Source organism: Dendrobates tinctorius, unplaced genomic scaffold (genome assembly GCF_039654945.1).
Source record: "Dendrobates tinctorius isolate UK_male_01 unplaced genomic scaffold, ASM3965494v1 ptg000152l, whole genome shotgun sequence".
Taxonomy (NCBI): Eukaryota; Metazoa; Chordata; class Amphibia; order Anura; family Dendrobatidae; genus Dendrobates; species Dendrobates tinctorius.
Window position 1 is genome coordinate 5,474,186 of NW_027361819.1, and position 60,948 is coordinate 5,535,133.

At 48.4% G+C, this 60,948-nt stretch overlaps 3 protein-coding genes across 3 annotated transcripts; 1 reads left to right on the forward strand and 2 right to left on the reverse strand.

The window, feature by feature from the left end:
* Positions 1-14,801: 14,801 nt before the first annotated feature.
* Positions 14,802-32,075, reverse strand: LOC141050813 (nuclear factor 7, brain-like). Its single transcript, XM_073547481.1, has 9 exons — positions 31,747-32,075; positions 21,928-22,002; positions 20,731-20,891; positions 17,372-17,815; positions 17,194-17,289; positions 16,875-17,108; positions 16,764-16,786; positions 16,543-16,673; positions 14,802-15,482 (listed from the first exon to the last, which is right to left on the reverse strand). The coding sequence occupies exons 1-9, from the start codon at positions 31,949-31,951 to the stop codon at positions 14,944-14,946; spliced, it is 1,908 nt and encodes a 635-aa protein (XP_073403582.1). The 5' UTR covers positions 31,952-32,075; the 3' UTR covers positions 14,802-14,943.
* A 90-nt stretch (positions 32,076-32,165) lies between these two features.
* KAT8 (lysine acetyltransferase 8) lies at positions 32,166-43,491 on the forward strand. Its single transcript, XM_073547483.1, has 11 exons — positions 32,166-32,436; positions 38,709-38,954; positions 39,957-40,031; positions 40,105-40,280; positions 41,280-41,333; positions 41,422-41,586; positions 41,710-41,940; positions 42,017-42,110; positions 42,784-42,934; positions 43,015-43,169; positions 43,256-43,491. Exons 2-11 carry the CDS (start codon positions 38,717-38,719, stop codon positions 43,318-43,320), a joined length of 1,404 nt encoding a protein of 467 aa, XP_073403584.1. The 5' UTR covers positions 32,166-32,436; positions 38,709-38,716; the 3' UTR covers positions 43,321-43,491.
* A 255-nt stretch (positions 43,492-43,746) lies between these two features.
* Positions 43,747-56,634, reverse strand: LOC141050816 (prostasin-like). Its single transcript, XM_073547485.1, has 6 exons — positions 56,041-56,634; positions 50,188-50,211; positions 45,674-45,818; positions 45,181-45,452; positions 44,932-45,098; positions 43,747-44,743 (listed from the first exon to the last, which is right to left on the reverse strand). Exons 1-6 carry the CDS (start codon positions 56,078-56,080, stop codon positions 44,414-44,416), a joined length of 978 nt encoding a protein of 325 aa, XP_073403586.1. The 5' UTR covers positions 56,081-56,634; the 3' UTR covers positions 43,747-44,413.
* Positions 56,635-60,948: the final 4,314 nt, after the last annotated feature.

Below are 60,948 nucleotides of genomic sequence, written 5' to 3' on the forward strand. Positions count from 1 at the left end.
CTGTAAAGCGCTGCGGAATATGTTAGCGCTATATAAAGATTATTATTATAGGTGTGTGGCTTTTTCTGGCCTTTTGCTTCCCTTCCCACATTGTTCTGGTTTAAAGCTCTCCTTACAAGTGTAGCAAGGCGACTTCCAAATACATGTTTTCCAGTCTTCGTAAGGTGCACCCCATCTCTAGCAAGTAGTCCATCGTATAGGTAATTCACTCTGTGATCCAGAAATCCAAATCCTTGCTGACGGCACCATCGATGTAGCCATTTGTTCACCTGCAGAATCTTATTCCACCTCCTTGTTCCATGGCCATCCACTGGGAGGATGGAAGAGAAGACCACCTGCGCTCCCCGTCCTTTCACTTTCTTGCCTAAGTTTTCAAAGTCTCTGCAGATGGTTTCCAGGTCGTTTCTTGCGGTGTCATTGGTCCCCACATGTATTAGCAGGAATGGGTGGTCATCTGTAGGTCTGAAGAGTCCTGATATCCTGTCAGACACATCTATAATTTTTGCACCTGGAAGACGGCACATTTCTCTTGAGGTTATATCCGGTCTGCAGATAGCGGCCTCTGTTCCTCTCAGCAGGGAATCCCTCCTGACCACCACTCTCCGTTTCTTCTTCACAGCTTTTTTCTTTCTCAATACAGAACGACTCTCAAGGCGTACAAGGTTGTTGTTTGTGGGCAAAGTCTTATCCTGATGTGATGATGAGATCTACCTCTCTGGCGCAGACATCACCTCTCTACTCTCCAGAATCCCGGAGTGTCTATCATCCATATCCTCCTCCTTCTCCTACAGCTTCCTCAAACTGAATGTAGACAAATCTGAACTGATCATCTTTCCTCCATCTCACAGATCTTCCTTACCCGACCTAGCTATAACAATTAATGACATCACGCTTTCCCCAGTACTGGACGTCCGCTGCCTCGGAGTAACCTTTGACTCTGCCCTGTCCTTCAAACCTCACATCCAAGCTCTTTCTACCTCCTGCCGCCTCCAGCTCAAAAATATTTCCAGAATCCGTCCTTTCCTCATCCCTCACTCTACTAAAATGCTTATGCATGCCCTCATCATCTCCCGTCTCGACTACTGTAACCTTTTCTGTGGCCTCGCTGCTAACACCCTCGCACCTCTCCAGTCCATCCTTAACTCTGCCGCCCAACTAATTCATCTCCTCGCTACTCCCCTCTGCAAATCTCTTCACTGGCTCCCACTCCCTCAGCGTATCCAGTTCAAATTACTAATACTGACCTACAAGGCCATCTATAACCTGTCTCCTCCATATATCTCTGAACTAATCTCCCGATACCTTCCCCCACGTAATCTCCAGTCCTCCCAAGACCTCCTTCTCTCCTCCACACTTTTTCGCTCCTCACCCAACCGCCTCCAAGACTTCTAATAATAATAATAATCTTTATTTATATAGCGCCAACATATTCCACAGCGCTTTACAGTTGAAGTTTCAAACACAACAGTCATAAGTAATAACGTTAATACAATAATTAAAGCGAAATAAGACGACCCTGCTCGTGGGAGCTTACCATCTACAATGAGGTGGGGGCGATACAAAGCACAGGTTTGTATTTACAATGATGGTCCAGCCATCTTCAGGGGGTGGGGGATAGATGGAGATAGTGAATGGGCTACACACACTCAAGCATAAAATGACTGATTACTGAACGTGATAGGCCGCTCTGAACAAATGTGTTTTGAGCGAGCGCCTAAAACTGCAAATTGTGGATGGTCCTAATATCTTGGGGTAGAGCATTCCAGAGGATTGGCGCAGCACGGGAGAAGTCTTGGAGTCGGGAGTGGGAGGTACAGATTAGGGCAGAGGTTAGTCGAAAGTCATTTGCAGAGCGCAGTGGTCGGTTAGGCCGATAGACAGAAATGAGGGAGGAGATGTAAGGGGGTGCCGCACTGTGGATAGCTTTGTGGGTGAGAACAAGTACTTTGAATTGTATCCTGTAATGAATGGGCAGCCAGTGTAACGACTGGCGAAGAGTGGACGCGTCCGAGAAACGATTAGCCAGATGGACAACCCTGGCTGCTGCATTAAGGATGGACTGGAGAGGGGAGAGTCGAGTGAGGGGGAGGCCAATTAATAGAGCATTACAGTAGTCCAGGCGGGAGTGGATCAGGGCAACAGTGAGGGTTTTTGTTGTTTCCATGGTGAGAAAAGGGCGGATTCTAGAGATGTTCTTTAGGTGTAAGCGGCACGAGCGGGCAAGAGATTGTATATGGGAGGTGAAGGAGAGATCGGAGTCAAACATAACGCCTGCTGTCGGGGTGTTATTATGGTGTCACGCACGGAGAGGGAAATGTCAGATTTAGGGAGGTTAGTAGATGGCGGGAGCAGAAGTAGTTCAGTTTTGGAGAGGTTGAGTTTCAGATAGAGAGCAGACATGATTGTTGGAGACTGCAGACAGACAGTCAGTGGCGTTCAGTAGTACAGCGGGGGTAAGGTCAGGGGATGATGTGTATAGTTGTGTGTAATCAGCATAAAGATGGTACTGAAAGCCAAATCTGCTGATGGTCTGTCCAATTGGGGCTGTTTAGAGAGAGAAGAGAAGGGGGCCAAGGACTGAGCCCTGAGGTACCCCGACAGCAAGAGGAAGAGATGAAGTGGAGCCAGAGAACAGAACACTGAAGGAGCGGTCAGAAAGATAGGAGAGCCAGGAGAGAGCAGTGTCCTTAATGCCTAGTGACTGGAGCCTAGAGAGTAGGAGAGGGTGGTCAACAGTGTCGAAAGCTGCAGAAAGGTCGAGAAGAATGAGCAGATAGTGGTCACCGTTACGTTTTGCTGTCAGAAGGTCATTGGTCACTTTGATGAGTGCAGTTTCTGTCGAATGTAGGGGGCGGAAACCGGACTTCTCCCGAATATCCCCCATCCTCTGGAATTCCATGCGTCAACACGTCCGACTATCAACCACACCCGGATCCTTCAGACGGAACCTGAAAACCCACCTCTTCAGGAAAGGCTACAGCCTGCAATGATCACCGCTGCCTCCTCAAAACTACCGGAGATATCACCTCAACCAACACCGGAACTGCTGCAACCCCCCAACCTACTGTCTCCTTCCCCACCATCCTGTAGCATGTAAGCCCGAAAGGGCAGGGTCTTCTCCCCTCTGTATCAGTCTGTCATTGTTAGTTTACTGTAAGTGACATCTGTAATTTGTATGTAACCCCTTCTCATGTACAGCACCATGGAACCGATGGTACTTTATAAAATAATAATAATCCTTATATAGCGCCATCATATTCCGCAGCGCTTTACAGTCTAACAGTTTCAAAACACAAGTCATGAGTAACAATGATAACAATACAATCATTAACACCTTAACCCTCGAGGGTGGTTTTCAAGTTAATGACCGGGCCAATTTTTACAATTCTGACCACTGTCCCTTTATGAGGTAATAACTCTGGAACGCTTCAACGGATCTCAGCGATTCTGAGATTGTTTTTTTTCGTGACATATTGTACTTCGGCACTCTGAAAACGAGAAGTAGGTGCCCAAGTCAGGTATCCAACCAAACGTTCAGTAACTTAAATCAACTTGGCACTCGGTCCATGAAGCAATTTGACAGTTCCTTTATTTATGTGCATCCAGCCAACAAACAACTTGAACATGTGAGTCTTCCTATGTGGTATATGTCATCAAATGCCCTTGTGGTCTGGCATATGTGGGAGAGACCACACAGTCCGTGAGAGATAGGATCTCACAACATAAGTCCAACCTCAGGTGTAAAAAAAAAAACAAAAAACCTTATCTCCCATTACCATAATAAAAATCACAACATTTCGCAGTTGAGATTCCAGGTCCTTGAACAGGTTGAGTTCAATAGGAGAGGCCTAAAATAGGGTTAAAATTTTGAAAAAGAGGGAAGCGTACTGGATATTCAACTTACAGACACTGGAACCCAGGGGCCTTAATAGGGACTATGATGTCGCCACTTTTCTATAAAAAATTGTATGATTTTTGAATGTATTGTTCTTCAGGGTTGTCACTCTCTTTTTTCTTTGTTCCGTAGAACCGCTAATGTCACCACCTCACTATGCACTGGGCACGGCCGGCCTTGTTTATGGTACAAGTATGCACTCATCTTTCTATTCCACTAGTAAATTTCATTTCTGCTACAATGGTATCCCACATTGCTTACTCGACATTATTTTAACTCCTCATAATCAAATATTTTTTTTCTTTATTTTATTGCAATAGGGTTCAACCACACACCAGTACCCCCTTCTTTTGCCTTTCTTTATAAAAATCCCTTCAAGGGATATACACTCACTGGCCACTTTATTAGGTACACCTGTCCAACTGTGTGTTAAGACTTAATTTCTAATCAGCCAATCACATGGCGGCAACTCAGTGCATTTAGGCATGTAGACATGGTCAAGACAATCTCCTGCAGTTCAAACCGAGCATCAGTATGGGGAAGAAAGGTGATTTGAGTGCCTTTGAACGTGGCATGATTGTTGGTGCCAGAAGGGCTGGTCTGAGAATTTCAGAAACTGCTGATCTACTGGGATTTTCACGCACAACCATCTCTAGGGTTTACAGAGAATGGTCCGAAAAAGAAAAAAAATCCAGTGAGCGGCAGTTCTGTGACCGGAAATGCCATGTTGATGCCAGAGGTCAGAGGAGAATGGGCAGACTGGTTCGAGCTGATAGAAAGGCAACAGTGACTCAAATTGCCACCCGTTACAACCAAGGTAGGCAGAAGAGCATCTCTGAACGCACAGTGCGTCGAACTTTGAGGCAGATGGGCTACAGCAGCAGAAGACCACACTGGGTACCACTCCTCTCAGCTAAGAACAGGAAACTGAGGCTACAATTTGCACAAGTTCATCGAAATTGGACAGTAGAAGATTGGAAAAACGTTGCCTGGTCTGATGAGTCTCGATTTCTGCTGCGACATTCGGATGGTAGGGTCAGAATTTGGCGTAAACAACATGAAAGCATGGATCCATCCTGCCTTGTATCAACGGTTCAGGCTGGTGGTGGTGGTGTCATGGTGTGGGGAATTTTTTCTGGGCACTCTTTGGGCCCCTTGGTACCAATTGAGCATTGTTGCAACGCCACAGCCTACCTGAGTATTGTTGCTGACCATGTCCATCCCTTTATGACCACAATGTACCCAACATCTGATGGCTACTTTCAGCAGGATAATGCGTCATGTCATAAAGCTCGAATCATCTCAGATTGGTTTCTTGAACATGACAATGAGTTTACTGTACTCAAATGGCCTCCTCAGTCACCAGATCTCAATCCAATAGAGCATCTTTGGGATGTGGTGGAACGGGAGATTCGCATCAGGGATGTGCAGCCGACAAATCTGCGCCAACTGTGTGATGCCATCATGTCAATATGGTCCAAAATCTCTGAGGAATGCTTCCAGCACCTTGTTGAATCTCTGCCACGAAGAATTGAGGCAGTTCTGAAGGCAAAAGGGGGTCCAACCCCTTACTAGCATGGTGTACCTAATAAAGTGGCCAGTGAGTGTATACTTATAACTACATATAATAGCAACAGAATTATATAATGACCACATTGGCAAGGCCTACATTATAGAGGCGCGCATCCCCTTCCTTTGTTTGTACTAAGTTGCTCTGAGTTGCATTATTGCAGCCACATATGGACGTCATCGCATAAGCGCATGCGCGTTTTGCTTTGTTTTCTCGTCACCATGTCACATGACCGCGGTCACGCGTCAGCGACGAGGCTTCCTTCGCCACATAGACACGCACAGAACCAATTGCGCATGCGCCACCCCCCCCTTGTCCCATATTCCAATCACATGACCGCAATACAGCGGCGGTGATTGGATCAGCTCCCCTTATACCCGGAAGTGCTTTACGGGCAGGCAGCGTCACATTCTTCCCTGGACCCAAAAAGGTAAACAGGAGACGAGGCAGTTTACTGTACTCCTACCATCTCAGTGCTCTTACCTGACCCGTTTTCCCTTGCAGCGCTGCTCTTATGCAACACGGTTGCTACTCATATAAGAGCCGGCTCACAAAGTGGGGTTCCACGGGATCCGGTTAGGCTCATTCCACATGCAAATGGTCTCTATTAACCCCGTATAGCCTCTTTACATCATTGGCATACGATTCGCACACTATTTACCATCCATTCTCATTATACAGTGCCTTATTCACTTCAATGGGCCATTAGCTGCCATGCGCCCTGCGTATCAGATTGGAAATGTTGCCATATCCAGGTACAATATGGTTGCGCCTCTATATTTCATTTAGCATTTTCTCCACACCTACCAATTGACAATACGTGTACCTATAAAAGGATGTATTCACTTGTACATACCCTCTTTCAGCACCATAGGATACCCATCTTGGGATAACCAGCGCACCAGTATATGGGCTTTTTTTCCCAGCTCCTTTCTCTAGGTATTCACGTTATCCCCCGGTTGTCACTGCTCCTCGTATGGTGTTTCGGATCTATAGCTCCATTCATCTCAGATGATCCACTATCTTATTGATTACTTTGATATATGAACCTCATAATGGTATCCTATACCGTACACAATATTGTTGTTCTTTTCCCTTAACTACCATCACAGCACGGACTCTATCTCGCTGCCCATGGAATCCGCTGCCCATGGAATCCTCAGACTCTCACTGGGCACACTTAGACCAGAGTTCCGGATTCTCTAGTCTTCACGTGTATCACCATCAATTCTTTTTTTCAATGTCAAACTCTATACAGCACACTTATACATCTTGTGACATACGTTCTATATAAAAATAACACTGGTCAACAGCATTTTTGGTGCCAAAGATATTTCATCGAATTTAGGGTATTTTTGGGGTGCTGATTCTGAATATGTCATCAGTTTTGCCAGATTGGCTCAAGTTTTTGAGATTTTTGGTATCTTATTTATAGCACTTGTTGGTAAATGCGACGCATCATCTCATTAATTTCTTTGGATTAGTACTTGAACTGAGCAGTTCTCAATATAGTTTTGTGTTAATTAGTGTTCTAAAAGTTTGTTCATAGCTTGATTTTTGCACTAACTTTATGTTGTTGTCTGTTTTCCAGTGAAAAGCATGAACTCATCAAGAAGAAGTTGTCTTAACGATCCAGACTCATTCTGTTACATTTGTGGTGAATACACACTGCCAAAACATAGAAGAAACATAACAGACTTCGTAAAAAAAGTGTATTTTGCCTATTTTGGGGTTATGCTTGGGGACCAAGACAAGTTTTGGGCACCACACATAGTGTGCAAAGCATGTATCGAATTATTACGAAAATGGAGCAAAGGACAAAGAAAAAGCTTCAAATTTGGTGTTCCAATGGTGTGGAGAGAGCCAAAAAATCATCATGATGACTGTTATTTATGGTAAACACAGGTACAGGCACATCTTCACAATGAGGGACAGGCCTTCTTGCAGATTCCATGTTACTCCCATTTTCGTTTCTTATGCTTATTGAATCCTTGCACTTGCACTGCACAGAAATAACAGTCATCATGATGATTTTTTGGCTCTCTCCACACCATTGGAACACCAAATTTGAAGCTTTTTCTTTGTCCTTTGCTCCATTTTCGTAATAATTCGATACATGCTTTGCACACTATGTGTGGTGCCCAAAACTTGTCTTGGTCCCCAAGCATAACCCCAAAATAGGCAAAATACACTTTTTTTACGAAGTCTGTTATGTTTCTTCTATGTTTTGGCAGTGTATATTCACCACAAATGTAACAGAATGAGTCTGGATCGTTAAGACAACTTCTTCATGATGAGTTCATGCTTTTCACTGGAAAACAGACAACAACATAAAGTTAGTGCAAAAATCAAGCTATGAACAAACTTTTAGAACACTAATTAACACAAAACTATATTGAGAACTGCTCAGTTCAAGTACTAATCCAAAGAAATTAATGAGATGATGCGTCGCATTTACCAACAAGTGCTATAAATAAGATACCAAAAATCTCAAAAACTTGAGCCAATCTGGCAAAACTGATGACATATTCAGAATCAGCACCCCAAAAATACCCCAAATTCATTAAAATATTTTGGACACCAGAAAAAAAAATTTTTTTCGTTGACCTGTGTAATTTTTCCAATTTTCGTTAATGGTAACATTGTTTTTTTTATTTTTGAATATATGTTCTAGTCATCATCTATGAAACTGATGTTCTGATGAAGGTCCAGTGTAGGACCGAAAACGTTCAAGTTATTTGTTGTCTGGATACACAAAGGAATTTGGCGAAAATTAGGAAAATTTAGCAATTTTCAAACTTTGAAATTTTATGCCTTTAAAACAAAGAAACGTCACAAAATAGTTAAGAAATAACATTTCCCACATGTCTACTTTATGTCAGCACAATTTTGGAATCAAAATTTTTATTTTTCGTTAGGAAGTGATAAGGGTTAAAAGTTGACCAGCGATTTCTTTTTTTTTTTTACAAACTTTACAAAACCATTTTTTTCTTTTTTTTTTAGGGACCCCCTCACATTTGAAGTCACTTTGAGGGGTCTATATGGCAGAAAATATCCCAAAGTGACACCATTCTAAAAACTGCACCCCTCAAGCTGATCAAAATCACATTCAAAAAGTTTATTAACCCTTCAGGTGCTTCACAGGAGCAGAAGCAACGTGGAAGGAAAACATGAACATTTAACGTTTTAGTCACAAAAATGATCTTTTAGCAACAATATTTTTATCTTCACAAGGTTAAAAGGAGAAAATGCACACACAAAGTTGTTGTACAATTTCTCCTGAGTACGCTAATATCCTATATGTGGGGGGGCAACCACTGTTTGGGCCCACAGCAGAGCTCGGAAGGGAAGGAGTGCCGGGTAACCTTTTTCAATCCAAAATTGGCTGGAATTGAGATCAGACGCCATGTTGCATTTGGAGAGCACCTGATGTGCCTAAACAGTGGAAACCCCCACAAGTGACCCTATTTTGGAAACTAGACCCCCTAAGAAACTTATCTAGATGTGTGGTGCGCACTTTGAACCCCCCCAGTGCTTCACAGAAGTTTATAACGCCCGGGCGTGAAAATAAAAAATCCTATTTTTTGCCCACAAAAATGATTTTAGTCCCCAATTTTTAATTTTCCCAAGGGTAACAGGATAAATTGGACCCCAAAAGTTGTTGTCCAATTTGTCCCGAGTACGCTGGTACCCCATATGTTGGAGAAAACTACTGTTTGGGCACACCTCGGGGCTCGGAAGGGAAGTAGTGACTTTTTGGAATGCAGACTTTGGTGGAATGGTCTGCGGGCGTCATGTTCCATTTGCAGAGCCCCTGATGTGCCTAAACAGTAAAAAAAAAAAACCCACAAGTGACATCATTTTGGAAACTAGACCCCCCCCAAGGAACTTATCTAGATTTGCCCCCTTTTTGGAACTAATTTGTTTCCTGTAAAGTAAATTAGTAGTGCATGGAGGTGTGGTACAATTTGAAGCAATCCTTCATACACAGGCCAGGTTTTTCGGGGCAGGTGTCGCATTGATAAATGATGTCCTTGCATATTCCCCTTTTGTAACACACTCGGCACCTTTTTTGCGACTTAGCTCTTTTTCCAGTTTGCAGGACCTCCCACGGGAAATACTGACCAGGTACGATAAGAGCACCTTCAGTTCCAGAAGTACTAGGGCCCACTCCTTCCTGAGCACCAAATATCAGGGCCTTAACCACTACCTCCAGGAACTAAAGGTACGACGTATCGTTGTGGCGTGCACATCGTGACAGCAGGAAAGTTTTGAGCATTGCCATTTGTACGAAGTGCATGGGCAGCTTTTTGTACCACACCCTGGCTTTTCTCAAAGCATTGTACGGTGGGAGGAGTTGATCAGAGAGATCGACACCGCCATGATTTTTTTTGGAACCCCACTACACAGTCCGGTTTCCAGACCTGTGTAGAGGTACCCCGTACAGTGCTGAGGGCCCTGCCATCACCATGTGGGGTGGTCAAGAGAAGGACATCCCTCTTGTCCTTGACCTCCAGCAGGTGGTCGCTACATTGAGGCTCTGCGCTCACCTTTTCTAAGCATCTGCCCAAGTAGCGTTTTCGGGAGGCACCTAGTGCAGAGAGGGATTTGTAGAGTGGGATGCTGGTATAAAAGTTAACGGTGTAGAGGTGATAACCTTTATCCAGCAGTGGGTGCACCAAATCCCACACAATTTTCCCACTCACTCCCAGGACAGGACACTCGGGGGGGGGGGGGGTTCAATCCTGGTGTCCTTCCCTTCGTAAACTCTAAACCTGTGAGTGTACCCTGAGGTACGCTCACAGTTTGTAGAGTTTGATTCCGTACCTGGCAATCTTGCTGGGCAGGTACTGACAGAATCCGGACCTTACCTTAAAAAGAATTAAGGACTCATCCACGCAGATGTCCCTTGGGGGCACGTACACTTCAGAAAACTTTTTGTTCAAGTGTTCGATGACCGGCCAAACTTTGACCAGTCAAAGTTGGGGTCTTGTGGGGGACACTGTGCAGTATCAGTATAATGCAGGAATTTATGGGTGGCCTCAAAACACGTCCGGGCCATGACCATTCGGAACACAGGAGCGTTATATAAAATATCAACACTCCAATATTGCTGAATTTGGCTTCTTCAGGATCCCCATGTGAAGGACCAGACACCAAAACTGTATAATTTCAACTGCACCTACAGGAGACCAGCTAGAATATGATGAACTGGAGTTTTGTTCCAGAAAACTGACGAGTGTACAAATTAGTTTGCTCCACCATGAGGTTAAGAAAATCCTCAGAGAAAAAGACTTTGAAAAGTCTCTGTGAGGCCGGTGGTGTCAAACTTGATTCCTGATTCTGCCACAAAATCAGGCATCAGTGGCTCGTAATTTTTGGGGGGCGAGGTCCATACTGGGCCCGCAGTGGGGTGCGCTGGTTCGTCATCATCTGGAATGGTGGGTGCTGCCTCATCCTGTCCTGGGGCGTCTGGATGGCGGTTCCGCAGGACCCGAGGAGGAAGAGGATGAAGAATCTGAAACGTTGGATCCTCTCCCTCGCTATCAGTGTCAAAGGTAAGGAAAGAATATTGATGAAGAGAGATTGGGCAGGGAATCAGGTAACAGTTGTCTTTTTTTCTTCTGTCTTTCTTCAGCAGGGATTGTGGCACCACAAATCCCAGCACAAGAGTTCTGGCTGTGTGACCGCTCTGCAGGAATCCTCAGCTAGAGTGAGGACCCCTGCAGAGGTCACATACAGGTGAGACAGGTCACAGAGCGGTCAAACTGCTGCTGTGATCCAATGATCACATCGATCCCACCAATCACTGCTGGCCTGGTGACCATGGCAACTACCTAGGATTGCTCTGAACCTAGGCAGGTCACCAGCAGGGTACAGAGTGGTCACAGCAGCCGTACCCTGTGATTGGCACTATCGACAAAGACGCCAATCAGCTCCTGCAGGCCCTGTCCTAGAATCAGTGCTATTACAGCACCGATCCAGGCTGGTACCAGCAGGGCACAGCGCGGTAATACCGCTGCTGTAAACTGTGATTGGCGCGATCGATGCAATCGGGCCAAGCCAGGTGTTGCCAGACACCGGCCTAGGATCGAGTACATCGGTACTCGATCCTAGCCTGGGACCTCATTGTTTCAGGCGCTCTGATTGGCTGAAACAATGAGAGGCTGTGATTGGCTGTTCAATTCTGAACAACCAGTCACAGCGATCGGGAGGCCGGACGGGGAAGGACGCAGCCCAGGATCCCAACTCCATCTTCCTACAGGTAAGATGGCGTCGGAATTTTAATGCGATCACCGTGACTTAAGTCACGATGTCGCATTAAAGGTCATGCCGTACTATCCCGTCCATTGGCATTAAGTCCCAGGGCACATGGACCGAATAGTACATCTAAGGTCAGAAAGGGGTTAAAGCAAAATAAGACGGCCCTGCTCGTGAGAGCTTACAATCTAAAATGAGGTAGAAGTACAAAGTACAGGTGTGTATTTACAATGATGGTCCAGCCATCTTGAGGGAGTGAGGGATGGATGGGGATAGTGAATGGGCTACACCCGCACACTTACACATAGAATGACTGATTAGTGAACGTCATAGGCCGTTCTGAAGAGATGCGTTTTGAGGCAGTGCTTAAAACTATGCAAATTGTTGATAGTCCTAATTTATTGGGGTAGAGCATTAGAGAGGATTGGCGCAGCCCGGGAGAAGTCTTGGAGTCGGGAGTGAGAGGTACGGATTAATGCAGAGGTTAGTTGAAAGTCGTTTGCAGAGCGCAGCGGTTGGATAGGCCGCTAGACAAATGAGGGAGATGTAGGGGGGTGCCGCACTGTGGAGAGCTTTGTGGGTGAGAACAAGTACTTTGAATTGGATCCTATAATGAATGGGCAGCCAATGTAAGGACTGGCGAAGAGAGGACGTGTACCGATTAGCCAGATGGACAACCCTGTCTGCTGCATTAAGTATGAACTGGAGAGGGGAAAGTCGAGTAACGGGTAGGCCAATTAATAGACGTTGCAGTAGTCCAGGCAGGAGTGGATCAGGGTGACTGAGGGTTTTTGTTTCCATGGTAAGGGCAGATTCTAGAGATGTTTAGGTGTAAGCGGCAAGATATTGTATATGGGATGTGAAGGAGAGATTGGTGTCAAACATAACACCCAGACAGTGCGCCTGCTGCCAGGGTGTTATGGTGCCACCCACGGAGAGGGAGATGTCAAATTTATAGACGTTAGTAGATGGCGGGAGCAGAAGTTCAGTTTTTGAGAGCGAGTTTCAGATAGAGAGCGGACATGATGTTGGAGACTGCGGACAGTCACTGGCGTTCTGTAGTTCAGCGGGGTAAGGTCAGGGGATGACGTGTATAGTTGTTTCATCAGCATAAAGATGGTACTGAAAGCCAAATCTGCTGATGGTCTGTCCAATTGGGGCCGTGTAGAGAAAGGGGCCAAAGACTGAGCCCTGAGGTACCCCGACAGTGAGAGGAAGAGATGAAGTGGAGCCAGCAAACAAAACACTGAAGGAGCGGCCAGAAAGATACCAGGAGAGAGCAGTTTCCTTAAGGCCTAGTGACTGGAGCCTAGAGTAGGAGATGGTGGTCAACAGTGTCGAAAGCAGCAGAAAGGTTGAGTAGAATGAGCAGAGAGTGGTCACCGTTACGTTTTGCTGTCAGGTCATTGGTCACTTTGATGAGTGCAGTTTCAGTCGAAAGTAGGGAGTAGGGGGTGGAAGCCGGACGGTGAAGGGTCTAGGAGGGAGTGAGTGGAGGGGTAAAGGGTAAGGCGGGAGTAGACTAGGTGTTCCAAAAGTTTAGAGATAAAGGAGATTGGAGACTGGTCTGTAGTTTGTGCAGGATGGGTTGAGAGCGGGCTTCTTTAGTAATGGAGAAACGATAGTGTTTGAAGGAGGATGGGAAAATGCCAGAGGAAAGGGAGAGATTAAAGATTGTGGTTAGGAGATGTGAGGTAATGGGGTCGATACTGCATGTAGTCGGACAAGGAGTCTGGCTGGAGACTTCTGTGATGGGTTCAAAATGTGGAGAGTGAGCCAGGGGAAACGCAGGGATGGGAGTCACAGCGCTTGGTGGTTGGGAGCAGATTTCCTGACGGATATTATCTATTTTCTCTATAAAGTGGGAGGCCAGGTCATCAGCATGAATGTCTGTGATAGGGGCTTGAGTGTTTGGCCTGAGAAGGCAGTGAAAGGTGTCAAAAAGTTTCTTGGGGTTGTTGGCTAGTGAGGAGATCAGGGTGGTGAAGTAGGTCTGTTTGGTGAGGTGAAGGGCAGTTATAGGTTCTTAACAAATTTCAAGTGGATGAAGTCTTCTGGTGTGTGGGTTTTCCTCCATAAGCTTTTACTCTTGTGTTTGGAGGCTCTGAGGGTGAGGGGAGCTATTTGGGGTCAAGGTTGCTTCTAGGAGTGTCGTAGTGATGAACAGCCAGACAGGACAGGAAAAAGATTGGGGACAGTGATGTGTAGGGAGTCTGCAAGTGTGAGGGTTAATGGCTTGTAGATTTCTGATTGTGTGGTAGGTAGAAGTGAGCTGGGGTGGACGAGGATTTGGGAGCGTGAAGGAAAGAATGTTGCGGTCAGAGTGGAAGCGGTGAGTTATTTAGGTAGATTGAACAGAGCCGGACAAAGACCATGTCAAGGGTGTTACAGTGTGTGTGTTTCAGAGGTTGAAAGCTGTGAGAGACCAAGAGAAGTGGTTAGTGATTGAAGAAATACATTCTTTGTTCTCCTGCATAAGAGCCTGGTACTGGTTCCTGACCAGTATTGGTGCTGACCACCTCCCGATCCTCCTGCTTCTCTGGGTCACATGCTTCCATTCCTGTTTCTTTAGGTGCACTTCGAATGTCTGCTCTCTCTGTAACATGGAGATAATTCTGCTAAGAACACTTCACCTTCCTTATTTTCAATGTGGCTAACCTCTCTTCTAGATTTTGCAACTTTTCCTCCAACAGGGACACAAGCTTGTATTTCTGGCATGTAAAGTTTGGTTATCCACTGTGAACATGTAGCACAAAATGCAGCTCACCAAATGGCTCCTGGCCTCTTCCATATTGTTATTGCTAAAGAGATATCAAAGTGGTGAAAAATGTGCCAAAATTTGCACGCCTACGTTTACCGATTTCCTCCTTTCAGCTGCAACGGCCAAAATCCAGTGTTCTTTGAGCTCGCGGAGACGCTTCACTTTTCCCAGAAGGCAATGGGAATATGCAAAATCTCTCCTCAGGACTCTTCCCCTGGTTTTTCAACTGTCGCTGGTGCGGTCAGTCATTACGGAGAGAAAGAGGCTGCGCGAGGCGTCCCGGAGCGTCAGAGTAAAGGACACATACAAGTTACTGGTCATTCAACACTTTATTTCCATAAAAAATAAAACAGCAACGATGAACATTATGAACTAAACGTTGTCACTAAACAAAGACATTTCAGCATTTCTTGACAATAACAAGCTAAACTAAACCATTGTAACGCGGCAGCGGCATCAGTCGTGCACGAAGCGCAGAGGTTGGGCATTGAGGCCGGAGTCGTGCAGGAATGGGGACAGGTACGGATACAGTTTCTCTGTGAATGTGGCTCTGAACGTGTAGATGGCAGTCATGTCGTCGGCGTTGTAGAAGGAGATCTGACCGCCCTCGTAATCTATGTACACTCCGATCCTCTTGGGCTTGGCGCTCAGGATCAGGGTCCTGGAGGGAGACTCCAGAGCCTTGTAGGCATTGCCATTCCTCAGCCAGATGGCCCAGTAGCCGTTCTTGGGGTTCAGCTTGATCTTCCCCTTGCGGTTGCTGGACTCGCTGGCCATGCCCACATCCCAGGCGGTCTTGTCTCCCACTTCCACCTCCCAGTAATGGCGTCCGGAATCAAAGCCCTGAGAGCCCAGGACCAGGATGCACTGGCTGAAGCGTTTGGGGTTATCAGCGAGCGTGAGCTTGTTGTCTCCGTACTTCACGCTGGTCATGTTTTCGGACAGCACGAGGTTGGGGTGCGCAGTGGATGGGTCCAGCAGCATCGGAGTCAGCTCTGAAGGGAAGGAGGAGACAAAAAAAAAAAAAAAAAGGTCATGGACTTTGATTCTTTATTCCAGCTCACAATCTGATACAAATATTGCCCTCTGTTATCAGCCATTTATTTCTCCATGAGTAATGAGCAGAGACCTCAGCTATCCACGTGATCGCTATGCACAAGTACAAACGGCATGGTCTGCACAGGACACGTAACCTTGTGCTGTATGCCACTTGACATGACGGTTTACCCCACCAGTCCTTGGGGCCTTGATGAGAACAAACAAAGTGGAAACATTTCACACCTTCTGACTCTTTGGAAGAAAGATGCCAATTACAGCCTGACACTATCTATGAGAAAGATCACACAAATAGTGTTCAGAGGAAAATAATGTATTCATGGGTAGAGTCGCCATGATCCAGTCACAAACCAAGAATGAGAATATTAACGAGAGGCTGGTCTAGAAACCGGATCCCTGAGAAAATTTATAAATTAGGCCTTTACACATAGAAAGCTGTTCACAGTGAGGGGCAGCCTAGCTGATATGTTCCATTCCATATTTCTCCCTCAGGGACAGAATAACAGAATGCAAAGTTCGATATTTCTGTAAGTTTCTCCCTTTTATCACTGTTTTGCATAGTTGCATGTCACTTTATTTCCATATTTTATACCCTTTTATTGTAAGCACTGTACCTTTTCTATCAAAGCTTAAAACTTTTAATAAGTCTGAACCTTGTTGTTCTAAAGAATCCATAGCCTTAGAGTGTGCGATCCTGGTGATTGGCACATAGTAGTAGCAATATTTCCGGGACTCATCGCCCGTGTATTCGGTGAGTGGTGGCAGCGTGTATGAAGCATGGTGTGTGTTCTGTGTCGGGGTGTGATTTATGCTCCTATTGCAGCATAGAACAGAGGTTGAATGCTGGACTGAGAGGAGACAGATTAACCCTTGCAGGCGCAACCCCAAGTCACGTGCTGAGAAGTGGGTACGTGAAAAATTGGTGGCAGCACTGGGATATACAAATATATTCCCCCTTGTAATTCATGACAGCAGGTCCTTACGGAGCTCTGTACTTACTCGGTACAATGAAGGATCTCATCTGCTTCCACACCGTATACTGGAGGGGTCCTCTGAACGTCCCTTGGCACAGATCCTTGGACAGCAGGCTGTTCCCAGAAGACATCACCTCTTTCTGCTGTGTCTGACACCTGCGGAGACAAGAGCATGAATCTCACTCACCATCCCGCGGCCGGCACCACCGTACCCATCAACAGCCTAAAGCTGCAGCAGAAACTTACTTCTCAATGAAAGACTTGATGTCCTGTATGAAAGATGATTAAGAAAATGATTAATCCGAGGAAAGCAAAGGGGAGCCTGGACATAAAAGATCACCAGACATCGGCACTTACCGTCAGGAAAGAGATGGAGTCTGTGTCGTTCACCCGCTCGTTGGCCATGGTGATGGTCTGCTTAATGTTGTCCTGGTTCTCCTGCATCTTCACCATGTTGGTCTCCATCTCCTTCAGTAGGTTGTCGCCTTGGTCCTGCAGCTGCTCCAGAAGTTTCTCCTCTTGCTCCTTCAGGAAAGTGTGCAAGTTCTTGAATTCATCCAGGATATGCTGCCTGAACTCGGAAATATTGGTCTGCGGGGAAAAAGACAGAAAATGTCGTATGAGATGAAGGGTGGTTGGACGGCAAGTCTCCGGATCACAGGAGTATCTCTCTCACCTTGTGCTGCTCCACCTTCTCCTGCTGCTGGTCAGTCAGCTGCTCAGTCACCTTCAGGGCTTCTTCTAATGGGGCAACGATAGCAGACAGCTCTGACTGCGGGTGACGGAATGGTGGTGATTAGGTAAATGTACAATCTGCAGCCATGAGATCTGAGGAGGGCTTCCTCACCACTTACCCGGTACACCCCGACGGCATCCAGGATGGGCAGGAAGTTGTGACTGGCATGTTTGAGCGAGTCGCGGCAGATGACGCAGCTCAGTGTGCCGTCGTCCTTACAGTACAGCTTCAGCCGCTCGTCGTGCTCAGGGCAGTTCTCTGCCAGTTTCGGCTTTGCAGGGGTCAGGGCGGTGGAGCTGCTACCCACTGTCTTCTTCACCAGGTTGGCCAGGGCTCGGTTGGTGGTGTACCTCTTGTCAGTAATGACTTCCTTACAGTCTGGGCAGGTGAAGGAGTCCTGCCCGTCCCAGGACTTGTCAATGCAGTTCCTGCAGAAGTTATGGCCACACTCCACCATGACAGGATCCTTAAAGAGCTCGCTGCACAGGAGGCAGGTCAGTTCTTCAGCAAAGTCCCCGGACGCCATCACCGAACTGTTTTCAGCGTTATCCACTTTCACTTTCTAGAAAAACATACAACATGTGAGGGGACAATTCATGAATGAGAGACGGGGATAATGTGCGTCCTCCGTAGAACAGTCTCTGCAATAACCTGCAGGACTGTCCACCCAGACATGCACTGCTCACACAGAGGACGGTAACACATAGTGACTCCATCTTAACCGGCCGCCCCCGACCGACCCTGCGAGACTACTGCAAAATAGAAAGAAATGTTTATTGGAAGCAGAAAATAGGCATTCAGGGGAAGCCGGGTACGAGGTGCAGGCTGGACGGGCGACACCTGGAATTTGCAGGAAATAAAAGACAAATAAAACAAAATGGAACAGAAGTTATACACAGTATTATGAGGGTCAGACATCCACAGCAATATTCAAGAACCCCCCAGCACCCGATTAAGGATGGACATACACATTACATGGCTGCCAAACGCTTGATCACCTCTCCCATACACGGGGCGCTCGCTCCTGTGTGCTCTATAAGCTAGCTGCCATCTAAGACATCAGCTGGCAGATTATCTTTGAGAGAACAATGCGATTGGCAGTCTGAAATTGCCAAGAGTGATCGACATCTCTCCTATCAGTTGGCCGGTGACTTCATACACAGAGTGAGCCAACACCAGCGGGTTCAGCCATTTTTAGTCTATGGGACCCTTACAGTGACCTCAGCTCGGTCACATGTGGATGTTGCTGGAGATCAGAGATTACCGAATTGTCCGGCAATCGCTCATCTCCACTAAGATAACAAATCAAAACAGAAAAATAAAAATTTCTTCAGTAGTATTAAGTCACCTAAGGGTGCATCACAGAAATCAATGACAACCACACAGACCCTGGCTGCTGCCAAAGTGAGTAGATCACTACAGCAGGTAACAGATCGGAGATGCCAAGTCTCACCCCACAGAATATGGCCGTTGGCTTTTTCGGACACTGCTTTGATAATCGTGCCGCCTCTACCGGTTAGCACAATATATAAAATGAGCATTTCAAGGGCGAGGAGTATGGAGACCCCTGGCATGATGTGACCCCCACAGACAGCACCGCGCACCCTTTGTACATGTCTAGAGCTGGTGCCGTGAGCAGAGGAGGCAGCACAGTCATCGGTAGCCCCTAGGATATGAGGAAGATTCAATTTTGGGTGAAAATGACCATTAAGGAATTTGCACTTAAATACATAAAATAAACGAGGTCTAATGGCAGAAATCATCCGATGGCAATACAGGAGTTTCCTCAGATCTTAGGTGAGGCTGGGCAGCCTGGCGGGCACAATAAGGGCATCATTGCCCCGACCTCCCGGCATGGCACCACACAAAGGTCATAAGTGAAGGCGAATGGAACACTACAGAAAGTCGTTGCAGCATACCGCGGCATCACTAATGCACCGGCCATGGAGTCCCCGAGTATATAGCGCGGCACACACAGGATGAAGGCAAACATTGAGGCATCCTCATGCTCCGACGTAGGGAGAGCATGGAGAGGATTGGAAGACACTATATACCTTGCAATGAATGATTGTTCACAGATTGAAAGTCTGCGGAGTCCGCGACCAGAGAATTAAGAGTAGATTTGATTAAAAAAAGAAAAGAAAAGCACACCCCTTGTACCTGCGTGACACCAGAGGTTTTTTCTTTGAATAATCTATGTCAACATTTGCTTTCAGGCTTCGACACTGCAGAATGGCGTCATTACCAGTATCATTCTATTACTATGTTGAATTTGCTGTGTACAAATGTAGAAGAGCTGAGATCGTCATTCGGTGCCGCTACAGTAGACCTGTGTGTGATGTCACAACGGCCGCAGAACAGCCCGATACATCATAGCACAGAGCCAATATAGTGAAGAAGCCGCGCACCGTGAGACGCCAGCCCTGCTACATCTATATTACCAGGCCGGCATTGCAGAAATGTGCCAGGTTTATCCAGTCGCCTCTGCACGGTCCAGGCTGTTTGGGACAGACGAGCATGATAGGAAACCACACCTTGGTTCAGGAGCTGCAGCATAGTCTGGTATCACGCTCAGACATGGGGAGAATTAATCCCGGAGAATAAATCCCGGAGGGATTTAACTCTCATGCATGGCTCATTGCCTAGGTTACTGGCCACCCTGCAGTTACTTAGTCAAGGAGCGTGTGCTTGCACGCAGGTTTTGTCTAACCTGCCCGCACCACACTTCTGTGCGGCATCCACATTCACCAATGGCGCCTTTGCTGGAAGCCTGGGGAAGCACACGGTTCAGGTCTATGACGCAAACTGTCAATCGGAAGCACCCCCCCCCCGGCAAAGCAGGATGCCAAGAAGGGTGTGCTCCGGAAAAAAAGATGATGGGATGCCCCCTACTGTACATGCAGATCAAATATACGAGCACCGCAGACCTGGCTGCCAAAATTCACAGAGTGAGGGGGCAGGCGGCCATGGCCGGAGGATGGTGACTCGTAGTGAGAAAAAAAAATATACAAAAAAGTGCCCCGAGTATGAATATATCACAATCACATGATGGCTATAAAAGTTATAAAACAAAAATTAAGTTACGACACCTATGAGGACGACTCCCATCCAGTCGCGGTGGTACCGCGGGCACAACCCATGTTATCAGGGGTGCAGGCAAAAAGTGCCAGGGAAAAATCCGACTGCACCCCCTTCACATTATGATCGTGGGGGTCCTTGCAGATTGGCACAATACATTGCCTTAAAAAAAAAAAAGTCTGCACATAAATGTGTAAAATCCCACCCTGGCTTAACCCCCGAGCAGCCATTTACATGGACTGAGTACAATCGGCGTCTATTCGGATACGTGCGATAACAGCAGAGGATGTAACCAGTTTATTGGTAGAGACGTGACGCAGAGGCGTGATTACAGAGCGTCCCATTGGCGTGGCGAACGCTGCAGTGGAGCAGGACTGACACATTTGGGGCTTGCGTTACCTTCGCTTCAGGTTCCTCGTCCTCGTTCTTCCGTTTCTGGGGTGTCTTTCCGTTCTCCGTGATGTCTGAGCCGGTGCCATTGGCCACTTCAGCCTCCTCCTTTACTGGCTTGGGAATCACCAACCGAGTTTTGTCAACCCACTCGTTTTGTCGTCGATTCACTGCGAAAGGGGAAAACCGAACTTACAACATAATTTCATACTATGACTGTGGGTGTCTGACCAGCCTGAACTTACCATTCGGAGCTTGTGACTGTCGCCATCACGGGCATTTTGTAGCACGATTGCCCCTTGGAAGCTGCAACAACTGCAAATATTCGGACAACTCAACCATCGAGAAAAAAACTCATGGTAGAAGGATCTTCTGGAAATGTCCGAGAGTACATGCAACTCGTCAAGGGTACGACTGAGCACAAGAAACAATGTGCCCGAAACCGAGACTTCAGAGCTGGATACTCAGAGGGGGAAGAAATAATGGCAACAGGAGCAAGCACCCATCATCTCAGGGTGTAGACAGCCGTGATTATAAGGCTGTGGGATTGAGGGGCTTGTAGCCTGTCCTGTAGCCCACTGATGGGAAAGGCAGCACAGGGCATCCACTCTATACGACTGGATACTGCAATCCTCCAATGCCAAAATAAAGAGGAAAAAAGTGGTCGATTTTGGCAGAATAAAGAATCAGTAATTAGCTTGGGGTCCTGTACTACAGAAGACACAGGAATGTCCATAAGGTCAGAGGCAGAGATGAAGCTTTGGGCCTCAGTTATCAGAGCGTACAACTTTCTGCCGGACACTCGGGTGTGAAGGATCGTGTTTGGTCATGGACGACCGTTTGTGACTCCTCTTTCCATGGAAACGCTAACCGATAAAGCCGCCAGAAGCGAGAGACATCAAGAGATAATGGAAAGAACGAGCCACACGGTATGACACAAGCGGGGCAAGTGCAGCCCCGTGCCCAGTGGACTCCTCACAGAGGTTGCACTGGGTCTGGAGAGAAGGAGGAACAAGAGCGGCTCAAGAGGCCACTGAAGTTACTCGTGTTGAGGAAACCATCCACAAGCAGGACACTGATGAGACTCTCCGGAGCAAGGCATTGCACATCCAGGAATACGGCGCCTTACAAGGAACGGAGGCGTTATCTGCATTCTCACCCACCTCCCCCCTTTATTATAGACGGCGAGCCCCGAGGATTACTTACGACCAGCGTAATGCACGTAGAACTCCTCCCGGCCCGCCTGCTTGTTCATTCGGGTCTTCACGATTTCTGCGTCATCTGGTAGAAAATAAAAAAAACAAAGCAAAAGACTCAAGAATCTGCCAAATACAGGCCGCCACATGAGAGGTCAGCTCTACTAGAGATCAGGGTGTATGGTCCATCTACTGTGATGATGGAAGAAGCCTTAGGGCCCATCACACATGGTAGAAGCCGTCCTATGTCTAGGTGTACACAGGGGATATAAAGGCCATACACCCATTATAATGCCAGGTAAAAAGAATCCCACCAACAATCAATTCAGAACTTTCCCACCTTTAAAGGAAATCTGTCACCCCATTTTTCGAGTATAAGCTGCTGACACCACCATCAGGGGCTTAACTACAGCATTCTGTAATGCTGTAGATAAGCCCCCGATGTAACCTCAAAGATAACAAAAATGAGTTATATTATACTCACACAGGGGCAGTCCGGTCCGATCCGGCGCCTCCCATCTTCTTACGGTGATGTCCTCTTCTTTGCTGCCTGTCGTAGCTCCCGCGCAGAACACTGGAGCAGAGTCCTGCAGTGCGCAGGCGCCGGGAGAGGTCCGGCACCTGCGCAATGCAGTATTCTGCTCTGCCCTCAACAGGGCAGTACTTCTGCGCAGGAGCCACGACAGGCAGCAAAGAAGACGTCACCATTAGAAGATGGAAGACACCCATCGGACCAACACTGGACCCGGACCGCCCCCCGGGTGAGTATAATATAACTCATTTTTCTTATCTTTCAGGTTACATCGCAGGCTTATCTAAAACTAAAAGAGCCACCTTCAGAAGCACTAAGGCTGCATTCTGTGAAGGTGGCTCTTCTGTTTCTGACCTCATTAACAACAAAATAGACTTTTATAAATCGTTCCTCATACCTGCATTCCGACACAGAGGTATGGTGTGTCCCTCCTACCAGCTGTCAATCAACCCACCCCTCTACAGTGTCCCTGCACCGCCTCCTTTTGTATTTGCCGCCGTTACATGTTGGGCGCCTGCGCTGTGACAACAGTTCTCGGGCACTCAAAGTGCTCACTGCCCGGGAACTGCCATCAGCCTATCACGCCTGCATGTTTCTGCGTCCCCAAATCCCGCCCCGCAGTGAGTTATGAAGTATTCACATTGCGGGGCTGGGGCCTCCGCAACAGTTCCGGGGCAGCGCGCACTACGCAAGCCCGAGAACTGTTGTCACAGCGCAGGGGCCCGACAACATGTAACGGCAAATACAAAAGGAGGCGGTGCAGGGTCGCTGTAGAGGGGGGCTGATGGACAGCTGGGAGGCGGCGACACTCCATACCTGTGTGACAGAATGAAGGTATCAGGAACGATTTATAAAAGTCTATATTTTAGCTTAATGGGGGTCAGAAACAGCAAAGCCACCTTCACAGAATGCAGCCCTAGTGCTGCTGAAGGTGGCTCTTTTAGTTAAAATCGCCCGGGGGGGTGACAGGTTCCCTTTTGAATCCTAGGCCCCCTCCTTTAATTTATGCATAGTAGATAGGGGGATACATGGTATAAAGGGGTTGGGCCTATCACTCACAATAGGAGCCGTCCTGTAAATATAGTATATAGGGAGGTGCGCAGTACAGTGGGGAAAAAAAGTATTTAGTCAGTCAGCAATAGTGCAAGTTCCACCACTTAAAAAGATGAGAGGCGTCTGTAATTTACATCATAGGTAGACCTCAAATATGGGAGACAAACTGAGAAAAAAAAATCCAGAAAATCACATTGTCTGTTTTTTTTTCATTTTATTCGCATATTATGGTGGAAAATAAGTATTTGGTCAGAAACAAAATTTCATCTCAATACTTTGTGATATATCCTTTGTTGGCAATGACAGAGGTCAAACGTTTTCTGCACAAGGTTGCCACACACTGTTGTTGGTATGTTGGCCCATTCCTCCATGCAGATCTCCTCTAGAGCAGTGATGTTTTTGGCTTTTCGCTTGGCAACACGGACTTTCAACTCCCTCCAAAGGTTTTCTATAGGGTTGAGATCTGGAGACTGGCTAGGCCACTCCAGGACCTTGGAATGCTTCTTGCGAAGCCACTCCTTCGTTGCCCTGGCGGTGTGCTTTGGATCATTGTCATGTTGAAAGACCCAGCCACGTTTCATCTTCAATGCCCTTGCTGATGGAAGGAGGTTTGCACTCAAAATTTCACGATACATGGCCCCATTCATTCTTTCATGTACCCGGATCAGTCGTCCTGGCCCCTTTGCAGAGAAACAGCCCCAAAGCATGATGTTTCCACCACCATGCTTTACAGTAGGTATGGTGTTTGATGGATGCAACTCAGTATTCTTTTTCCTCCAAACACGACAAGTTGTGTTTCTACCAAACAGTTCCAGTTTGGCTTCATCAGACCATAGGACTTTCTCCCAAAACTCCTCTGGATCATCCAAATGCTCTCTAGCAAACTTCAGACGGGCCCGGACATGTACAGGCTTAAGCAGTGGGACACGTCTGGCACTGCAGGATCTGAGTCCATGGTGGCGTAGTGTGTTACTTATGGTAGGCCTTGTTACATTGGTCCCAGCTCTCTGCAGTTCATTCACTAGGTCCCCCTGCGTGGTTCTGGGATTTTTGCTCACCGTTCTTGTGATCATTTTGACCCCACGGGGTGGGATTTTGCGTGGAGCACCAGATCGAGGGAGATTATCAGTGGTCTTGTATGTCTTCCATTTTCTAATTATTGCTCCCACAGTTGATTTCTTCACTCCAAGCTGGTTGGCTATTGCAGATTCAGTCTTCCCAGCCTGGTGCAGGGCTACAATTTTGTTTCTGGTGTCCTTTGACAGCTCTTTGGTCTTCACCATAGTGGAGTTTGGAGTCAGACTGTTTGAGGGTGTGCACAGGTGTCTTTTTATACTGATAACAAGTTTAAGCAGGTGCCATTACTACAGGTAATGAGTGGAGGAAAGAGGAGACTCTTAAAGAAGAAGTTACAGGTCTGTGAGAGCCAGAAATCTTGATTGCTTGTTTCTGACCAAATACTTATTTTCCACCATAATATGCAAATAAAATGAAAAAAAAACAGACAATGTGATTTTCTGGATTTTTTTTTCTCAGTTTGTCTCCCATAGTTGAGGTCTACCTATGATGTAAATTACAGACGCCTCTCATCTTTTTAAGTGGTGGAACTTGCACTATTGCTGACTGACCAAATACTTTTTTTCCCCACTGTATATAGGGGTCGGGCCTATCACTCACGGTAGGAGCCATGCTGTATATCTAATATATAAAGCTCAACGTGTGTATGTATGTATGTCCGGGATTGGCATCAGCACCGTCGCAGCTACAGCCACAAAATTTGGTACAGTCACACGTCTGGACCCCGAGACCGTCCTAGGCTATGTTGTGAGGCGAAATTTTAACCCCGCGGGTTCCAATTCACCAATTTTGCCCCTGTCTACATACTTGGGGAAAATGTGTGCATGTCAAGCCCCGCCCCTCATTATGATGTCATAATGGTTGACCATGGGATGGAGGATATGTATGATGGGTATACGGGCACGGGACTATGGGATGGAGGATATGTATGACGGGTATACGGGCACGGGACTATGGGATGGAGGATATGTATGACGGGTATACGGGCACTGGACTATGGGATGGAGGATATGTATGACGGGTATACGGGCACTGGACTATGGGATGGAGGATATGTATGACGGGTATACGGGCACGGGACTATGGGATGGAGGATATGTATGACGGGTATATGGGCACAGGACTATGGGATGGAGGATATGTATGATGGGTATATGGGCACGGGACTATGGGATGGAGGATGTGTGATGGGTATATGGGCATGGGACTATGGGATGGAGGATAATTATAATTTGCTATAACTAACCACAGTTAGTTACTATGCCCGGGCAGCGTCCTGTATATACAGTATATAGGGGGATACGCGGTATAGAGGGAGATATATCACTCACGGTAGGAGCCATCCTGTATATACAGTATATAGGGGGATACACGGTATAGAGGGGGATATATCACTCACGGTAGGAGCCGTCCTGTATATACAGTATATAAGGGGATACGCGGTATAGAGGGGGAAATATCACTCACGGTAGGAGCTGTCCGGCATATACAGTATATAGGGGGATATATCACAGTAGGAGCCGTCCTGTATATACTGTATATAGGGTGATACACGGTATAGAGGGGGATATATCACTCACGGTAGGAGCCGTCCTGTATATACAGTATATAGGGGGATACGCGGTATAGAGGGGGAAATATCACTCACGGTAGGAGCTGTCCGGCATATACAGTATATAGGGGGATATATCACTCACAGTAGGAGCCGTCCTGTATATACAGTATATAGGGGGATACACGGTATAGAGGGGGATATATAACTCACGGTAGGAGCCGTCCTGTATATACAGTATATAGGGGGATACGCGGTATACAGGGGGATATATAACTCACGGTAGGAGCCGTCCTGTATATAAAGTATATAGGGGGATATGCGGTAGAGGGGGATATATCACTCACGGTAGGAGCCGTCCTGTATATACAGTATATAGGGGGATACGTGGTATAGAGGGGGATACATCACTCACGGTAGGAGCCGTCCTGTATGTACAGTATATAGGGGGATACGCGGTATAGAGGGGGATATATCACTCACGGTAGGAGCCGTCCTGTATATACAGTATATAGGGGGATACGCGGTATACAGGGGGATATATCACTCACGGTAGGAGCCATCCTGTATATACAGTATATGGGGGGATACGCGGTATAGAGGGGTATATATCACTCACGGTAGGAGCCGTCCTGTATATACAGTATATAGGGGGATACGGGGTATACAGGGGGATATATCACTCACGGTAGGAGCCGTCCTGTATATACAGTATATAGGGGGATACGCGGTATACAGGGGGATATATCACTCACGGTAGGAGCCGTCCTGTATATACAGTATATAGGGGGATACGCGGTATACAGGGGGATATATCACTCTCGGTAGGAGCCGTCCTGTATATACAGTATATAGGGGGATACGCGGTATATATCACTCACGGTAGGAGCCGTCCTGTATGTACAGTATATAGGGGGATACGCGGTATAGAGGGGTATATATCACTCACGGTAGGAGCCGTCCTGTATATACAGTATATAGGGGGATACGCGGTATACAGGGGGATATATCACTCACGGTAGGAGCCGTCCTGTACATACAGTATATAGGGGGATACGCGGTATAGAGGGGGATATATCACTCACGGTAGGAGCCGTCCTGTATATACAGTATATAGGGGATACGCGGTATACAGGGGGATATATCACTCAAGGTAGGAGCCGTCCTGTATATACAGTATATAGGGGGATACACGGTATAGAGGGGGATATATCACTCACGGTAGGAGCCGTCCTGTATATACAGTATATAGGGGGATACGCGGTATAGGGGGGATATATCACTCACGGTAGGAGCCGTCCTGTACATACAGTATATAGGGGGATACGCGGTATACAGGGGGATATATCACTCACGGTAGGAGACGTTCTGTATATACAGTATATAGGGGGATACGCGGTATACAGGGGGATATATCACTCACGGTAGGAGCCGTCCTGTATATACAGTATATAGGGGGATACGCGGTATACAGGGGGATATATCACTCACGGTAGGAGCCGTCCTGTATATACAGTATATAGGGGGATACGCGGTATACAGGGGGATATATCACTCACGGTAGGAGCCGTCCTGTATATACAGTATATAGGGGGATACGCGGTATACAGGGGGATATATCACTCACGGTAGGAGCCGTCCTGTATATACAGTATATAGGGGGATACGCGGTATAGAGGGGGATATAACACTCACGGTAGGAGCCGTCCTGTATATACAGTATATAGGGGGATACGCGGTATACAGGGGGATATAACACTCACGGTAGGAGCCGTCCTGTATATACAGTATATAGGGGGATACGCGGTATAGAGGGGGATATAACACTCACGGTAGGAGCCGTCCTGTATATACAGTATATAGGGGGATACGCGGTATACAGGGGGATATAACACTCACGGTAGGAGCCGTCCTGTATATACAGTATATAGGGGGATACGCGGTATAGAGGAGATATATCACTCACGGTAGGAGCCGTCCTGTATATACAGTATATAGGGGGATACGCGGTATACAGGGGGATATATCACTCACGGTAGGAGCCGTCCTGTATATACAGTATATAGGGGGATACGCGGTATAGAGGGGGATATATCACTCACGGTAGGAGCCGTCCTGTATATACAGTATATAGGGGGATACGCGGTATAGAGGGGATATATCACTCACGGTAGGAGCCGTCCTGTATATACAGTAAATAGGGGGATACGCGGTATACAGGGGGATATATCACTCACGGTAGGAGCCGTCCTGTACATACAGTATATAGGGGGATACGCGGTATAGAGGGGGATATATCACTCACGGTAGGAGCCGTCCTGTACATACAGTATATAGGGGGATACGCGGTATACAGGGGGATATATCACTCACGGTAGGAGCCGTTCTGTATATACAGTATATAGGGGGATACGCGGTATACAGGGGGATATATCACTCACGGTAGGAGCCGTCCTGTATATACAGTATATAGGGGGATACGCGGTATACAGGGGGATATATCACTCACGGTAGGAGCCGTCCTGTATATACAGTATATAGGGGGATACGCGGTATACAGGGGGATATATCACTCACGGTAGGAGCCGTCCTGTATATACAGTATATAGGGGGATGCGCGGTATACAGGGGGATATATCACTCACGGTAGGAGCCGTCCTGTATATACAGTATATAGGGGGATACGCGGTATACAGGGGGATATATCACTCACGGTAGGAGCCGTCCTGTATATACAGTATATAGGGGGATACGCGGTATACAGGGGGATATATCACTCACGGTAGGAGCCGTCCTGTATATACAGTATATAGGGGGATACGCGGTATAGAGGGGGATATATCACTCACGGTAGGAGCCGTCCTGTATATACAGTATATAGGGGGATACGCGGTATACAGGGGGATATATCACTTACGGTAGGAGCCGTCCTGTATATACAGTATATAGGGGGATACGTGGTATACAGGGGGATATATCACTCACGGTAGGAGCCGTCCTGTATATACAGTATATAGGGGGATACGCGGTATACAGGGGGATATATCACTCACGGTAGGAGCCGTCCTGTATATACAGTATATAGGGGGATACGCGGTATACAGGGGGATATATCACTTACGGTAGGAGCCGTCCTGTATATACAGTATATAGGGGGATACGCGGTATAGAGGGGGATATATCACTCACGGTAGGAGCCGTCCTGTATATACAGTATATAGGGGGATACGCGGTATACAGGGGGATATATCACTTACGGTAGGAGCCGTCCTGTATATACAGTACATAGGGGGATGCGCGGTATACAGGGGGATATATCACTCACGGTAGGAGCCGTCCTGTATATACAGTATATAGGGGGATACGCGGTATACAGGGGGATATATCACTCACGGTAGGAGCCGTCCTGTATATACAGTATATAGGGGGATACGCGGTATAGAGGGGGATATATCACTCACGGTAGGAGCCGTCCTGTATATACAGTATATAGGGGGATACGCGGTATAGAGGGGGATATATCACTCACGGTAGGAGCCGTCCTGTATATACAGTATATAGGGGGATACGCGGTATAGAGGGGGATATATCACTCACGGTAGGAGCCGTCCTGTATATACAGTATATAGGGGGATACGCGGTATAGAGGGGGATATATCACTCACGGTAGGAGCCGTCCTGTATATACAGTATATAGGGGGATACGCGGTATAGAGGGGGATATATCACTCACGGTAGGAGCCGTCCTGTATATACAGTATATAGGGGGATACGCGGTATACAGGGGATATCACTCACGGTAGGAGCCGTCCTGTATATACAGTATATAGGGGGATACGCGGTATAGAGGGGGATATATCACTCACGGTAGGAGCCGTCCTGTATATACAGTATATAGGGGGATACGCGGTATACAGGGGGATATATCACTCACGGTAGGAGCCGTCCTGTATATACAGTATATAGGGGGATACGCGGTATACAGGGGGATATATCACTCACGGTAGGAGCCGTCCTGTATATACAGTATATAGGGGGATACGCGGTATAGAGGGGGATATATCACTCACGGTAGGAGCCGTCCTGTATATACAGTATATAGGGGTATACGCGGTATACAGGGGGATATATCACTCACGGTAGGAGCCGTCCTGTATATACAGTATATAGGGGGATACGCGGTATAGAGGGGGATATATCACTCACGGTAGGAGCCGTCCTGTATACACAGTATATAGGGGGATACGCGGTATACAGGGGGATATATCACTCACGGTAGGAGCCGTCCTGTATATACAGTATATAGGGGGATATATCACTCACGGTAGGAGCCGTCCTGTATATACAGTATATAGGGGGATACGCGGTATACAGGGGGATATATCACTCACGGTAGGAGCCGTCCTGTATATACAGTATATAGGGGGATACGCGGTATACAGGGGGATATATCACTCACGGTAGGAGCCGTCCTGTATATACAGTATATAGGGGGATACGCGGTATACAGGGGGATATATCACTCACGGTAGGAGCCGTCCTGTCTAAACAGTATATAGGGGGATACGCGGTATACAGTGGGATATATCACTCACGGTAGGAGCCGTCCTGTATATACAGTATATAGGGGGATACGCGGTATACAGGGGGATATATCACTCACGGTAGGAGCCGTCCTGTATATACAGTATATAGGGGGATACACGGTATAGAGGGGGATATATCACTCACGGTAGGAGCCGTCCTGTCTAAACAGTATATAGGGGGATACGCGGTATACAGGGGGATATATCACTCACGGTAGGAGCCGTCCTGTATATACAGTATATAGGAGGATACGCGGTATACAGGGGGATATATCACTCACGGTAGGAGCCGTCCTGTCTAAACAGTATATAGGGGGATACGCGGTATAGAGGGGGATATATCACTCACGGTAGGAGCCGTCCTGTATATACAGTATATAGGGGGATACGCGGTATACAGGGGGATATATCACTCACGGTAGGAGCCGTCCTGTATATACAGTATATAGGGGGATACGCGGTATAGAGGGGGATATATCACTCACGGTAGGAGCCGTCCTGTATATACAGTATATAGGGGGATACGCGGTATACAGGGGGATATATCACTCACGGTAGGAGCCGTCCTGTATATACAGTATATAGGGGGATACGCGGTATACAGGGGGATATATCACTCACGGTAGGAGCCGTCCTGTATATACAGTATATAGGGGGATACGCGGTATAGAGGGGGATATATCACTCACGGTAGGAGCCGTCCTGTATATACAGTATATAGGGGGATACGCGGTATACAGGGGGATATATCACTCACGGTAGGAGCCGTCCTGTATATACAGTATATAGGGGGATACGTGGTATAGAGGGGGATATATCACTCACGGTAGGAGCCGTCCTGTATATACAGTATATAGGGGGATACGCGGTATAGAGGGGGATATATCACTCACGGTAGGAGCCGTCCTGTATATACAGTATATAGGGGGATACGCGGTATACAGGGGGATATATCACTCACGGTAGGAGCCGTCCTGTATATACAGTATATAGGAGGATACGCGGTATACAGGGGGATATATCACTCACGGTAGGAGCCGTCCTGCCTCTTGCACGAGTACGTGGCTCCGATCTGCACGATCACATCTTCCTCCTCGTCCCCGTCGTCTCCATCACCGGCCTCGTCGTTGTCCTCGTCCTCCTCGTCCATGGCCTCCTCGTTTTCCGCCTCGTCCCCGGCCAGGACGTCTTTCTTCTCCAGGTCTGAGATATCGGGTTGTGCTGTGGAGGCCATGGCTGCGGTACCGGAGAGCGGGGGGCCTGGATACTTTCACCTCACACACAGGAGCTGCGTGCGTACTCGAAGGAGAGCGAGAAGCAAATGGCGCCTGAGAGAGTCGGCACCAGCAATGTGAGACGACTCCTAGACGAGCTGCGCATGCGCTGCTGCCACACAAAGCCTCGGGCGGAGCTTCGCGCGCTCAAAGATGGCCGCTGCCGCACAATGGAGGCGGGAAAACTGCGCCCACGAGAAAAACAAAATGGCGGCCGGCGAGCAGCACGTGACCAGTGCCTAGTGACGCCCTTCCGGCAGTTGATGGCGGCCTGGTTTTCTTTTTGTTTCTCCGCTGTGTGAGGAGAATTAGAGCTGCGGCCTCTGGCCCGGAGGAGGCGGCGGTGTCCGGCGGGGAGGGAGCGCCCTGTTCGCGGTCTGTGCACCGGAAGCAGCGGAGCCGGTGGCGGAGTGACGTCAGAGAGGCTGGTCATGTGATTGATGAGGTAACGTCTGGTAATGGGTGGAGGACTACAAGTCTCATCATTCTCATGCCTGTGTTGTGGAGGATGTCACCATGTACCAACTGAATCAGCAGTGGCCGTGCAGCGAGAGGTCCCGGATCTGCTGAGTGTGAGGCGACAGTGTAGAGAGAGGTCCCTGATCTGCGGAGCGTGAGGCGACAGTGTAGATAGAGGTCCCTGATCTGCGGAGCGTGAGGCGACAGTGTAGAGAGAGGTCCCTGATCTGCGGAGCGTGAGGCGACAGTGTAGATAGAGGTCCCGGATCTGCTGAGTGTGAGGTGACAGTGTAGAGAGAGGTCCCGGATCTGCTGAGTGTGAGGTGACAGTGTAGAGAGAGGTCCCTGATCTGTGGAGTGTGAGGAGACAGTGTAGAGAGAGGTCCCTGATCTGTGGAGTGTGAGGTGACAGTGTAGAGAGAGGTCCCTGATCTGTGGAGTGTGAGGCGACAGTGTAGAGAGAGGTCCCTGATCTGCGGAGCGTGAGGCGACAGTGTAGATAGAGGTCCCGGATCTGCTGAGTGTGAGGTGACAGTGTAGAGAGAGGTCCCTGATCTGTGGAGTGTGAGGCGACAGTGTAGAGAGAGGTCCTGGATCTGCGGAGCATGAGGCGTCAGTGTAGAGAGAGGTCCCGGATCTGTGGAGTGTGAGGCGACAGTGTAGATAGAGGTCCCGGATCTGTGGAGTGTGAGGCAACAGTGTAGATAGAGGTCCCTGATCTGTGGAGTGTGAGGCGACAGTGTAGATAGAGGTCCCTGATCTGTGGAGTGTGAGGCGACAGTATAGAGAGAGGTCCCGGATCTGCGGAGCATGAAGCGTCAGTGTAGAGAGAGGTCCTGGATCTGCGGAGCATGAGGCGTCAGTGTAGGGAGAGGTCCCGGATCTGCGGAGCGTGAGGCGACAGTGTAGAGAGAGGTCCCTGATCTGTGGAGTGTGAGGCGACAGTGTAGAGAGAGGTCCTGGATCTGCGGAGCGTGAGGTGACAGTGTAGAGAGAGGTCCCGGATCTGCGGAGTGTGAGGCGACAGTGTAGAGAGAGGTCCCGGATCTGCGGAGTGTGAGGCGTCAGTGTAGAGAGAGGTCCTGGATCTGCGGAGCCCGAGGCGACAGTGTAGAGAGAGGTCCCGGATCTGTGGAGTGTGAGGCGACAGTGTAGAGAGAGGTCCCGGATCTGTGGAGTGTGAGGCGACAGTGTAGAGAGAGGTCCTGGATCTGCGGAGCGTGAGGTGACAGTGTAGAGAGAGGTCCCGGATCTGCGCAGCGTGAGGTGACAGTGTAGAGAGAGGTTCCGGATCTGCGGAGCGTGAGGTGACAGTGTAGAGAGAGGTCCCGGATCTGCGGAGTGTGAGGCGACAGTGTAGAGAGAGGTCCCTGATCTGTGGAGTGTGAGGCGACAGTGTAGAGAGAGGTCCCGGATCTGCGGAGTGTGAGGCGTCAGTGTAGAGAGAGGTCCTGGATCTGCGGAGCGTGAGGTGACAGTGTAGAGAGAGGTCCCGGATCTGCGGAGCCTGAGGAGACAGTGTAGAGAGAGGTCCCGGATCTGCGGAGCGTGAGGTGACAGTGTAGAGAGAGGTCCCGGATCTGCGGAGTGTGAGGTGACAGTGTAGAGAGAGGTCCTGGATCTGCGGAGCGTGAGGTGACAGTGTAGAGAGAGGTCCCTGATCTGCGGAGCGTGAGGCGACAGTGTAGAGAGAGGTCCCGGATCTGCGGAGCGTGAGGTGACAGTGTAGAGAGAGGTCCCGGATCTGCGGAGTGTGAGGTGACAGTGTAGAGAGAGGTCCCGGAAACTTGTGAAATTCTCAATAAGTTTGATGTCGCATGACCCTCTTCCCATTGGAAAAAATAAAGTTGGATCCAAAATGGCCGACTTCAAAATGACCGCCATGGTCACCCCCATGTACTAATGTGCCACAAACAGGACGTGGATATCACCAACCATTCCCATTTTATTCAGGTGTATTCCTGTAAGTGGCCACACTGTATTCCCTTCAGCAGAGACCGCCATGATAGTACATTAGCCTTGTTACGTCTCCCGCCAGGATCTGTACATCTCTCCGTATACAGGTGAGAGGCCCAGGATAGGCTGCTGCGCTCAGGTGACTCTCTCTGAAATCCACAGGAGCCAACGGCGTCCCCAAACAATGGGGGGGCGTAACCTGAATAAGGGGTGCATAGGAGAGGGCGGAGCCATGTTTTGGGATTCATGGGAGATTTTACTATAGAACTTCAGTAAATGGGGAAAAATGATGAAACAATCAGATTTCAGACTTTATATTCTCCAAAGAATGGAAGAAAAAGCCGCCAAACCCCGCTGCAATGTGAATGGCGCCGAGCTTGTGTACCGGACACGGAGGACAGATGTGGGGTCTTGCCGCCGTCCCGCACCTCCACTATTTGTGTGCGACAACCTCCGAGATCTGCCAGGATGTGTGTAATGCATCAGTCTGCCACTAGGAGGTGCTGTGAGAACAAGTACATACTGTATGTGGTGTGTGCTGCCCTGTATCTCATGGTGATGGCAAATGGTAACATAGTAACATAGTTATTAAGGTTGAAGGAAGACTTTAAGTCCATCTAGTTCAACCCATATCCTATCCTAACTTGCCCTAACATGTTGATCCAGAGGAAGGCAAAAAAAACCCATGTGGCAACAGTAAGCTTCACATTGGGGAAAAAAATTCCTTCCCGACTCCACATACGGCAATCAGACTAGCTCCCTGGATCAACGCAATATTAAGGAAACTAGTGTATATACCCTGTAATATTATACTTTTCAAGAAAGGCATCCAGTCCCTTCTTAAATTTTAGTAGGGAATCACTCATTACAACATCATATGGCAGAGAGTTCCATAGTCTCACTGCTCTTACAGTAAAGAATCCGCGTCTGTGAGTATGCTTAAACCTTCTTTCCTCCAGACGTAGAGGATGCCCCCTTGTCCCCGTCACAGGTCTAAGAGTAAAAAGATCATTAGAAAGGTCTTGGTATTGTCCCCACATATATTTATACATTGTAATAAGATCACCCCTAAGCCTTCGATTCTCCAAACTAAATAACCCCAAGTGTAATAACCTGTCTTGGTATTGCAGACCCCCCAGTTCCCTAATAACCTTGGTCGCTCTTCTCTGCACCCGCTCCAGTTCAGCTATGTCTTTCTTATACACCGGAGACCAGAACTGTAGACAGTATTCTAAGTGTGGTCGCACTAGTGACTTATATAGAGGTAACATTATGTTCTCCTCATGAGCATCTATGCCTCTTTTAATGCATCCCATTATTTTATTTGCCTTTGCAGCAGCTGCCTGACACTGGCCACTAAATGTGAGTTTGTCGTGCACCCATACACCCAGGTCCTTTTCAGTGACAGTTTTGCCCAGTGTTTTACAATTAAGCACATAATTATACATCTTGTTCGTTCTACCCAAGTGCATGACCTTACATTTATCCCCATTAAAGCTCATTTGCCATTTATCAGCCCAAGCTTCTAGTTTACATAAATCCTCCTGTAATATAAAATTGTCCTCCTCTGTATTGATTACCCTGCAGAGTTTAGTGTCATCTGCAAATATTGAAATTCTACTCTCTATGCCCCCTACAAGGTCATTAATAAATATGTTAAAAAGAAGCGGGCCCAAAACTGACCCCTGTGGTACCCCACTGCTAACCGTGACCCAGTCCGAGTGTGCTCCATTAATAACCACCCTTTGTTTCCTATCCCTGAGCCAGCTCTTAACCCACCTACACATATTTTCCCCTATCCCCATTGTTCTCATTTTATGTATCAACCTTTTGTGTGGCACCGTATCAAAAGCTTTTGAAAAGTCCATGTACACCACGTCCACTGCATTCCCTTGGTCCAGTCCGGAACTTACCTCTTCATAAAAGCTTATCAGATTAGTCTGACAGGAACGGTCCCTTGTAAACCCATGTTGATATTGGGTCATGAGGTTATTCTTCTCCAGATACTCCAGTATAGTATCTTTTAGAAAACCCTCCAGGATTTTACCCACAGTTGAGGTTAAACTTACTGGCCTATAATTTCCAAGTTCAGTTTTTGTCCCCTTGTTGAATATTGGCACCACATTTTTTATACGCCAGTCCTGTGGTACAGACCCTGTTATTATGGAATCTTTAAAGATTAAAAATAATGGTCTATCTATGACTGTGCTTAATTCCTGCAGTACTCGGGGGTGTATCCCATCCGGGCCCGGGGACTTGTCAATTTTAGTGATTTTTAGATGCCGCCGTACTTCCTGCTGGGTTAAGCAGGTGACATTTAACAGAGAATTTTTATCCCTGATCATGTTATCCGTCATGGGATTTTCTTGTGTAAATACTGTTGAAAAAAAGTCATTTAGCATATTTGCTTTTTCCTCATCCTCCTCCACCATTACACCCAGACTATTTTTGAGGGGCCAACACTATCATTTTTTAGCTTCTTACTATTTATGTAGTTAAAGAATATTTTGAGATTATTTTTACTTTCTCTGGCAATGAGTCTCTCTGTCTCAATCTTTGCTGTCTTGATTTGCTTCTTACAGAATTTATTTAATCTTCTGTATTTATTTAATGCCTCATCACTACCTACTTGCTGTAATTCTCTAAATGCTTTATTTTTATCTCTTATTGCGCCCCTTACAGCTCTATTTAGCCATAGTGGTTTCCTCCTATTTCTCGCATGTTTATTCCCATACGGTATATATTGTGCACAGGTCCTATTCAGGAGGATAATAAACGTCTCCCATTGTCTTTGTGTATTTTTATGTCTCAGGACATCGTCCCAGTTAATTGCACCAAGATCATCTCTCATCCGTTGGAAATTTGCTTTCCTGAAGTTTAGTGTCCTTGTAACCCCTCTACTACACATCTTATTAAAGGATACATGAAAACTTATTAATTTGTGATCACTATTCCCCCAGTGACCCCCAACCCTTACATTTGATATGCGGTCTGGCCTGTTGGTTAATATTAGGTCTAGAAGTGCCCCCCTCTTGTTGGGTCCTGAACCAGTGGTGAAAGGTAATTGTCTCTCATAGTTGTCAGACACCTATCACCTTTGCTGAACTGCAGGTTTCGGTTCCCCAATGTATTTCAGGGTAGGTGAAGTCCCCCATAATGATGACTTCTCCTTGAGTCGCAGCTTCATCTATTTGCTTTATGAGGATATTCTCTGTTGCCTCCATTATTTTTGGAGACTTATAACAAACCCCTATCAGTAATTTATTATTTCCCCCCTCCCCTTATCTCTACCCACAGGGATTCTACATTTTCATTAGATTCATATATATTATCACGAAGGATGGGTTTTAAGGATGATTTTACATATAAACACCCCCCTCCCCCTCGCTTATTTGTACGGTCATTTCTGAACAGACTATAGCCCTGTAAATTATCCGCCCGGTCCTGGCTCTCATCCGGCCATGTCTCAGATATCCCCACCATGTCAGAATTATGTTCCAACAACATTAACTCCAATTCCTCCATCTTGTTGGCGAGGCTTCTGGCATTAGTATACATGCACTTTATGTATCTCTCTGTACCTATGGTGGCTACCGGCCTCGATTCATGGGACCATCTGTGCCCGGAGCTGCTGTAGGGTCTGTCTAAGCCACATCATTGTCGGCTGCTCCTCTCCCGGACATATCAGTCATGAGAACATCCAGCAGACCGATCCTTCTCTGCCGTGTGCACATTCACTGCGGCCGCTCATTTCTGGTGTCACGAGCAGTTTTTGTTTTTTTCTTTTTTGTTAGGGCAGAACATGAATCGCTGTCAGTGTGACTGCAGTTAGCTGCTTTCCTGGGCGTCTGACACTCACCTCTTCTACCATCAGAGACTCCTCTTGCTTTACACTGCAGCACTGCTTGTTCAGATGACGGCGGTTTGTTTGCTCAGCATCCTGTAATATGCGGCGGGGTATGGCGGTATGTGACCCTCGAGTTATCGGGTGTGACTGACGCCTTTTATTCCTCTCATTCTTTACTAATACGTCTACAGCTGGATCGCTTTCTGCTCCAGTCACCCCCAGAGCAGCAGCGAGGGCTTGTTCTGCTACTTCCTTCTAGGTCTGTGCCTAATGCAAGAGAAAAATAAATAGCATCTTTCACGATGCGGCGGTGGGATATCGGCCATGCCGCCATCCGGTGCCCCGTGCACACCCTGCATTCACGGTGTCGCCATTTCTGGGCTGACTGTATATTCCAGGTGCCGGCGCCTCGTATTCAGTGCCGTCACTCACCCGTCTGTTCTGTATGTTTGCAGCAGCGGCCATGGACGATTCCGTTCCTGAGGAGCACAAGTCCATGTCGGCAGGAGCCGAGGAGAACCAGCACGACCCTCTCCCACACCAGGATGACAGCCTGGAGCAAGGGAGCGTAAAAGAGGAAGAGGACGACGAGGTCGGGTCTGGAGGAGAAACCGGGTCAGTCTCCGCAGGAGGGAGAGACCCAGAGGTGACCGTGGAGATCGGCGAAACTTACCTGTGCCGGCGAGCTGACAACACCTGGCGTAAGAGACCATCGGGGTCACTGCTGCTGCTCACACTTGTATTTTATGTGCCAGGATACTAGTGACTAAGTCTCTAGCGGACGCTTCTGTTATCCCCGTCCTGCGCCCTCTCGTACCTGTGCGGGTGTTATACAGCCGGCACCTGCCATTCCCTACTACTAAATCATGGGCTGCCGATGCCTTACCATGGCAGCTGGGAGCCTGACGAAGGCCCGTCACCGCCATCTTGGTACTCCCATGAAGTGCGGCCACAGGCTGATCTTCAGGAGAGCATAATTTTTACTATTACTTTGTAGTTGTGAAGCAATCTGACAGTATTACAGTAAAGGGGGGGGGGGCATCTAAAAAGTCACATCGTGCCCTGAGCCAAAAAAGTAATGAAATTAAAAGACCAAGTAACAAAATGCACACTTGCGTTTTCCAATTACGCAAAGGACTAATCTAAAATTAATCGACCCATAAAGAAAAAAAATGCTAAAATTGCTGTTTGTTTTTTTTTTTTGGGGGGGGGGGGGGGGGGTATAACTTCCCCAGAAATATAATAAAAAGTGAACAAAACATCATGCGAACCAATAAAGCACATAAACTTATCACACAAACCAAAACAGAGAACTAGAAGTTACGGATCTCAGAAATTGGCGACGCAAACATGTTATTTTCTTTATTACAAAATTCTGAATTTAATTTGTAAACTTAAACAATCCCTGACGTTTGATATTACCGCAATATGAACACTGTAAGATCGAAATTGGTTTTTTTTCGCCACATTTGGAATTTTTTTCCCGTTATTCAGAAGTTTATATGTTGTCATTCAAAACTACATTAAAGAGAAAGTCGTCCTGAGAAGGAAAAATAAGTGTATGGCTCTTGGAGGGATAAAATGCAAGCGGAAAAAAATGTAAAATAGCTCGGCCCCGGGAGGGTTAACAATCCCATAGCTTAGTATTTCTGGACGGTGTCCTGGAGATCGGCCGGTAGCTGTAATTTCCATCTTGTTTCCAGACTCGGCGGAGGTGATCCAGTCTCGTCTGAACGAGCAGGAAGGCCGAGAGGAGTTCTACGTGCACTACGTGGGCTGTAAGTACCGTCCACACCTCCGCTGACCTTCCTGGACGGCTGCGGTCCTCCACATTCTCTTCTCTCTTTTTAGTTAACCGGAGATTAGACGAGTGGGTGGATAAAAATCGTCTGGCGCTGACAAAGACGGCCAAGGACGCGGTTCAGAAGAACACAGATCAGTACTTGAACGAACTGTCCGAGCAGCCGGAGAGAAAAATCACTAGAAACCAGAAGAGGAAACACGATGAGATCAACCATGTACAGAAGGTGAAACCGGGCCCTCGGTACATAACGCTTATATGACCGGTCGTGGTGACAACTGATCACCAGATGATCACGCAACCATCATCCTACTTTCATCTGTAATGAACCCTAAGGGGAGTCGGTTAGTCCAGCACTTGGCCCTGCAGGGGATGAGGCCCTTATAAAAATCTCACCTGTAGCGTTCTAATCGCTGAAACTGACATTAATCCACTAATTAGGGTGCTCCGTGCACTGGTTTTACATGCAACACCCTCGTTTACTGGTGATTGTCTGCAAAGAAAGCTCAGGTCAGCACTGTCAATCGACATGGAGTTGGGGCATGCAAAACAAGTGGGCAGGGTGTCCCCTTGAGCCTCTTGGCCGCCCGCAGGGTGTCCCCTTGAGCCTCTTGGCCGCCCGCAGGGTGTCCCCTTGAGCCTCTTGGCCGCCCGCAGGGTGCCCCCTTGAGCCGCTTGGCCGCCCGCAGGGTGCCCCCTTGAGCCGCTTGGCCGCCCGCAGGGTGCCCCCTTGAGCCGCTTGGCCGCCCGCAGGGTGCCCCCTTGAGCCGCTTGGCCGCCCGCAGGGTGCCCCCTTGAGCCGCTTGGCCGCCCGCAGGGTGTCCCCTTGAGCCGCTTGGCCGCCTGCAGGATGCACAGAGCACCCTAATTAGTAGATTTGACCAACAAAAAAAAAGTTTCTGCAGAAAAGACGCTGCAACTAGAACAATAAAGGTGCGATTATTATTGAGGCTTCAGCCCCTACAAGGCCCGTGTGTTTATGCTGTCAGTTTGGGCTGAAGGAGACTTATCACCCTTCCAATCACAGGATCGGGCATGTTGTCATTCAGAATGCCCAATCCTTTTATTCTGCGAGCATCCAGTACGCATGACGTCGTCGGCCATTCTGTATGAAATCGCCAGGTTCGGACGACCTCAGTTCAGTGTGTGCGGACATCGGGGTCACAGGGAGAGTCTGTCATTGGCAAGGTTGTGTGGTCCTCATCTTACTTTTCATACTTTGCAGACGTACGCAGAGATGGATCCCACCACAGCTGCCCTGGAGAAGGAGCACGAGGCGGTGAGTCCACACCGGAGCGTTAGGTGAATGCCTCTTGCTGACACATATATATATTATAATTTTTTTTTTTTTTTTTGTTACTATTCAGATCACAAAAGTTAAATATGTAGACAAGATCCACATCGGAAACTACGAAATTGATGCGTGGTACTTCTCGCCGTTCCCGGAGGATTATGGGAAGCAGCCCAAGCTTTGGGTGTGCGAGTATTGTCTGAAGTACATGAAGTTCGAGAAGAGTTATCGCTATCATCTGGTGAGACATTACGCTGGTAGTTGGGAACATTGAATACGTGATGCCTGCACAGGTTGGGGGTCACTGGCAGATTACTGTCGGGGTCCCCAATCTCACCCCGGCCTCCTTCTTGTGACTCTCCAGGGCCTGTGCCAGTGGCGGCAACCTCCAGGAAAGGAGATCTACAGAAAGAACAACATCTCCGTGTACGAGGTCGATGGCAAAGACCACAAGATCTACTGCCAAAATCTGTGTCTCCTGGCCAAGCTCTTCCTGGACCATAAGACGTTGTACTTTGACGTGGAGCCGTTCGTCTTCTACATCTTGACGGAGGTCGACCGGCAGGGAGCGCACATTGTGGGATACTTCTCAAAGGTAATTTCAGGAATAAAAATAAATCCCTACTCTGCTTCTGACCTGAGGAATAACAGAGGGTACCTTGTCTTTGCAGGAGAAGGAGTCTCCGGATGGAAACAATGTGGCGTGTATCCTGACCCTGCCCCCATACCAGCGGCGCGGCTACGGAAAGTTCCTCATCGCCTTCAGTAAGTGACTGGTGTGAAGACCCTGCTGTCTTTGAAGGGGTTAACTGTTTTGGGGAAGGGGGGATATGGTTTAGATATTTTGGATGAGTCAAGGGTATCCCCTTCTCGGTAAGTAAAAGGTAAATCACAGAGGCACTAAGTTCTTTAATGGGGTCCTCCGTTTTTAGAGAGAGAGCAGGAAACCCCAAACTGAGCTCTTACCCTCCGGGGGTGCGGCACTGGCTCTCAAAACTAGTCCGGTATTTGTTTGGCAGCAGGTGATGGTCGGTGAGCTCACCGACCTCCACCTGGGTAGATGTCACGAGCCGCTAAGCTTAGTGGTTGGCCTCAGCGTTCTCCAAATGACATCTCTTGCCGTTTACCATTAAAGACTGGAGAAGCAGCGTTGAACCGGGGAGTGGGAGTAAAAAGCTTGTTTTTTGGAGGGGTATTTTTTTGGCTTCCTGGAGTCTTTGGATGATCTTTTGAAAGTGAAGAATTCCTTTAAGAATCGAAGACCTGACTTGGGGGCCTCAGTGCTGCTTCTCCTCGGCACAGAGAAATCCCCACCAGCAGCTGCAGAATGGCGCCAGCTGGGCGGAGGGGAGCGTGGTACCGAGGAGAGGAGGATGGGGTAGATCGAGTGCAGCCGGTGTGAGCGGTGAAAGCTTAGAGACTGTCTTCTGTGACTCAGGTTATGAACTCTCTAAACTGGAGAACACCGTGGGTTCACCCGAAAAGCCCTTGTCAGACCTGGGCAAACTGAGTTACCGCAGCTACTGGTCCTGGGTGCTCCTGGAGATCCTGCGAGACTTCCGGGGGACGCTGTCCATCAAGGACCTGAGGTGTGTCCGGGCTGCTCACTCCTGTCACGTCCCCCATTGGTGTCCAGTATTTGTAATGTTCTGTCATTCTTTCCTTCCAGCCGGATGACGAGCATCACACAGAACGACATCATCGGGACCCTCCAGTCACTGAACATGGTAAAATATTGGAAGGGGCAACACGTGATCTGCGTCACACCCAAACTGGTGGAGGAACATCTCAAAAGTGCGCAGTATAAGAAGCCCCCCATTACAGGTAGGAGCCCATACCCCGGTGGTGCTTGCGCCGCCTGCTGGTCAGTGAGTGTGCATGAGGCTAATCTGTTTCTCTTCTCTGTGCAGTGGATTCGCTGAACCTGAAGTGGGCCCCTCCGAAACACAAGCTAATAAAGTTGCCTAAGAAATGAAACAACGGCGAATATAGAAGATGGGATGAGGTGGTGTGTATTGGGGCGTCCTCCCTAGTAATTCACACCCGTGGGCCCCTGGGGTCGTCCTGTGGACGTGCCGCATGTCGCGGCTCCAGATGTTAATTTTTGTTATGTTTATTTTTATATAATAAATTGTCTTTTGTAAGATGGGTTGGAAACGTGGGAGTTTTCAGCATGGAATAAAATATACCCCTGTAGGAAGTGGCGCGACACAACCGTTCCCCAAAATCTCACAGGACTAGGAGTAAAGCGTAATGTCCTGGAGGAGGATGGACGGGGAGTGGAAAGGGCTGTACATGGAGCAAGAAGAGACAAACCCCCGGAGCAGGTCTTCATCCGGACAGTTGTTGCCGGAGCTCCTTTGTCTCCAGCGCCCCCCACAGGAAAATTACACAAGACCAATCCGTGTCTTAGACATAATGTATTAATAATTAATGTACTGTATTAGCAGCAGCAACAATTACAAAAAGTGAAATGACATTTACAATTTACAGAAGATGGTGGGAACGGATTCTCGAGCAGGAGAGCGGAGAAGACGTAATGTCAGCCAGCTGGGTGATATGAGGGGGTAGCGTTTAGTATTGATTTCAATAAGTCCTTCATGACCAGAACGAGAATCCCAGTCCTCTTTGCTCTACAAAACTTAGGAATTAATTACAACCTGTAGACGAGGTTACAAGACGAGAGAAGACACAGACGCACACTAGGCGTGCTGACATCCCCCACTGCCAACCAGATTCTTAGAGGAGCCCGATACTAGCCCCACCCCCGAGGAGCGGGCCTCATCCATACAGAGACATAAGTTCACAATGTGTCCCGAGGTGTTGGTTCTGTACTCCAGGATGTCTACAAGAAGATGGAGATGAGAGGGACAGAAATTGTCTTCTGGGGAGTGAGGGAAGGTATCCGTATATAGGGGACATACTGCAACAAAGGAATGAGATTTTGTTATTGGTGACACTACATCCACTCAGACAGCACCAATCATCGAGCTCATCGGCTGAGTCATGGTGATAAAGGAGTGCATGATAAATTTGGGTGAAGTTATAGAAGTCACATGACATCAAGGCTACAGGTCTGTCAGGAAGTTGGCTGTCAGCCAGTACAGCGGCAGCATGGCCAGCGTGACCAGGACCATTGATGCACTGTTAGGATAGGGATGGAGCTGGCCGTCTGCGTCTATACAGCCTTCTGCATTGTCGGCCTCCGGGGTCAGGTCCACGGTGAAGTCATCAGTCAGAATGTCCGGTACGATGCTCCTAATCCAGTCGATGTAGACAGCGGTTTCGATGTAGACGCCAGGCCTGTTTGGTGCTCCACACTCCTCGCCCCAGCTGACCACTCCAGCCTGGTACCAGTTACCATTTACGTTACAGCAAAGGGGTCCCCCAGAGTCGCCCTGAAAGAAGACAAAAGTAATGGTTATGACAATGCTGTATTCACATTGATTGGTGAGAGAAGATATTTGGGTGGGTTCCTATTTCCACCTCTTGCTGTCCTATTGATGATAAGCCTTGCTCCAGTGTCACCATTAATACCTGGCAAGTGACCGAAGCCGTCGGCTGCTGTACTCTGATGGACACGTACCTGACAAGCATCGACAGATCCATCCACTGTCCCGGCGCAGATCATGTCCTGCTGTATCGACGACAGTGTTGCCTCACTGGGGTTGATGTGATACAGACAATTGCACGTCTGTCTGCTGATGATCTTCACTTGCCCGACCTGAAGGGTCTGAGGGGGTGAAAGAGGAACTGCAATAACAAAAAACATCGTCCTCAGTGACCTGCACCATACATTATAAGGGGGGAGCAGTGATAACGTCACCGTACTCACCGAATTGTTTAACATGGCCCCAGCCGGCGATCTTACATGGCATACCAGCCGGGAACTGGACTTTGGAGGAGGGCAGGCGGATGGGCTGGACGACACTGCTCAGGGTCACGGCCTTCTGTAGTTTGACCACAGCAATATCCCAGGAGAAACCATCCTCAACGTACGCTGGGTTCTTATAGGACTGCGCCACCAGCACTATTTCGGCCGTTGAGTCTGTGATGGCCAGCGAGGTGGTTCCAACAAGGACTTCATACTCTTCATCTTTATTTCCCCTGGAAGAACACAACAAAGACGAGCGTCAGTGCCAGCCACCGTGCAGATCCGCTACATGGACAACGTTCATTAACCGAGATCACAGCTACACTGATGTCCAGCAACGGAACGATACAAATCCACCAGACATTCGGCTTCCAGGTTAGGCCTCTGAAAATTGGCATAAGTGCTCCCAATAACTTCCCCGGATCAGAGCTGTTCCCGTGCACAGATCACTTACGTCGGGAAGCAGTGTGCAGCGGTTAGGACGTAGAGGGGCGACAGCAAGGAGCAGCCGCAGACGTGCGCCTGATTATGTCGCAGGCTGCAGAGCCACGGCCATTGCTGGATGTTTCCATTCTCTCCTCCGACGATGCGATTGGCGACTGCAGGAAGATGAAATTCTGTTTAATGATCATTACTAATAGGCAGATGGAGGTCACCCCGACAGCAAAGCCATAGAGCAGTCTACGGCGGATGCCCCACAGTTACTACACCTCTATCTTCTAAACCAACACCAAACTGATACATTGTAACAATCACAGGAAATAGAATTTTGCTATTTAGCTCATAGAGGATTGTCTATACTGGATACATTGTAGCAAATCCCCAACTATGAGAAAGTCAAGGCAACCTTGTATATAACCAAGAACGTTCCCATCTACTCACAGTAAGCGGAGGTCTTAACCCATAAACTTGAAACAAAGCTGCAGAACTTCTTACTATACCGGGTGATTCACTCACCACTTTACCCGGAAAAATTGCTACAACTGTGAAAAGAGACGGTCGACCGTAGCGAAATTTGGACTGTACGTTGGTTCATGAGAAGTGAGAGTGCAATGAACCTCAGTGACGAGAAACATCCTCGCGCTGAGTGGTCGTCTCGACCACTATGAGGTAGACTTGCTACAGGTCTTTCTGCGCGTCGATAGTTTTCCATTAAGTTCTTACAATGAAAACGCTCCTCCAAACTGCATCAGTACAAATTGAGGAAGTGTAAGCAGCGCACAAACTGAGTCCTTAAAGAGGCGCCAAAGTGGAGATTCTGAAGAAGTTTGGGGGTCGAAATCCACTGTCCAAACAGTGTAAAGTATTGTGTCGTTGGTGACTAAGCTGGAACATTACTGGATAGGCATGATGGAGGACGTCCAAAAATGTCTGAGGACACAATCCATGATGTGAACGAGCAACTTCTGGTATCTCCACGTAAGTCTCGCACAGGTCTTCCCAGGAGACTGGCATGTCATAACCCACATGTCAGCGGGTGGCCAAGAAAGGTCGTGTTCGCCCGTACAGAGTCACTGTCATTCAGGAATTGAAAGGGCCCGATCAAGAGACAAGAATTGGTTAGAGCCAGATTTTATCCTTTGGGGCCATTTGAAGGGTTGGATGTACAGTAACAAACCACGAACATTACAGGTGCTTCGAGAGAAATTCTGGCTGTGACCCCCGAAGTCCAACAATATGGAACGTCGTGTGCAGGCGTGCTAGAATGTGAACGGTGGCGGGGGACAGCAATATGGAACAGCACATGCAGGGGTGCTAGAATGTGAACGGTGGCGGGGGACAGCAATATGGAACGGCACATGCAGTCGTGCTAGAATGTGAACGGTGGCAGGGGACAGCAATATGGAACGGCACATGCAGTCGTGCTAGAATGTGAACGGTGGCGGGGGACAACAATATGGAACGGCACATGCAGGGGTGCTAGAATGTGAATGGTGGCGGGGGACAGCAATATGGAACGGCACATGCAGGGGTGCTAGAATGTGAACGGTGGTGGGGGACAACAATATGGAACGGCACATGCAGGGGTGCTAGAATGTGAACGGTGGTGGGGGACAACAATATGGAACGGCACATTATTATTATTATTATTTATTTATATAGCACCATTGATTCCATGGTGCTGTACATGAGAAGAGGTTACATACAAATTACAGATACCACTTACAGTAAACAAACTAACAATGACAGACTGATACAGAGGGAAGAGGACCCTGCCATTTCAGGCTTACATGCTACAGGATGGTGGGGAAGGAGACAGTAGGTTGGGGGGTTGCAGCAGTTCTGGTGTTGGTTGAGGTGAAATCTCCGGTAGTGGTGAGGAGGCAGCGGGGTCACTGTAGGCTTTCTTAAAGAGATGGGTTTTCAGGTTTCATCTGAAGGATCCAAGTGTGGCTGATAGTCAGACTTGTTGGGGCAAAGAATTCCAGAGGACGGGGCAATTCAGGAGAAGTCTTGGAGGCGGTTCGATGAGGAGCGAATAAGTGTGGTGGAGAGAAGGAGGTCTTGGGAGAACTTGGCAAAGTGTGTAGGGCAGCGTAAATATCCATACGAAAAGAACAAGCATGCTCTCTCCCTCGTCTCCCGGAGTTAAATGACAATTAGTAGGGAATTCTCTATCCAAGTCGTTGGCTCCTGTGTGTTCCTAAGAAAACATATCCCAGACAAAGGGCTGATGTGCAAGCGAAGCAACCGGAGAGGAAAAAAGAAAAGAAATCTCCAGTCCTGACTTCTCTCCCTGTCTTCTCTCTTTCGCTCTCTCCCCGCCTCATGCAGGCGTGCTAGAATGTGAACGGTGGCGGGGGACAACAATATGGAACGGCACATGCAGGCGTTCTAGAATGTGAACGGTGGGGGGGACAACAATATGGAACGGCACATGCAGGGTTGCTAGAATGTGAACGGCACATGCAGGCGTGCTAGAATGTGAACAGTGGCGGGGACAACAATATGGAACGGCACACGCAGGCGTGCTAGAATGTGAACGGTGGAGGGGGACAACAATATGGAACGGCACACGCAGGCGTGCTAGAATGTAAATGGTGGCGGGGGACAACAATATGGAACGGCACCTGCAGGCGTTCTAGAATGTAAACGGTGGCGGGGGACAATAATATGGAACGGCACATGCAGGCGTGCTAGAATGTGAACGGTGGCGGGGGACAACAATATGGAACGGCACATTCAGGCGTGCTAGAATGTGAACGGTGGTGGGGGACAACAATATGGAACGGCACATGCAGGCGTGCTAGAATGTGAACGGTGGAGGGGGACAACAATATGGAACGGCACATGCAGGCGTGCTAGAATGTGAACGGTGGTGGGGGACAACAATATGGAACGGCACATGCAGGCGTGCTAGAATGTGAACGGTGGTGGGGGACAACAATATGGAACGGCACATGCAGGCGTGCTAGAATGTGAACGGTGGTGGGGGACAACAATATGGAACGGCACATGCAGGCGTGCTAGAATGTGAACGGTGGTGGGGGACAACAATATGGAACGGCACATGCAGGCGTGCTAGAATGTAAACGGTGGCGGGGGACAACAATATGGAACGGCACATGCAGGGGTGCTAGAATGTGAACGGTGGCGGGGACAACAATATGGAACGGCACATGCAGGCGTGCTAGAATGTGAACGGTGGCGGGGGATAATATGGAACGGCACATGCAGGCGTGCTAGAATGTAAACGGTGGCGGGGGACATTATGGAATGGCACATGCAGGCGTGCTAGAATGTGAACGGTGGCGGGGACAACAATATGGAACGGCACATGCAGGCGTGCTAGAATGTGAACGGTGGCGGGGGACAACGATATTGAACGGCACATGTAGCTGTGCTAGAATGTGAACGGTGGCGGGGGACATTATAGAAGGGCACATGCAGGGGTGCTAGAATGTTAACGGTGGCGGGGGACATTATGGAATGGCACATGCAGGCGTGCTAGAATGTGAACGGTGGCGGGGACAACAATATGGAACGGCACATGCAGGCGTGCTAGAATGTGAACGGTGGCGGGGGACATTATGGAGCGGCACATGCAGGGGTGCTAGAATGTGAACGGTGGCGGGGGACAACAATATGGAACGGCACATGCAGGTGTGCTAGAATGTGAACGGTGGCGGGGGACAACAATATGGAACGGCACATGCAGGGGTGCTAGAATGTGAACGGTGGCGGGGGACAACAATATGGAACGGCACATGCAGGCGTGCTAGAATGTGAACGGTGGCGGGGGACAACAATATGGAACGGCACATGCAGGCGTGCTAGAATGTGAACGGTGGCGGGGGACAACAATATGGAACGGCACATACAGGCGTGCTAGAATGTGAACGGTGGCGGGGGACAACAATATGGAACGGCACATGCAGGTGTGCTAGAATGTGAACGGTGGCGGGGGACAATAATGTGTCACGGCTCATGCAGGGGTGCTAGAATGTGAACGGTGGCGGGGGACAACAATATGGAACGGCACATGCAGGGGTGCTAGAATGTGAACGGTGGCGGGGGACAACAATATGGCACGGCACATGCAGGCGTGCTAGAATGTGAACGGTGGCGGGGGACAACAATATGGAACGGCACATGCAGGGGTGCTAGAATGTGAACGGTGGCGGGGGGCAACAATATGGAACGGCACATGCAGGGGTGCTAGAATGTGAACGGTGGTGGGGGACACTTTCAACACTTGCTTTTAAATATCCATTTCTCATCAACCAAAGTACATAGAGCCCAAACTTCAGCATCATAGATCGGCACTTTTAGAAGTTACAGCAATGTTTCTGGTAAAGTTGAAAGTGAATCACCGTGTATAAGACCTCAAGCATATGTTTTATAAAAGATGTTCTGCAGCATCTGATCGTTTTGTATCATAGTAAACCCCTAGATGACCCTCTAATGTCCTCATTATTTGTGGAGCGTCGTTATCTTGTACAGCACATGACTGTCTCATTTACTTACTTTGTCCGAACACCAAGTTCACGGCTGAAAAAGAAAAGAAAGAAATGGTTACAATAGTGTAATAATCCCCCCCCCCCCAAATACAGAACTTCTATCAATATGGCTGCCGTTACATTTTACGCGCATCATTCAATGGCCAATCTACATCACAATGATACGTATATGGCCATCATGGAGGGCTCTAGGCGCAGACCAAGGTGCCAGCTTCATCGGGGAGGACATGTTGGGTGCCATTGGTGTGACCTACAGCAATGTCCTGTGATCTCGCTCACGTGTTTAAGGAGGCGGCACGATCGGAAGACTATACAGGCACAATGTCATCGTGATCTGACCACTGAACCACCAGCCCGGCCCGATGAACATGCTGCAGCCACTGCCAAGTCCTCACAGAGAAGCCATTGTATGCCAGAGTCAGGAGGGTGGATGTAAAGGTCCCATCATCTGTACTTACTGATTTTCCGGCAACTGAAAAGTCATCCCACTAGATAACATGGACAGCTAGGGGGAGACGGGAAGCATCTGCCCCTTTACAGAAGATCAGCCCTACAGGACTCCAGGAAAGACCGGAGACCACCCCTGAGGGAGCTGCAATGGCAGCCATACCGACCACTGCCCAGGCACACACAACTAACACCAAGGAAAGGGGCAACCCAAGTAGCAGATTGTGTATCACATGATAGTGGATTAGATACAGCAGCTCAGCAGTCAGTATCACACATGATAGGATTAGATACTGCAGCACACGGTCAGTCGTTTAGGCCCGGACTCGGTGGCACCCCCTTTGTGTCTCTTACAGCGCATAGGCACAGGAAAGGCAGACCCCCAGAGAGAAGGACACAAAAGGGCACCCCCCCAAAAGAGGACACAAAAGGGCAGACCCCCCCCAAGAGAGTAGCACACAAAAGGGCAGACGACCCCCCCCAAGAGAGGACACAAAAGGGCAGACCCGACCCCCCCCAAGAGAGAAGGACACAAAAGGGCAGACCCCCCCCCCAAGAGACAAGGACACAAAAGGGCAGACCCCCCCCCCAAGAGAGTAGGACACAAAAGGGCAGACCCCCCCAAAAGAGGACACAAAAGGGCAGACCCCCCCAAAAGAGAAGGACACAAAAGGGCAGACCCCCCCAAAAGAGAAGGACACAAAAGGGCAGACCCCCCAAGAGAGAAGGACACAAAAGGGCAGACCCCCCCCCAAGAGACAAGGACACAAAAGGGCAGACCCCTCCCCCCCAAGAGAGTAGGACACAAAAGGGCAGACCCCCCCAAAAGAGAAGGACACAAAAGGGCAGACCCCCCCAAAAGAGAAGGACACAAAAGGGCAGACCCCCCCCCAAGAGACAAGGACACAAAAGGGCAGACCCCCCCCCAAAAGAGAAGGACACAAAAGGGCAGACCCCCCCCAAAAGATAAGGACACAAAAGGGAAGACCCCCCCCCCCCAAGAGAGAAGGACACAAAAGAGCAGACCCCAGGCTGTTTATATTATCAGGACAGATCAGTCAGCGCTGGTTATTATATATAATGTACAGGGATCAGTGACCGGATATTATCAGGACGGATCAGTCAGTGCTGGTTATTATATATAATGTACAGGGATCAGTGACCGGATATTATCAGGACGGATCACTCAGCACTGGTTATTATATATAATGTACAGGGATCAGTGACCGGATATTATCAGGACGGATCAGTCAGCGCTGGTTATTATATATAATGTACAGGGATCAGTGACCGGATATTATCAGGACGGATCAGTCAGCGCTGGTTATTATATATAATGTACAGGGATCAATGACCGGATATTATCAGGACGGATCAGTCAGCGCTGGTTATTATATATAATGTACAGGGATCGGTGACCGGATATTATCAGGACGGATCAGTCAGTGCTGGTTATTATATATAATGAACAGGGATCGGTGACCGGATAGTATCAGGACGGATCAGTCAGCGCTGGTTATTATATATAATGAACAGGGATCGGTGACCGGATAGTATCAGGACGGATCAGTCAGCGCTGGTTATTATATATAATGTACAGGGATCGGTGACCGGATATTATCAGGACGGATCAGTCAGCGCTGGTTATTATATATAATGAACAGGGATCAGTGACCGGATATTATCAGGACGGATCAGTCAGCGCTGGTTATTATATATAATGTACAGGGATCAGTGACCGGATATTATCAGGACGGATCAGTCAGCGCTGGTTATTATATATAATGTACAGGGATCAGTGACCGGATATTATCAGGACGGATCAGTCAGCGCTGGTTATTATATATAATGTACAGGGATCAGTGACCGGATATTATCAGGACGGATCAGTCAGCGCTGGTTATTATATGTAATGTACAGGGATCAGTGACCGGATATTATCAGGACGGATCAGTCAGCGCTGGTTATTATATGTAATGTACAGAGATCAGTGACCGGATATTATCAGGACGGATCAGTCAGCGCTGGTTATTATATATAATGTACAGGGATCAGTGACCGGATATTATCAGGACGGATCAGTCGGCGCTGGTTATTATATATAATGTACAGGGATCAGTGACCGGATATTATCAGGACGGATCAGTCAGCGCTGGTTATTATATATAATGTACAGGGATCAGTGACCGGATATTATCAGGACGGATCAGTCAGCGCTGGTTATTATATGTAATGTACAGGGATCAGTGACCGGATATTATCAGGACGGATCAGTCAGCGCTGGTTATTATATATAATGTACAGGGATCAGTGACCGGATATTATCAGGACGGATCAGTCGGCGCTGGTTATTATATATAATGTACAGGGATCAGTGACCGGATATTATCAGGACGGATCAGTCGGCGCTGGTTATTATATATAATGTACAGGGATCAGTGACCGGATATTATCAGGACGGATCAGTCAGCGCTGGTTATTATATATAATGTACAGGGATCAGTGACCGGATATTATCAGGACGGATCAGTCAGCGCTGGTTATTATATATAATGTACAGGGATCAGTGACCGGATATTATCAGGACGGATCAGTCGGCGCTGGTTATTATATATAATGTACAGGGATCAGTGACCGGATATTATCAGGACGGATCAGTCAGCGCTGGTTATTATATATAATGTACTGGGATCAGTGACCGGATATTATCAGGACGGATCAGTCAGCGCTGGTTATTATATGTAATGTACAGGGATCAGTGACCGGATATTATCAGGACGGATCAGTCAGCGCTGGTTATTATATATAATGTACAGGGATCAGTGACCGGATATTATCAGGACGGATCAGTCGGCGCTGGTTATTATATATAATGTACAGGGATCAGTGACCGGATATTATCAGGACGGATCAGTCAGCGCTGGTTATTATATATAATGTACAGGGATCAGTGACCGGATATTATCAGGACGGATCAGTCAGCGCTGGTTATTATATATAATGTACAGGGATCAGTGACCGGATATTATCAGGACGGATCAGTCAGCGCTGGTTATTATATGTAATGTACAGGGATCAGTGACCGGATATTATCAGGATGGATCAGTCGGCGCTGGTTATTATATGTAATGTACAGGGATCAGTGACCGGATATTATCAGGACGGATCAGTCAGCGCTGGTTATTATATGTAATGTACAGGGATCAGTGACCGGATATTATCAGGACGGATCAGTCAGCGCTGGCTATCTGTAATATATCGCTGTAAGCATAACTCTGTCCGAAGCCTTTATAGACTGCTCAAGTGTGACGTGCTTGCGCAGTCTGGCTCCAGACAGAATGAGGCATCCAGCGGTGAGGAGTGTGTATGGCGCCGGAGGTGGCGGTACCACACACACTGCATACCGCCATCTCCGACGCCATACTTACATTACCGGGAGAAGCGTTGCCGTGGCACTTCTCTTCGGCTGGAGACCGGGGCAGGAGTGCAGCCGGAATTGCGCATAGCGCCATTTTACTGAAGACACACGTGCAGTGACGAAGCTGCAGGTTAGCAGCGACACGCGTTGGGTTCTGTGGGCTGTGTGAGTTTGCTTAGGTAATTTTCATGTGATCCAGCAAATGCCTTCCCTCATCCATGGACTTGCATGGTAATCGTTTGCATTGTTTACATACCAACAAGTGACTATTAGACTGATTGGACTTTACTGCTGCAAATTGTCCATATGTTTATACCAAACATTTTATGCATATTATATGGTGATAGAGGGCATTGTTGTGAATGCATTTTTTTTGAAACACTCATTTATATAAACATTTCTTCCTTTGTATACTGCATGTGTTCTCCACCTGCCCACTTTTGTTCCATTTGTGGTTTTTAATGGTTTTTATTGTACACTTGGATCTCTCTGGCTATTGTATGTCAAGAAAAGCCTTTTTTCACATGGACATTCTGCTGTTGGGTGCATGTTATCCTGTGTCTCTTTTCTCCCTTTTTTTCATTTGATGTACTTGGCACAGTGTTGCACCCAGTTATCATATTCATGTCATATTTTCCGTGGTGCCCACCTATATACATATATATTGTCTTCAGCAATATGGCGCCAGACAGCGCTATGGGCATGCGCGATTCCGGCCGCACTCCTGCCCCGGCCTCAAGCAGAACAGCGCTGGAGCACAGGAAAGAAGGGTGAGTATAAATGGGTTTTTTTTTTGTATGTGTGTAGTTTTAATAGGAGTGAGGGGACCATGCATACCAGGATTGGGGGGTGGGGGACCATGCATACCAGGATTGGGGGGTGAGGGGGACCATGCATACCAGGATTGGGGGGTGAGGGGGACCATGCATACCAGGATTGGGGGGTGAGGGGGACCATGCATACCAGGATTGGGGGGTGAGGGGGACCATGCATACCAGGATTGGGGGGTGAGGGGGACCATGCATACCAGGATTGGGGGTGAGAGCACCATGCATACCAGGATAGGGGGGTGAGGGGACAGTGCATACCAGGATAGGGGGTGAGGGGACCATACATACCAGGACTGGGGGATGAGGGAGTACTATGCATACCAGGACTGGGGGATGAGGGAGTACTATGCATACCAGGACTGGGGGATGAGAGGACCATACATACCAGGATAGGGGGTGAGGGGACCATGCATACCAGGATGGGGGGGGTGAGGGAGTACCATGCATACCAGCATTGGGGGATAAGGGAGTACCATTCATACCAGGATTGGGGGTGAGAGCACCATGCATACCAGGATAGGGGGGTGAGGGGACAGTGCATACCAGGATAGGGGGTGAGGGGACCATACATACCAGGATAGGGGGGTGAGGGGGACCATGCATACCAGGACTGGGGGATGAGGGAGTACTATGCATACCAGGACTGGGGGATGAGGGAGTACTATGCATACCAGGACTGGGGGATGAGAGGACCATACATACCAGGATAGGGGGTGAGGGGACCATGCATACCAGGATGGGGGGGGTGAGGGAGTACCATGCATACCAGCATTGGGGGATAAGGGAGTACCATTCATACCAGGATTGGGGGGTGAGAGGACCATGCATACCAGGATTGGGGGGGGGGGGTGAGGGTACCATGCATACCAGGATAGGAGACCATATACCAATAAAAATGCTCGCCACCCGGGTGTAGAACGGGTTCATAGCCAGTTATATATAATGTACAGGGATCGGTGACCGGATATTATAACCTTCTGGAGAAGTCTAAGGTCGATGTATCATTAACCCCGGACAGTTTCTCATCAGCTGTTGAACACTTTGCATTTTTTATTTTCACCGCCCTCCTGATTTTCCGCCTTCTCATCTCAATTACATTAGAAAGAACATATTTAGAAAAACTTTTATATTTCCCACTTTTCGGTGTAAAATCTGCGGCACTTACCTCCTAGCAATAGTATCACTCGACCAAGAGGCTGGTGCATGGCGGCACCGAGGTCCACCTTCCGCTCACGAGGGCTCCGGATATTCCTAAGATTGGCCCTAACAATCCAGGGTCAGACCTTGCCCCAAGTGTTGGAGATCCTTATACACGGAAGAGGCACTGAGGTTACATACATCCAGGGGCCACGGATCAGTAATGTGGATCCCTATACACCAAGGTCAATGTCCAGGGTCAGCGCAGGTGATGGCGGAGTACCCAGGCTCCGCAGGCCGTCAGTAGCAGATGCTGGGAGCTCAGGTCCTGATGTCGGCTTTGCCGCCCCTGGAATGTGAACAGGTGTATGACTGCAGTTTCACCTGAGAAGCTGAACAACCTGTTCCTGAGCAGCGCTCCTCCCCTGCTCCCTCCCTACCTGGGAAGGCAATGCTGCAATGATTGTCAGCTCTGGGGCGAGAACGATGCCAGTCCTGGAGTCCTTCTCTTCTGTCTAGTTGTCTTCAGATGTTTCTTAGTTGGATCCATTTTTGCAAAAATAGGTTGAAAACCATTATGACCAGTATTACTAGACGTAACTGAAGCGAGTTGCAGGACTCTGCTCAGTTGCCCGTGGCCGCCAGTTGGGAGCCGTGTGAGTCGCCTGCTGGCGGCCATGGCTCCTCTTATGATGCACAGCCATGCACCAGACCTGCTAATAAAAGAGGAGCTGGGGATGACAGTGGGTCGGTAACAGTTCACAGGGTAATTAGCGCTTCGCAGGGTCACGGAGTACCGCTGAAGCAGCGGCATCAGGTCCTGCTAATCGAGTTCGCTCATCTCTCGCCATTACAGCTCCTACGATGCACCCGATGCCCCCCGAATTATCGGGTGATTAGCAGTATGGCTTCGTTCTAGTCTCCCTCCGGGGTGCACTGAGTTTTCACATTTCCTTTCATAACCAGACATACCAAAATAGTGTAGATTTGCCTTTCAGGACCTCAGGAAAGCTGGGTGACGTGGTTACAAAAGCTGTTCATGCAGAACATTTAAGGACCAAAGGATCAGAAATTGACCATCGTCCGTAGTTCAGACAATGAGGTTTTCTTTCCGCCCTCGTTTGGTCACATTTTACAAAGAAGTGGTCATTTCACTGTCTGCAAATGACTGTAACTGGAGACCTAAGTTATCCCGATCAGACTCTCCGTCACCGAACAGCCGCCATTACCCGCGGGACTGATCCTACCATCCGCCACAATTCGGGGATTTCCTATAACCTTCATTTCTCGAAAAGCTGGGTGACAAGCAATGCGGCCCCCAGACTAGTCAGAAGCGACTGGTTATACTGGAGATGCGCCTCCATAATCCCGAGTCTGGGAGACACAGGTGAGCGGCTCTAGAATAAAGCCCAGTATTCTTGGATTATTTGCTGTTTGGGTTGTGCCCGGCAGGGGGCGGGGTCTGTGGACATTCACACAGGTGAAGGTGTCCCTGGTTCCTGTGGCCCTCATTGTCAGAGCTCAGATAACGGCGTTTGCTTTGTCCCCGGCTTGTTTCACTCTATTGTAGGTTTATCATTAACTCCTGTATTCTTCTTCTCAAGTTTCCAGATTCCAATCACTGGCGGAAACTTCCTTCATTGCTGTGTCGCACATTTTACGGGTCACAAGGCTGGAACGTCAGAAAAACGAAAACCTCCTGTTGCAAAATTTCCACCAATTTTTGCAGCTTTACGATGCGTGTAAGAGCCTACAGAAATCTAATGGCACGCCGCCATGCTGTGTAGAGAGTCCTGACTGGAGTCCAGTGGGCGGTCCTTCTTTGAGTAATTTTTCAACGCTTAATGACCATGTGCTCACAACCCGGGGGGGGGGGTTCGCCTTGTAGGTACAAGATCCACCATGAACATGATTGAATATCTGCTGTATCTTATTGGACTTTACCAGGCTCCTGTCCTTCTCCAGGGTCAGCAACAATCCAGCGCCCCTGTCTGTACCGCGACTGAAGGTCTATACAAATGCCGAAAAAGAGAAAAGTAACCCATCCTTAAAGGGATACACAAGTAATGGCTAATTCAAGGTCATGGCCCGTGGTCTCCAGGTAGCCATGCAGTAACACAGGCCCCAGTGTTTGTCGCGGCCCGGGAGCGGCTGTGCAGCTTTCGCTCTTCACAATGGCCTCTGTGTTCTTTGGCTCAATAACAAAATAAAGTGACACTTAATCCTCAGGAGCATAATACTCAACGCAGCGAGAACCCTGTAATAACACCGCATACACCACACTACCAGCCACGTATACCACCGACCAGCCACGTATACCACCGACCAGCCACATAGATCACCGACCAGCCAAAGAGACCACCGACCAACCAGAGATCACAGACCAGCCAAAGAGACCACCGACCAACTACAGAGATCACCGACCAACCACAGAGATCACCGACCAGCCACAGAGATCACCGACCAGCCACACAGATCACCGACCAGCCACACAGATCACCGACCAGCCACATAGATCACCGACCAGCCACATAGATCACCGACCAGCCACATAGATCACCGACCAGCCAAAGAGACTACCGACCAACCAGAGATCACCGACCAGCCAAAGAGACCACCGACCAACCACAGAGATCACTGACTAGCCAGAGATCACGACCTACCACAGAGATCACCGACCAGCCACGTATATCACCGACCAGCCAAAGAGATCACCGACCAGCCACATAGATCACCGTCCAGCCAAAGAGACCACCGACCAACCACAGAGATCACTGACTAGCCAGAGATCACCGACCAGCCAAAGAGATCACTGACCAGCAACATAGATCACCGACCAGCCATAGATCACCGACCAGCCAAAGAGATCACCGACCAGCCACATAGATCACCGACCAGCCAAAGAGACCACCAACCAACTTGAAAATTGATAACATCAGGGACAGTTTTGGTCAACAACCCCCAGAGCCCTTCCTCCCGACTTCCCAGCCCTCCACCTTCAAAACCAACTTCTCCACCATTACAGAAGATCGACTCTCCACTCTACTCTCAAGATCACATCTCACCACCTGTGCACTCGACCCGATCCCATCCCACTTCATCCCAAACCTCACCACAGTCTTCATCCCAACCCTAACCCATCTCTTCAACCTATCACTAACAACTGGTGTTTTCCCCTCAAGCTTTAAACATGCCTCCATCACACCTATCCTCAAAAAGCCCTCTCTTGACCCATCCTCTGTATCTAGCTATCACCCTATATCACTTCTCCCATACGCCTCCAAGCTACTGGAACAACACGTCTACCTTGAACTGTCCTCCCATCTCTCTTCTTGCTCCCTCTTCGACCGCTTACAATCTGGCTTCCGGTCACACCACTCCACTGAAACTGCCCTTACTAAGGTCACCAATGACCTCTTAACTGCCAAGAGCAAGCGACACTACTCTGTCCTCCTCCTCCTGGACCTGTCGGCTGCCTTTGACACAGTGGACCATTCCCTATTATTACAGACCCTCTCATCCCTCGGCATCACAGACTTGGCCCTCTCCTGGATCTCATCATACCTAACAGACCGGACATTCAGCGTCTCCCACTCACACACCACCTCCTCACCTCGCCCCCTATCTGTCGGAGTCCCACAAGGTTCAGTCCTAGGGCCCCTGCTGTTCTCTATTTACACCTTTGGCCTGGGACAGCTCATAGAATCTCATGGCTTTCAGTATCATCTTTATGCTGATGACACACAGATCTACATCTCTGGACCAGATATCACCTCCCTACTAACCAGAATCCCTCAATGTCTGTCCACTATTTCATCCTTCTTCTCCACTAGATATCTGAAACTCAACATGGACAAAACAGAATTCATCATCTTTCCCCCATCTCACGTGACCCCCCCTACGAACCTATCAATTACAGTAAATGACTGCCCACTCTCCCCAGTCCCACAAGCTCGCTGCCTCGGAGTAATCCTTGACGCTGATCTCTCCTTCAAACCACATATCCAAACCCTTTCCACTTCCTGCCGACTTCAACTCAAAAATATTTCACGCATCCGTTCATTCCTCACCCAAGAATCTGCAAAAACCCTAGTCCATGCCCTCATCATCTCTCGCCTTGACTACTGCAACCTCATGCTCTGCGGCCTCCCCTCAAACACTCTCGCACCCCTCCAATCTATTCTAAACTCTGCTGCCCGACTAATCCACCTGTCCCCCCGCTATTCCCCAGCTTCTCCCCTCTGTCAATCCCTTCACTGGCTCCCAATTGCCCAGAGACTCCATTACAAAACCCTAACCATGACATACAAAGCCATCCACAACTTGTCTCCTCCATACATCTGTGACCTCGTCTCCCGGTACTTTCCTGCACGCAACCTCCGATCCTCTCAAGATCTCCTTCTCTACTCCCCTCTTATCTCCTCTTCCCACAATCGCATACAAGATTTCTCTCGCGCATCACCCCTACTCTGGAACTCTCTACCACAACATATCAGACTCTCACCTACCATCGAAACCTTCAAAAAGAGCCTGAAGACCCACCTCTTCCGACAAGCCTATAACCTGCAGTAACCACCGATCGACCAAACCGCTGCACGACCAGCTCTACCCTCGCCTACTGTATTATCACCCATCCCTTGAAGATTGTGAGCCCTCGCGGGCAGGGTCCTCTCTCCTCCTGTACCAGTTATGACTTGTATTGTTTAAGATTATTGTACTTGTTTTTATGTATACCCCCCTCACATGTAAAGCGCCATGGAATAAATGGCGCTATAACAATAAATAATAATAATAATAATAATAATAATAATAACCAACCACAGAGATCACTGACTAGCCAGAGATCACTGACCAGCCACGTATATCACTGACCAGCCAAAGAGATCACCGACCAGCCACATAGATCACCGACCAGCCACACAGATCACCGACCAGC

Bases quoted from the DNA above. Each gene is read 5' to 3' on its own strand.
- LOC141050816 (XM_073547485.1), bottom strand. From the start codon at position 56,080: ATGCACCAGCCTCTTGGTCGAGTGATACTATTGCTAGGAG. The intron at 50,212-56,040 runs GTAAGTGCCGCA...TTTCTTTTTCAG, and splicing joins AGTGATACTATTGCTAGGAG to CCGTGAACTTGGTGTTCGGA. The intron at 45,453-45,673 runs GTAAGTGATCTG...GTGTTCTTCCAG, and splicing joins GCTGCACACTGCTTCCCGAC to GGGAAATAAAGATGAAGAGT.
- LOC141050813 (XM_073547481.1), bottom strand. From the start codon at position 31,951: ATGGCCTCCACAGCACAACCCGATATCTCAGACCTGGAGAAGAAAGAC. The intron at 22,003-31,746 runs GTGAGTGATATA...ATTTTCTACCAG, and splicing joins GAGGCAGGACGGCTCCTACC to ATGACGCAGAAATCGTGAAG. The intron at 20,892-21,927 runs GTAAGTAATCCT...CCCCTTTCGCAG, and splicing joins CTACGTGCATTACGCTGGTC to TGAATCGACGACAAAACGAG.
- KAT8 (XM_073547483.1), top strand. From the start codon at position 38,717: ATGGACGATTCCGTTCCTGAGGAGCACAAGTCCATGTCGGCAGGAGCC. The intron at 40,032-40,104 runs GTAAGTACCGTC...CTCTCTTTTTAG, and splicing joins CTACGTGCACTACGTGGGCT to TTAACCGGAGATTAGACGAG. The intron at 41,587-41,709 runs GTGAGACATTAC...GTGACTCTCCAG, and splicing joins AGAGTTATCGCTATCATCTG to GGCCTGTGCCAGTGGCGGCA.